General features: G+C 37.2%; 3 protein-coding genes across 5 annotated transcripts; 2 read left to right on the top strand and 1 right to left on the bottom strand.

Moving 5' to 3' along the window:
* Window positions 1-12,522: 12,522 nt before the first annotated feature.
* On the top strand, window positions 12,523-15,073 carry LOC110898499. Of its 2 annotated transcripts, none has more exons than XM_022145292.2 (3): window positions 12,523-12,723; window positions 13,724-13,836; window positions 14,638-15,073. In XM_022145292.2, the coding sequence occupies exons 1-3, from the start codon at window positions 12,603-12,605 to the stop codon at window positions 14,716-14,718; spliced, it is 315 nt and encodes a 104-aa protein (XP_022000984.1). In that variant the 5' UTR covers window positions 12,523-12,602; the 3' UTR covers window positions 14,719-15,073. The 2 variants fall into 2 exon arrangements, with proteins under 2 accessions (XP_022000984.1, XP_022000985.1); XM_022145293.2 differs by having other exon boundaries at window positions 14,713-15,026.
* Window positions 15,074-15,392: 319 nt separating this feature from the next.
* On the bottom strand, window positions 15,393-25,307 carry LOC110898498 (pre-mRNA-processing protein 40A). 2 transcript variants are annotated; one of them, XM_022145288.2, is made up of 30 exons: window positions 25,165-25,307; window positions 24,182-24,260; window positions 23,837-23,887; window positions 23,683-23,748; window positions 23,265-23,588; window positions 22,684-22,836; window positions 22,499-22,563; window positions 22,228-22,297; window positions 22,086-22,138; window positions 21,946-22,003; window positions 21,278-21,555; window positions 21,141-21,201; window positions 20,953-21,051; window positions 20,812-20,880; window positions 20,655-20,732; window positions 19,507-19,593; window positions 19,371-19,405; window positions 19,129-19,234; window positions 18,953-19,033; window positions 18,766-18,858; window positions 18,594-18,647; window positions 18,394-18,510; window positions 18,204-18,302; window positions 16,788-16,835; window positions 16,621-16,713; window positions 16,417-16,524; window positions 16,266-16,330; window positions 16,086-16,176; window positions 15,864-15,995; window positions 15,393-15,777 (listed from the first exon to the last, which is right to left on the bottom strand). In XM_022145288.2, exons 3-30 carry the CDS (start codon window positions 23,867-23,869, stop codon window positions 15,634-15,636), a joined length of 2,760 nt encoding a protein of 919 aa, XP_022000980.1. In that variant the 5' UTR covers window positions 23,870-23,887; window positions 24,182-24,260; window positions 25,165-25,307; the 3' UTR covers window positions 15,393-15,633. The 2 variants fall into 2 exon arrangements, with proteins under 2 accessions (XP_022000980.1, XP_022000981.1); XM_022145289.2 differs by lacking the exon at window positions 24,182-24,260 and having other exon boundaries at window positions 25,165-25,303.
* Window positions 25,308-31,237: 5,930 nt separating this feature from the next.
* On the top strand, window positions 31,238-34,679 carry LOC110898496 (immune-associated nucleotide-binding protein 9). Its single transcript, XM_022145287.2, has 6 exons — window positions 31,238-31,366; window positions 32,068-32,309; window positions 32,395-32,669; window positions 32,764-32,928; window positions 33,015-33,092; window positions 34,207-34,679. Exons 2-6 carry the CDS (start codon window positions 32,090-32,092, stop codon window positions 34,471-34,473), a joined length of 1,005 nt encoding a protein of 334 aa, XP_022000979.1. The 5' UTR covers window positions 31,238-31,366; window positions 32,068-32,089; the 3' UTR covers window positions 34,474-34,679.
* Window positions 34,680-72,089: the final 37,410 nt, after the last annotated feature.

Below are 72,089 nucleotides of genomic sequence, written 5' to 3'. Positions count from 1 at the left end.
CCTAGTCTACGGTTCAGAAGCGGTGATCCCCGCAGAAGTATGTCTCCCCTCTCCTAGAATGTTGGCTATTGAAAAACTAGACAACAGCATGGAACGCAGGATCGATTTGGACCTCTTGGAATAAAGGCGCGAAAACGCTGCCATCAACGAGGCCAAATATAAATCCAAACTTGAAAAGTACTACAACACGCGTGTCCGCGTTTGTACTTTCAATCCAGGAGACTACGTCCTACGCGACAATGAGGCATCTAATGCCGAGCGCCCAGGCAAACTTGCCCCCAAGTGGGAAGGACCCTACCTCATCAAAGAGGTCTTAGGGAAAGGCGCATACAAATTACAAACGCTAGAAGGCGAACCTATCGCACGAACATGGAATGCACAACAGCTTCGACGCTGTTATATGTAAGCCATGTTCTTACATTTTCTATGTAACCCATCGGGCCGCAGGCCATTTGCAAATAAATAAATAAGCAATTTTATACATTATTGTTTGTTACTACTATTACAAATGCGCGTTCCACTTTGCGGTATCCCAAAAACAGATTGGCAAAATCTTCATTCGCGATACCCATACAAAGTGGTAACCACACACAAATATTGTAATAGGCCAGCAAAAGGCAAAAAGACTTGCATATTTATCCGGCCGGATAAACAAGTTTTGTTAACACTTAACACAATTCCTAAACCCTAACGGGGTAAACAATGGAATTGACGCGTACTCATACGACAAAGGTATGGAGTATACTTGACCCCATTCACAAATGGGTAGAAGTCCGAATATATAAGTTTTTACAAAGCTTCCACAATTCTAAAACCCCAACGGGGTAAATAACAGAATTGACGCGTAATCATACGACAAAGGTATGGAATATACTTGACCCCATTCACAAACGGGTAAAGTTTCACATACATACGTTCAAACATGCAAGAATTAAAAACACTTGTACAAATTGAACAAAAAACTTTATATTCAAAAAATTCAAGCACCCACGCGGTGCTTAATGGATTTACATGAAGTTCCTAATATATACAAAGGGAAAAACAAAAAGGGGGCACACTTGCCAACCTAAACCCTATTTCTTACCGCTGGTACCCGCGTCATCTCCAGCACTACCAGCGGGATCCTCCTCTTCTGCATCAGCATACAGCCTCCGCAGCCGGTCAACGTAATCAGCAGCCTCTAAACAGTCGTCCAACTCCTCCACACAAGCGAGGGACGTATCATAAAAAGCGGCTACAGCTGCGTTCAGACGACCTTCGGTGTCCACGTCACGGAACCCAGATCGCTCTGCAGTAAAACCGCCTTGAGACATGACGTTTATATGACTGACACAGCGGCTGTAACCAGCTTTAAAACCGGCATCGCGGGCACGTTCTTTGACCAAGTCTAAACCAACTGCGTTCTCAGGTGCATCCATGATAGCCTGAACAATCTGCAGTAAAAGGATGATAAGTCTCGGATACTAATCCAAGCAAATATAAAGGCAAGGGATACTTACACGCGCGATACCGTGACTCCGCATCCACTCGCGGTCAGCCTCAAGCTGGTTAAACGAAGAGGTCAGAGCATCTCTGGCCTCAACAGCAGTGTTAGCTCGTTCTTCCGCTGCAGTCACGCGCGCGGTGAGGTCTGTAACCGTGACCTCCCGGGTCTGAACCTCAGCCTTTCAAAGAGCAGAAAACAGTTTACTCAGTAAACATTCTCAAAAAGCAGGGAAATATAAAACAAAAGTAACAAGTCATACCTGAAGGCTGGCAACAACTTTATCCAAACGAATGCGCTCAGCATTCGCCTCTTCAAGAGCCTTGGAAGAACGGCTCTCCCTCTCTTCGGCCTCCTCCAAGGCCTTCGCAGCACGCGCCCCGGCTTCATTGGCCTCTTCCAGCGCTTTAACAGCCAGGGCCTCTGCCTGCTGCGCCTTAACCGCAATTGCCTCAGCTGCAGCTTTCTCTTTGCCCAAGGCAACGTTCGCTGCCTTGGCATTCGTCAACTCCTGCCGAGCACGGAACAAATTGTCATTCTGCTTAGCCCAAGATTCATTCCACTTCTTGCGCTCGTTGGACAACTTTTCGTTCCAACTCTTGCGTTCATCAGAAAGGAGTTTAGCAAGAGTACGAACCTGTTTCAGCTGAGCAGTGGCAGCCCACTCCGAGGTCTGCTTCTGCTTCTCAAACGCAGCTCTATCCTTCTCAAGCTGCTCCGCACCCGCACGAGCAGCCTTGATCAACTCTTCCGCTTCGGCCCGCATGCGAGCAGCTTCATCCTCTCTGCGGCCTAACACCTTGTAGTCTTCCAAAATGGCGTTAGCCACTATGGAACTTCCTACTAGCAAGGTGGAGAGTTGATTGATGCGCAATTCACGGGGGACGGCACGGGCACGTTCCACTTCAAAGGGGGTGCCCAAACCACCCAGAATCTCCTTACACGCAGAAGGGTCATTGGAAATATCATCCCCCTGCATAACAGTCTAGGGGGGTCGGTGATAAACAGTACTTCGACCCTGGGTATAGGTGCGGTAGTAATACTCCAATTCAGACTCCCCAGGCTGAATTGGAGGCCCATCATAACCCGCACCACCGGCAGACGAACCGGTACCCTTCTCACCAGCAGGAGACTTTTGCGGTTCAGCATCATTCTGCCGCACTTCAGCATCAGTTTTCTGCGGTTCTGCATCAGACTTTTGCTTCTCAGAATCAGAAAACCGCAGACCCAAATTATCTCCCTCATTGGGAGAGATCAGATTGTTGGACGAGTCAACGGTATCGAATATCTGGGTCGCAACCTTCTCTGCGGTACCCTCCTTCCGCACGGTTGACTCAGGCACCACCTCGACAGGAGGTGTCGAAGATTCCGGAGCATCAAAGATAGAAAAATCTTTATCTTGAAGCTCTGCAAAACAAAGTCAAATAGCTATCAAAACACAGGTCGTACATAACACTTGAGACAAGCTAAACAACACTTACCAACAATAATCGCAGGTTTCTTTAATGTCGGACCAATCCTCTTAGACTGCAACCTCCGACGTTTCGGTCCACCGACACCAGCGGCCGTCTCCTCTACCTGCCTCTTCCCAGCACCAGACTGCGAGCCCGCAGCTGTACCCAAACCCTCAAGGGTATCAGATACTATCACATAATCCAAGTATCTACGGAAAGAAGAGTGAGAGATACCTGCCACCCGCGATACCAGATGAGGCACAACAGTGACCTCCGTTATTTTCTTTTGGCGAAAGCGCACGCCTTTCACCGTTTGCCTCTTAGGCACACCCTTCGCATCAGGGTCCCCTAGGGCCCCAAGATCACCTGCATGAAAACCATCCAAGAGGTGAGTCAGTGCAACCATTATTGTTATCACAAGTAAAAAGAATTCCTAGATATACCTTTGCCCCGCGACAACTCAACTGCCAATGCGGCCTCAGTAGGCACCCGGAAGTTATCTCGAATGAGGACATTAAACTCCTCCTCGCCATCCGCGCAAACAACTGTTTCAACCTTACCCAGGAAATCCGGGGCAAACATCCTCCACAAAGGAGCGTCCTCTGATAACAAACGCAAAAGTCAGTAACGCGTACAAGGATAAGAAAGTTAAACAAATGAAAAGTACGTACCATCACTTTTCTCCCGCACCACGGGCTTCGACTTCTTGTTCCTCCTTGTCAACATCATGCGCAACACCCACAACTGTGTGTTGGTCAACTTCACAGACTCAATGGTCTGCAACTGCGGAAACCACTCCACCGTCTTCAAACTTGGGACCGCAATGGTCTCTGCTATGATCGTCTCGGTCACATTTCGAAACGTCATCTTTGCAACAATGGCAGCTGCCTTGATGTAAAAGAACTTCATCTTCCACTTCGTCATCCCCTTGGGAGGAGTCATCAGTTTGGGGCTACCATCTCGTTGACGGAAAGAAAAGAACCCCAAAGACACCGTCATTTGATAAAACCGCCGGAAATCTCCAACGGTAGGCTCGATGCCAAGAGCACGAAAGGTTGATTCAAAATTTCGAATCCGGATCATACCAAACGGACTCAGTTGAGAAATGTGGATCTTGTACCACTCCAAAATCTCAACAACAAAAACAGTCAAAGGTAACCGGAGATTACAGTCACCAAAAAAGTCGGCCCACAGGGTCACATAACCGGCCGGAGCATCAGCACCGGTGTCACCTTCCGATGGGTAAAATGCCCCATATTCAGGGGGCATTTGAACATCAAGCATTAGACGATCAAAGGTCTTCTTGGTCCACTTTAACTCCGGTAAACCACCACCGGCGACTCCCCCCTCTTCCTCCTCTGCCGCCACCGGCGAGGAAGGCTCTGGGTTTTCACCCTCCACATTATGTGGACTTGATGGTTCAGCCATCAGATATATCAAAGAAACGAAAGAAAATGAGTGGAAAAAGTTAAACCCGACCTCACCGGAACTTCAACAAATATAGTCGGAGAAGACAAAGAAAAGCTTTCTCTCACCGGCAAATTTTTGAAATTTCGAACAAGTGAGGGGAAACCACGAACGGTTTCCCCTTATATACCCATCGCAATTAATGCGGAGGGAGAAAACGAATCATCATGTTCAAAAAGAACGAATTGCGCGACACCACGTGTCAAGCGCCGTTTTCGCTAACGGTTATCACGCGCGCGTGGCCGCCCACGCGCCTGACATAGGAGACGTTTACACTCCTTGCTACAGTGCATTTAATGCCTTGGGCAGTGCAAATGTCCTTTCATTTCAGCACATGCCAGAAAGATCTCACCAACTTCCACCAACTCACACGTGAGATCAGCCACGTATGCAACAAAAAGCGACTACATTATCCAATTATAAGCGGCATGCGGTTTCTCTGGTATACCGCACCATAACCCATACCGCATGTTGTTTTTTTTACATACCCCTAAAAATAGGTAAAATATATATCTCTATACTATAAGGGGGTATAATATCTATCCGCACTATCCACGAGCACACGTGGGACATGCGGACATGACACACACGAGCCCGTTCAGGTGTGTCAAATGCTCAGAACCAGCGTTGTTCTGTGGACTGAACCGCATCTCAGGAACAGGTAAACCGCATTACCTTCATTCTCTTCAAGCTTCAAATCCCTCCTGTCCGGCTCACAACCACAGAGGGTGCATAAACAACTTCTTCAGCACGAAGAAGGAAGGGAATATACGCGACCGCACATCAGCAACCCTGACTCCTGAACCTTCAAGAGCTACATCCGAGCAACACACCCGCTTCGAGCGAATATGGGAATGCAAAACCGCAGACACTCATGAGCAGCTGCGGACATAACCATAGCTTCCGCAGACTGGTTGCTACGGAAGAGCCAAGCTAACTCCACATCACCGAGCGAAGCTACTTCAAGACAAACTCGGTATTGGAGCGTGAAGGTAAGTGGCTCCAGAAAGAACGCAGATAAGCGCTCTAAACAAGCCCTTGTCGAACAGCAAGCGTCCGAACAGCGGTAACAAGTCTGCTTATGACTTTGTTTGCCCGCCTATGGGCCGCATAGAATAAACAATGGTGGGCATACCCTTGCCTATGACCATGTTTATTTACCCATAGTACAAATCTACATTGTTCGACCAAACATGGCCAACAATGACGTAACGAGGTAACCGCAAAGGACGTGCGGTTACTAGAGAGCTATGACGATGAACACGAAAACCCAACAAAAAAAGGATCGTCATCTCATGACTAGATGCTGAACATAGAGCTTGAGCAAAGCACTTACAAGCATCAACTACTTTTGATCCCGATCTCAGAGATTGATCCAAAGTTTCTTTTCTTCTTCATGTACCACTTCAACAATTGGTTTGAAGACAGGACCACCTCTCAGAGGTTGAAAGTTTGTGCATACCTTCAAACCACCATCTCAGAGGTTGGTTCGAAGTTTGTGCAGCATTACTAACAAGGTCTCCAAGAGACCTTCGACACAACAACAGGTGGCAACCCACCTGGTGACATAAAACGGCTGAGAATTTCGCATCAGACGAAACTCCTTCACCGGTACGGAAGAGGCGTCAGATGACCCTTCCAGACCTCCAGCTTGATTTACATACAGAAAAGACCATCCACATGGTCTAGGATCTTCTCCAGACTCCAAACTACCTTCTAAACACCATAGTCCAGTACTCCTCCCACATACAACTTGTATGTGGCAGCAACACTAGACTGGGGGGACTTGAAGGGGTATGGTCCCAGATCTCGCGTCAGCATCGACCGCGAGTGACCATTACCCTTATCAAAACCCCCACCAGCTAACAACCTACTTGTGCCCATGCGAGAACGCGTCGACACAAGGGTTGAATCCAATCTATCTAGTAACGAAGGAGGACTTACATGGAACATGAGAACGGTAGAGTGATGCGACATAGCATCACATCTGGTGTATGAAAACGAAAGTATTCACAACGATGCGGCCTCACACCGCGTCCAGTGAACACTTCTATCAATACAAGGAAGCCTTACCTTAGGCGTAGAAGAAGATGAACGTAACGATGCGGCTGGCACCGCATCATATGGGCATTTTCGTCACGATAAGGGATGCAGGCAAAAAGTCTCCGCGGACGACGATGCGGCTAGCACCGCATCTCGCGTATTTCTTGATCACAAGCAGGAGACACGGTAACCTCAGACGTTACCGCATGCATCGATGCGGCTTGCACCGCATCCTATGCACTCAACAAGTGGGACTGACACCACAGTGCAAGTGGCACCAATGGCAGTTACCTGTCAGAGCTACGTAAGCAATGGACTGACGTGGCGTAACCTCCACAACCGACAAGCCTGACACACCTGCAAAGGTGCAGCACGTCGTCAGTCCATCCATCATCCTCCTCCTTCACTCCTCGGCTATAAATACCAACCCCAAACCAGGTTTGAGGTATCTCTTCACAACTCTCTCACTACTACTACTATCTTACTTTGCTTCCCAAGCAAACTACTGATTCTCACGCCGGAGAGTGGTAACAAGGAGCACCCCCCACCCCATCCTCCTTGTTACGAGTCACGACTTGTTTCCTTGTGCAGGAGATCAATCACCGGTGATCCAGCCAGCGATCCTCGAGAGGAAAGGATTAACCCTTCTTGACGAGACCAGTGTGTTAACCCTGCCCGGTTAACCATTGTTTCATCACATAAGTGTACACCATGTGAATGTAACCCTGAACTAAAATGAGAGAGATATCATTCATTATATACACTTGATCCATAAACTTTTAGTTAGTTTTTTTTTTTTTTTTTTGTTATTATTTTTGTGGATATTTTAATTATATGAACACATTAATTTAATATTGTTTGCACGCAAGTAGGAGTAAGGGATTTGTCGTGAGATGCCGTAGGTATAACGAATCAGCGATTCCGGTGAGTATTTGTCAAAACTAGACAAGAAAGAAAAAAACAAACCGTTCAAAACAAGAAAAATACACTAATTAAAAAAAAGGATACACAAGTTAAATATAAGAAACTATTTTGACTAATCTATCAATACATTTAAATTTGAAATATATAAAACAAAGTGGTGGGAGTATTCCTCAATATGCTCCCACAAGATGGACGATCCAAAGGTAAAATTGATATTAGATATGAGAAGGTGAAACCGTGGAAGAAGAAACAAAACAAAGTAGATGGAGCCTGTAAATTTCTCATAGGGAAATTTATGTTCAACAAATTGAACATGTCTAGAGGTATGGAAATAAGGTCGAAGCCTCCGGTATCATATACATCCAACACTACAAAGTTCGTTGTAGCAAGCAATAGAAAGGAGAGGTGTTGGCTAGTGTAAATGTAGGTAAATAGTTTATAAGGTAGGAAGCAATGGAGAAGGCTTGGGGTGTGAATTTCTGACACGACTCGAAAACACGACACAAACCTAACACGAAATTTCTGGGTTTGAGTTTAGTCTAAACGGGTTCGGGTCAGTTTCAGGTAGAACCCGCAAACCCATTTAGCTAAACGGGTCAGGTTCGGGTCAACCCAGTCGGGTTGGCGGGTTGACCCGTTTAACCCATTTCTATTATATTATATTTTTTAAAATATGTTTTATGTCATAAATTAAATTAGGTGTGTATTTTATGCTATAAATATAACTTAAAAATGGAAGTTGACATAAATTTTTATGATTTTACTGTAATTTTATTATATAAATTTGTGTGTTTTTTTGTAGTACTGTTAATTTTAATATATTAATTTGCTAAAAAAAATAAAAAATAAAAAAAATCGGGTTGAACGGGTCGGATTCGGGTCAGTATGCGAATATTCGGGTCGGGTTCAGGTTCATATGTATGGCACGATTTTCGGGTTCGGGTTCGCCTAAAATTTTCGGGTTCGGGTCGGGTTGAACCCGCCAACCCGCGAACACGACCCGTCTAGCACCCCTAGAGAAGGCAAAGGGCCAAAATGTTGTTAGAAAAATAATTGTTTGATTTTTCAGTTAAAATAGTTTTCAACAAGTCGTTGGAATCTAATAAATGTAGATGTCAGTTTTAGGGTCGCAACTCGCAAGCAGAGTTATGGCAAAGTTGCATAAGAGAAGACATGTTCAACAAAGATGACATATTGGGATGCGTAAAGTCAATTGGTGATAAGACAGAGTTTCAAGAAGATACAAAGAACGGTTTTTGTTAGGTCAAGAATGCTCCGATAACAAGATTGAAAGAAGTTTGTGGAGAAAGTATGTGATCTTGGAGGTTGATTAAAAAAACTCACATTTTTTTAGTATAAGTAGATGTACATGATGAGTGAATCTAGGAGATTTACATTTACAAGCTAACTATAACAAACAGTGAATAAAAATTTTGGATGTTACAAGATGAAACTAATGGTCAATGTGTCGTAAAGCACCGAATCAGGATTTATCAATTAAAAAACTTGATCCCCTCACACTAGATGTTATTTTAACTAGCAAAGAATAAGTCATAATTGAACATTTGAACCGCTACAAAACATGCGTCAAAAGTATATTTTTCCAAATTGTCATGATTTATTTGCAAAAAAAAATAAAAAATAAAAAAATAAAAAAATCTTAAATAAAGCTTTAGATAAAAAGGTTAGTTTTTTAACCAAAAAGGTGAAAGCTTTGTGGGTTTTAAATTGAAAAGGTAGAAGCCTTAAATAAACTTTTTGATTTTAGAAGGAAAAATTGAAAAGGTAGAAGCCTTAAATAAAGTTTTTGATTTTAGAAGGAAAATAGCAAACTTTGGTTGGGTTAGAGTACGGTTGCCAAAAGACTCATGTTTGCGGTTGACGAATCGAACCGAACATAAACCCAAATTTTACAGGAGCCTGAATTCGTGTCACACACATGAATTTGTACATGAGCTATGTATTCACGTGTAACATGAACACAACCTATTTATATACTATTAATTTGAAACATTTGTATGCATGTTTAATTGTAAGTTGTGCTTAAGTACTTGTGTCTTAGTCAAATATTAGTTGTAAGTTGTGTTTAAGTGATTGTACCTTAAAGAAATATTTGCATGTTTAATTGTAAGTTGTGCTTAAGTACTTATACCTTTGTCAAATATTAGTTGTAAGTTGTGCTTAAGTGGTTGTACCTTAATCAAATATTTGTTTCGTTACCTTGCCAAATTTAATATGTTTTGTACGCATGTATGGTTGTAAATCATGTTTAAGTTGAACCCGAGTTTTCTACTAGGGTGCATTTACTCCAGTGAGTCGTTCAGTCTCGACAGACGGTGGCTCGTGTAGAGGGTGCAACTTCTGTCTAGTTTAACTTAAAAAAATAGTTTTCTTTTATTTTTCTTTATTATGACCTTTAAATCTGTACATTTACATATTGTTTAACTTTTTCAAGTAACTATATTTAAAGTATGCCAATTTGTTTTTAAACTTTTAAATTTTGGAATAAAAGACACCCATATAGTTTAAGTTATTAAACAACAACTTTAACAAACTAGAAAATAGGTTAAACATGTCAACTTGCGAACTCACCGATGAATACGACTGGTTTAACTAAATGTGTTCGCATGATTGAACTGACATAAACTAACCCAAACTTGTATAGACTAAACCCAACCCGTGTTATGTTTATGTCTTGTAAATAATTCAAACTCTAACGTTAAGAGTCTATCATAGTAAGATAGAGTTGTAATTGCTTAACTACAAGTGCATTTTTGTATAAATTAAATATATAAATTACTAAGGCTACACGGTTTAGATATATGTTTAATTGCAAGTGCATTTTTGGATACGCTTCATCCTAACAGAAGCCAGCTCTTGTTTAGATATTTGTTTTGTATTTTATTTAAGGGTGCCTAATTTTTTTATTAAAATTTTGTATTGCATGTTATATATTGACTTGATTTGTTTCTTGAGTGTTCAGATTTTTGTACAAATTTGTTGCATTTTTCACGCCAGTGATGATTTGTAAATGTGAAAACCTTAACAAGAAGTTCAAAAAATATATATATAAAAAACTTGAAAATTTTAAAAATAAGAAGCATCAAGGAGCAAATAATTTCGAAAACATGTTTTCATACATGGACGCTAACATGGCAAAATCGCTACAAGTCTACAATTTAACTTGACCTTCACTTTTTATGAGTTTTTTTAACGGCAAATTTCTTTTCAATTCTTGTCGTTTGTGTGACTTGAATTCAAGACCTATCCCTCTCAAGGTGTTTAAAGGTTTTGTCTTTGTCAATGGACCACCACCTATTGGTTCACTTTTTTATGTGTGACTAGTCACTTGAGTATGCACATATGGTTTTCAATCTTCGTATAACCCGCCACGCTACTATTTCAAAAAACACAACATTTGCTTTTATTTACGTATGTAGGCTTTTGTCAGTCTGTGAACCTCTCTGCAGACGGACAAAAACACCAAAAATTTTCAATTAAGGTTGAGAGCAGAAAATCTTGTTGGAAGACTCTTCTTAGCATCCGTCACGTATCGTAGTTGTGGATCATATCATATCAACAAAAATATTTAAGTTTAATGCATTTTAATTGTATACAAAATAAGGCTATCAATAATTCCTAAAGATTTTCGAGGTGTACTTGATCGTTAACCTACTAACACTAGGTCTACGTATTTTGTAGAGGTCGGATCCTGTACAAGACCAAATTTATATACGAAGCATACGCGAGAAGGAGAGAAGGACAAGTGTCATTGATAGTAAAGATAATTTAGTCCTTTCTCACTTGAAACAACTTCCCCTTGATTTCAAACGGATATAAGTTTTTCATACGTTAATATATATATATTTTTTTTTAAATTACACCGTATTAACAAGCATTTCATTCTATGTAATTCGAGTAACCTATTGCTATAGTTTTCTTAAAAACAAATTACAGGATTATGAATGCCCATTAGTCTATTATGTGATTTTGAATACCCAAACATGACTACGTGATTTTGAATATCCATTACATGATTACCCATTCAGAATAACTCATTACATGATTACACATTCAATATAAATCAGTTACTTGATTACACATTTAATATGATTTGTTATAACTTATGTTAGTACAATTATGCGTATTACGTGATTACACATTCAATAATAAGAACTTAATTGTTAATGCTTTATTATGTGATTTAATCTCTAATATACGATATTATGTGGTTATGATAGGTTGATATGGCTAATGCTTTGTATATAATTTATTCTTAATATGTGATTAGACCTGAAATATTAGGTATTCCATATGAAATACAATATGTGATTAGACCTGAAATATTAGGTATTCCATATGAAATACAATGTGTTACATGTTTTTGGTTTTACGTAATTACGTAATCAATCAGTGTGGTTTCACATAAAATACTATAATGAAATCACGTAATTAGGAAATGGGTATTCAAAAACACGTAGTCACGTAAAATACATAGTCAATTATTGTTATGTAATTACGTAATCACTTAGTATGATTTCACATACTATAGTGAAATAATGTAATCACATAATGGGGATTCAAAATCCCGTAGTCATGTGCTGAGTATTCAAAATCATGTAAAAAATTAAGAAAATTATAATAATAGGCTGCTCGAATTAAAGAGAATGAAAGCTCATTAATACGGTGTAATTTAAAAAAAAAAATATTAACGTATGAAAAACTTATAGCCGTTTGAAAATCAATGAAGGAAGAAGTTCAAATAAGAAAGGACCAGAATACACTTTCTCCATTTATTTCTTCAGTTAACCTGATAATTACGAAAATGACAAAAACTAGTATTGAGTCTTAGGCTTCTCACGTATCCTTCGTACAAGTTTCCTGTACAAGATCCAGATACTTATTGTGTATATTTTTTAAATAATAAAAAATTGCAAATAAAATGGAATAAAATGTTAACAAAAATGTGAAAGTTATAGGTATTTTGTGGGTGTTTAGGTTAGCTTATTTTGGAGCAAGTTATAACTTATTAACTTATAAAAGTTAATAAGTTGTTTTTATAGTGTTTGGTTTAAGTTATGTAAGTTGTTTTTGTGTGTAAAAAAAGTTGTTTTTTGAGAAGTTAGAAATTCAATAAGTTGTTTTTGAGAAGGAATCCCAAACACCCTTTTGTGTAGTTATCAGATTGGAAACTAGGTTTGCAAAACAAAGGGGAAAGAAAAGTGTTTAGAATGGCTGAAAGCAAAGAGATTTACGATGTGAATGCCAAGTGGGATGCATATCTTGATGTGGGTGTTCGTCGCTTCGTATACTCCTCCGCCACCGGTCTTCTTGCTGGCTTCCTCCTCTTCCGTCAGTTCCCTATTCAAACTCTTCCTTCCTTCCTTCCTTCCTTCCTTTATATATACTATACTATTCATATTGATTGATTGATGCGTACGCGCTTCATTTTCTTGCTCGTTGTATAAGAATTTAGGAACATTGCCTTCAGATGTTGACAAATTTAAGACACACTGTATAAACAGACTATTTTAGGGTTTATATACATGTTTTAGGTTGGTCTTGGGATAGTTTAGGGGCCAGTTTTGGATGTTTCAAACTGGTTTTAGCTGTTTCAGACCAGTTTTAGGCTGTTTGGGCCTGATCATTTTGCAGAATTTGGCCGGAATGTGCGCTTGTGCGCTTTGATAGAACGTGCATTTGCAGGCACCTAGGTGTGCACCTTTGCCGTTTTGGACTACTATGAAGGGTATTATGTCTTCTCTTTTCTAGAACTAAAGAGAAAGCACGATTTGTTAATGGTGAAAATTGAGATTTAGTATCTTGTGTAAGTTGCTCTTTTTCAAGATAGTGGCGTGCATATAGGATTTCAAAACGAAAACGAAGGGGGAGTTTTGGTTAACCGCTAAACGACACATCGTTTTTTTTTTATTTCACTAGAAGAATAGTCTCCTAGATTTCACATATAGGGAATATGCTAACGACTTCACTAAAATCTATCGCGCTTGCTATATTATAGTCTGTTAAAAACATGAAAGTATGAAAAGAAATAGCAAAATAAAATAAGGATTAAACCAAACACACCCCTTATTGCTCATGGATAGTTAGTCTCGACCCGTTTAAATATGTTTTCAATTTCACAGAAGATTGCATTTGCATTTGTGGACATCTGTGGATTCATGTTTCTTTAATATTTATCTTATATTTATATTTTTTTGTACATTTGGTCTTATTTTTGGGGTTCAACACTTCAACTCATTTATCATGTTTCAAGGTTTTGAATACTTACCAGTCAGAAAGAATAAAACATGACAGATAAAACATATTGACGGTGACCTTTTGTTTTTGGCAGGTTCACCTGTGACACGCTGGGCGTCAGTTGCTTTTGGTGCGGGAGTGGGTATTGGGTCTGCATACTCAGAGTGCTCTCAGAAGTTTGATGCTGTCGAGACACATGTTTCTAAGGTAGATGAATAACTTCATAGATTTCCGTCGTTTTCAGAAGTCTTGATCTGATTCTTGCTCATCTTATAGTTGCTGTTAGAGGGGTCATTTGTGTCGGGTTAGCAAGTTCAAATTAATGAACCCAAACACGACCCGTTTAACCCATTTATCTAAACGAGTCAAACAGATTGACGGGTTTTAATAGATGGGTTAAATTGGTTGTAAACAGGTTGTCGGGTCCTGGGTTTTAAAAAGCGCGCCCTAGGCACGCCTAGGCGCAAGGCGCAACAAGGCGCAGGGTCTTGGGCTTTTTTGCTTCTCGCCTTGTGTTTTTACAGGAAGCGCCAAAAAAGCGCATTTTTTGATATTTTTTTGTGGGCTTTTTGGCCTGAGGCGCGCGCCTCATGTACCCTAGGCATTTTACTGCATAAAAATGTTGTACCTTGGGTTTTTTGACTTGTACATGTAGTTAAAATGGTATAAAAGCCTTACTTATAGCTGTATTTTGGTTAAAGGAAGCTAAAAACCTATGGGATATGTATGGGATATATAAAAAAAATTATATAAACATCTTGCGCCTCGGGTACGAAAAGCCCACCGCTTTTGCGCTTTGCGCTTCGCGCCTCAATTTTAGACCTCGTCGCTTTTGTGCGCCTCTCGCTTTTTAAAACCAAGGTCGGGTCGGGCCAACCGTACAGAAAATATTATTTGTAGATTCTAATTTTAACTGGTTGATGTGAAACGGTCAACCCGAACATGACCTGTTTATTAAACGGGTTAGCAATGAAATGACAGCCCAAATCCTTGTTTATTGTCGTGTAGTGTTTCAGGTCTTGTCGGGATTTGCCACTAATGCTGGTTGTAGTTGTACTAAAGTTCCTATTATTCTTTAACCAGGATTGATGATGCTCACTGCAATCAGAATCCAACCTTCCAGAGATGAAGCTTATGGTAATCAAACTGTGTTTACAAAAACAAAAAATCAATGTTCCAAGATTTTTATCAGCTGCTCTACTGTTTTTTGGTTTTGTAACTGAATATGAAACGCAAGAGTAATAATTTTCTTATGTGCAGCAACTTCATCTGCAATAACTTATCTCTTTAGTTTGTTATATTTGAAATACTGTTCTCGGTTGTTTTGCACTTTTTTATTCGGGCTCATATCGGGTACACGTATCAGCTTACAATGCGTATGGGATGAGTTTTGGTAATTCCTGTTGTAAAACCGTCTATGTATTGATAAATCCGGTTTTCATTACGATTGTAAAACCGTCCATATACAATGGTATTTGTTACTCAATATGTTGCATATTTACATCTGTATGTTTGACACTTCCAAGGGTTCAACAATTTCAAATTGTTTAAACTATTATAACATATACATATGCTAAGATTTTTTTAAAAAGCATTTTTTACACCTAAAAAATATTATTTGATACATTAAACATCCTTTGAATGAATGAATTTGGCTCAGATAATCAGCCGGTAGGCCTATACATACTTGTCCAAAACTCGTTAAATTTTTTGTTAAATAATTATCAACTTATCTAGTGGTGAGTCTAATGAAGTCGAAAAAAAATACCCATAATTAAAACCATAATCTCTACCAATACTTATAATCGATGTTATAGTTTAATCACTGGGACATATTCAAACTGACCAGCCCAATTCGATTTTCTGCCCATGCGGCTGCAGCTATCTATGATTAATTTAACCACCTTTTTAAAAACTTAACACAAAAAGAAACCTCTATGTAAGAAGAGCATGTACAAATTTAAGAAGCTGAAACTATCTACAGAAAGGGAAGCGGTTAAATAACTACCAAAGTTCACCATCTTCAGCTACTCTCTGATCATCATGCCTATGATCCTCGGATACTCTTTGATCATCACGTCTATAATCTCTCTTGTGTCTCTTATGTCTGCTCTCATATTCTGCCGACGCAGATGACTGTTGCTCCAACTATACCACAGCAAATTCTACCATCATTAGTTTTGGTAAAATCATATTTAACCACATTATTCAGAAAAAGAAATAGAAAAATTAACCTGTTTTGTCTTTTTACGTTCAGCACTATGTCTGTGAGAATCCCTAGAATGATCCCTTCGGCGTTTATCGCTTTTACCTTTATTATTCTTGTCCCTTCTTGATTTTTCTGTCCTCCTATCTCTATCTTTACCCTGTATGTCATATTCTCACATTGATTCACTCTATCTTCATAAAAAACAATAATAATACACCGAATCATTTGTATTATACTTGTTCGGTACCTTATCCTCCCTGTGCTTCCGCTCATCTCTTGCTTTCTTTAGTTCTGTTATGTATTTGTCAAACATCTCCCTAAAGACGCTTTCCTCCACACTAAACCGGTATAACAGAACCAATGATTATGCTATAGACAGTATAACAACAAAATATTATTAACGCCTAGAAACAAAATAAGAAAATACCAGCTTTCTAGCCTATCTTCAAAAAGGGGCTTAACGTCTTCCCATCGGGAAGATGAAGTTATTTCCTGCAACAAGAGTACAAGACAATACTAAACTAAATTAAAAGAAAAACACAACAAATGAACCCATGTGTAAACTTTTTTTCCCAAACCTTATAAGTTGTCAAAGATGCGTAAAAGTCATCTACAACACGTTTACGCCTTTTGACTTCTTTCTCCTCCTTCTCTTGAGCTCTCTCTAGTAACTCATCAAATACAAGCTGCAAAAAAGTAAACATGATTTATTTACTGAAAGAATATAGTCTGATTTAAATTATCAACATATATATATATATTGGCTAGAAGTCAAAGCATGCCTTTAAATTAACATCTGAAACCGGTTGTGAGCTAATATCTTCAGCAATTGCATTCTTGAAGTCTTCAATAGTCCACGTAGATAAAATGGAAACCTGAAATCACCAGAATTAAAGTGACAAGACTTGCCAGCTGTGGGACCAATTGATTATAGTTTACGGAAACTAACCTTTCTCATCTTCACTATTTCTTTTATTCGGTCCCTGTCCTCCGTATACTGTGATATACAACATAATAAAAGGTATCAGCAAAAAGTTCTGATGTATAACACGCACAAATATATATATATATATATATATACACACACAGATATAGGGTTAGGATCGTGTGAGAAGCACTAGGCTAATTGAGAAACTTGAGAAGCATTCTGGAGCACACATTTTCCCTAAGCTTTTCGTAATATACACATAAGTATAGTTTAAAATTGACTAGATACATATGTGTATAATTCAAGATTTGACAATATACATATATGTATATAGTGATTTTTAACCTATACATATGTGTATATTACGAAAAGCTTAGGGAAATGTGTGGTCCAGAATGCTTCTCAAGTTTCTCAAATAGGGTGGACTTCTCTTAGGATCCCTACTCTACAGATATATATATATATAATGAAAGTGTAAAATACAATATTGTTTGACGTACGAGCGTACGCTGTGAAATTACACATGTTGAAAACATAATTACGCATGTTGAAAGAATGAAGATGATTCCAAGTTTGTGAAGTAGATGTTCCGAGTTTATGTTTTGTGTCAACATGCGTGATTAGGGTTTTGAGTTTTATAACATGCGTAACTTCATATCGTACACTCGTACGTTAAGAAATATTGTACGTTAACCTCCCCCTATATATATATATATATAGGGGAAGGTTATGTACAATAGCTCCTTAACATACGACCCTACGCGACTTAATTATGCACGTTAAAAATTTCAAACCCTAACGCATGAAGAAGAAATCACGCATAGGTTGGTTTTTACCCTAATTACGCATGTTATATGCGTAATTATGCACGTTACAAAAAATCAAAACCCTGCCACCAAACATGAAAATTACGCATGGGTTGTTTGAACTCTAATTACGCATGCTATATGCATAATTACGCACGTTAATTGGTGGTCGCGTATGGGTCGCACGTAAAGGGACTTTTGTATTTTGAACTTTCTTTCTCTCTCTCTCTCTATATATATATATATATATATACACACACACAGGCAGTGAGAGGTTCAATGGGGAACACTAAAATTTTGATGTTGTATCTTAATTACAATTACAATGAGGTTTGTATTGGTTTTTTCATTCGTTCTCACGGTTCTCGCAATATTTAGCGTTCTCAAGATAACCCTCCCCTATATATATATATATATATAGGTTTTTGGTGAGATATAGTTTTTTGTTTTTTGTTTTTTGTTTTTTTTTTTTTTTGCGGGAGGGGGGTGGGGGGGTTGGTGGTGGTGGGGTGGGTTTATTTTGTTGTGTTAACATTGGTTCTCGTAGTCCTCGCAATAAGGATGGTTCTCGCATGAACCCTACCCTTATATATAATATATATATTGTTACTAATAATCGGGTAAGGTTTACCTGCTTCTCAAGCTCCTCTAATACATCTTCAAACAAATCTTTCGGGGTGGCACCGGAACTGTTTGATGACACTGCTAAATAAGCAGGTGATTCTTTCACCTGTAAGCCAATTATATAGGAGAGTAAAATATTCATGTAAGTACTTATCTGAAAATTGGGTAGATAAAAGATGAAAACCATATTGACTCACTTTTACGCAATAGTCACGCCAGTGACTTTTTGAAGTCAGCATCCCAGAAGCAATATGTTCATCCATTAATTTGCGAAATTCATCCCGATTTTTACGCTCTGTTTTTCTTAATTCTTCCTGTATAAATAAACCACAAATAAGAATAGTGTAGTAGTATTTATTAATCACGATTATTAATTTAATTTATATATTTAAGGTACCGCTCGTAATTTCCTCTGCTCTTCCTCATCCTTTTCTAAATCACGTATATATTCCTGAGATATTAAACTTATACTTGGTGAAAATAATTGCAAAATTAATAAATACACAAACACGTTTGTGTGTATATACATATATATATATTAAATCCGAAAAGAACTTAAACGAAAGTACTTGGAATATTTCTAAACGATCAACTTTTTCAAGGCGCAAGCAACTTTCATCAGCTTCTAAGCGACCTTGCACTTTCCGCCACTGACTGCTTGCCTGAATATAAATGTTAATTTGTTATATAAAATGAAATGAAAATAATAGAATAAGTGGAAAAAAACTACATCTTTAGTATGCTAAAAGTAGGCACCGTGAGGAAATCGCAAGATTTTAAAAACTCAATGTACTCCTTCCTGTTTTTCTTGTGCTCCTCTAAAGCCTTTGACCGCTCCTGATAACGAATTCACCAAAATGATAATAAGGTCACAGAAAAACAATATACATTTTATAACAAACAATACTCAACAAATCTTTTTAAGGATTTACCTTTTTTTCACGTTCCGTTATATAATCGTCATAGAGGTCCTCGCGGTCTTTCAATCGCTCAATTGCTTTGAAGCGATCATCATCCTCAAAGATAGCAGCCACTTTGCTATACAAGGTTGAATAGAAAGAGAAAATGAATAGCATATAATAGTGATATACAATATTTACCAGATTATAAGTTTCACTGGTTAGGTAAATAAATATATATGAGAAAAGAATAACTTTCCAAATTATAGACAGACCTCCATTTAGTGGACACTGTGATCTCCTTTGACTCCTGTAAAGAAAGTCAGGTAAAGGTAATAAAAGAAGATGTCGCATTAGTTTAAGTATGAAGAAGAAATGATACAAAAAATAACATAAAATAAAAGTACTTACTTCTAGCATTTTCTTAAACTCCTCGCGTGCTTTCTTGTGTTTAGCCCGCCTCTGTTCTGCTTCCTGTTTTTTCTTTTGTACTATAAACTACAACATAAAAATACAAACAATATAAATTAATGCATATATATATATGTGTGTGTGTGTGAGCGTGTGTGTAGATACAGGATCAAGTACAAATAGATCTTAACCTAAGACACGTAGGAAACTGGGTCAAACGAACTCCGATTGAATTAATTTCAACGGCGTTGGAACCAGCTCGTTGAACCCTAAATATATTTAGGGTTTAGCTTTAGGTTTAGGGCTTAGCTTTTGTGTTTAGTATTTAGCTTTTGTGTTTAGTATTTGGGTTTAGGGCCTAGCCTTTAGGGTTTAGCTTTTACTCTTTTAGATTTTAGAGTTTAACTTAGGGTTTAGCCTTAGGATTTAGATTCCAAGACTACTTAGCTTAGACGACTCAAAGTTGAAGACCCCTTTGACATAAGGCAGACGATAATTCACTCCTTGTTAAAACCAAGACTACAACATATACTTTCTAAAAACCAAGTCAAAAACCAACTAAACGACCAATGCAAGATATCATGATAATTACAAGAATGACATAGTCAAAAACCAAAGCCATATACTAGAACTAACGATCAATTACAAGGCATAGAGATCATATACCATGCATTATCAAAATACAACATAAAAATCATGGAATGTGCTCAGAGAAAAAATGACCACTAAACAGGTTTTACAAACTCAAAAGAGTTTTTTACTAAAATGAGTTTTATAAAAAAAAAAAAAAAAAATCTAATCATTTGGTGTTTTTGATAAAACTAATCAAAAGTATATAAGTGGTTTATAAACTTTTATATATACTTGATGGTATTATATTGAAAGTATTGGTGTGGACATAAGGTGGGATAGTTAACATCCACTGCAGCCACTATAAATTTTTTGTTCGTGTAGTGATATCTATTTTACTCTAAAATGTTTACATAATATTTTGCAACCTACAAGCTATTCACAAGAAATATGATCTTAACACGTAAATAGTTTAAAAGGCGATCATAAACATAAAAAACACATTACCCCCCACCCCTTTCCCAAGGTTCTTACAATATTATATTAGAACACGTGGCAAAGATTCCGTTGATAGTTACCTCAGTGAAAGCTTGCTTCCGCTCTGAAAGTGATCTGAGAGCACCGTATCTTCTGTCATTAATAATTACCCTCATTGTCTGATTAAGAAAATTACAGATGTCAAGACAATTGAATGCCAGATTGACTTATTAAAAACAGTCGCCAAAGCCCAAATACCTGATCCCAAGTCCAATCAGAAGCAACGTTTGCATTTTCTAGAAGAGCCTTAAATGCATTTTTAGCCTCCTGAACATAAGGCAAATAAATATAAAATAAATAAATGTAAAACAGTATTGGCTTATATGAATTGATAAATACCTGCTTATCCTCGTAAACTTGGGTTTCCTGATCAAATGCCTTTTCTTCTAAAGCAGCACCATTAGCGCTATCGTTAGTTACACTGCCTTTATTGAATTCCTACAAACCGCTAATTATATTTAGTAAAATATACTTAAAATTTAAATACATCGAATGTGAAAGAGAAGGGGAGGAGGAGTCACGGTCACCTCGATGGTACCATTTTCTGCAATTACCGCATTGTTTGCCGAAACAATCTCCACAGTACTCCTACAATTTACGATGGTTAACTTACAAACAAACGAGAACCAGAATTTACAACAGAAAATCTGAGTGCAGGTTATACAATGGTAACGTTTCGGTCATTGGTGTTTCTTCAGCGGCATTTGTTGTCCCTTTAGAAGACTCGATCGATGCTGTTGGCTCAGAGGTCAAAACAGATCCTGATTGCACAGGTGGAATAAGATCAGGCACTGGAACAGGGCTCGGTCCCGGTTCGTGAGCCTGAGACGATGGGCTATCTGAGCCAGGAGTCAGTGATGGAACCAGGGTTTCGTTATCGGGATCCTTTGTTGACTGCTGTTCGTTGGTATTAGATTTGGTTATCACTTGCTCACGAGCCAACTGCATATGTTCATAGGTTGAATTAGTTTATAACGAAAGTAAAGAGTAAAGTACACGGATGGTCCCTATGGTTAACCAAAATTTTGGATTTGCTCCCTAGCTTTTCAAAAGTACACAGAAGGTCCCTGTGGTTTTCACTTTGTAACACATTTAGTCCCCAGCTAACAGATCTAAGACTAAATGTATTACAAAGTGCAAACCATAGGAACCATCCATGTACTTTTGGCAAAAGTTGCGGACAATGCGGTAAAACTGCAAACCATAGGGACCATCCGTGTACTATTGGAAAGCTAGGGACCAAATCCAAAATTTTGATCAACCGCAGGGACTATCCTGTACTTTACTCGAAAGTAAATGTAGGATTAGTGAACTTTGGTTAAGAGAAAAGACCTTGAGTTCATCGGGTATTTTCCACTTTGATTGCTTGGTAACCTTGTTATAGTAGTACCTGTTAATAATAAATTATTAGGCATTTGTGAAAGATAAATATAAGATCGATAGAATGTTCTAGAATGTTCTAGATTACGCACTTTCTTCCATCGGGAGCAGGATATTCCTTCCAATTTGTAGATGCATCGGCCCTCTGTTCAACGGGCAACCATTGAAGAAGTTAAACATAAAAATTAGTGACAGTAACTAACTGTTAACGCAATAACTCGATTGCTTACACACCTCAGTTGGGCTCATCAACTCGAGAGGCTTCTCCCAGCTGGATATTTTTGTCTTTTTGTTGTAATAGTATCTAAAACAACAATAGAGTACCTTTTAATAAACATACATACATAAATATCTGTATACACACACAGACAACACAAATATACATGTATTAATGTATATACATAACATATGTATGCAAGAGGATATGTAATATAAAATGTATAAACGTATCCTTAATCAAACCATGATAATAGAAGAAATAGAACTGAGATTAAAAAAAACATGCCTTTTTCCTTTGTGAGAAGTATGTTCAATCCAATCTGATGCAGCTTTGGGTAGATCAGTTGTTACCTAATAATCCAATGTCAAGTGTGATGTCATGCATACCATTTTATATACGGCATGCTATTACAGAAGTGCAAAATTTGTAAGAAATGTGAGATCACAATCAAAAGAATCTTTAGTCCTCACTTGAACAGAAGATGCAACTTCAGCAGGCTGCAACATAGGTGTTACAGCCGGTCCACCTAGAGGAAAACCATGCATATTTGTTGAGGATATCGGCTGGTATTGGCTTGTTACTTCTGCGTTTACGTGTGCTTGAGCGGGTGCTGGTGTCGGTAACTGCTCAAACAAATTTAACATAAACAAGAAATGTAATTAATTAAATTATACATTTACAATTTAGAGTAAAGTATACGGATGGTCCCTGTGGTAAACCAAAATTCTGGATTGTTCCCAAGCTTTTCATAAGTACAGGGCCGCTCCCTGTGTTTTGCACTTTGTAACACATTTAGTCCCAAACTAACAAATCTAAAGGTTTCAGTAGGTCCAAGTTAGAGACTAAATGCATTACAAAGTGCAAACCACAGGGACCATCCATGTACTTTTGGCAAAAGTCGGGGCTATTTGCGTTACAAAGTGCAAACCACAGGGATCATCCGTGTACTTTTGAAAAGTTAGTGACCAAATTCAAAATTTTGGTCAACCACAAGAACCTTCCGTGTACTTTACAATTTAAATACGATAGTACAGCACACTTGGTATGTTACGTTGTATGATAAAGATATGGCAGCCCGTGGACCGCTCTGACCGGGCCCATAGTTATTAGGTGCTGGAACAGCCTGTTGGGCCTGTGGTGATACAGACATTACAGGTCGGATCGGTTGAACATCAGGCACTGGAAAAACTTGAGCGGCAGGCGGCGGTGGAGGAGGTGGCGCTATGCTATGTGCCAGCGGTGGCGCTGGTGGTCCAGGTCTAGGAGGTAAATGTTGCATCGGCTGAGACACCATATTTGGCCTCACAGCAAGAAACTGTTGAGATACAATAGGCATATATGGCGGTGGCGGCCGTGGCGGACCTGCTGGGCGGAACTAGATTTAATTCCGATATTAGAACCGTTGCTTCAGATTCAAAATGATTATAATTACAGAGAAAATGTGAAAAAAATGAAAAAAAAAAACTTACTTGCATTGCGACCGGTGGATAAGTGTTTGGAGGTGGTCCCATGGCGGCAACAGGAGGTCGAGGCGGCTGTTGTAAAAATGTAGGAGCGAGATTGAGAAAAGGTAAGCGTGATAAAATATAAATCATGAGAAAGTATATAAACTGCTTAAACTACCTGTATGCCAGGATACTGAGAATTGTTGGCCATTGTAAAAACGGAGAATATCTGACAATGTCATGTAGTCGAATGTTAATGGTTGTAACAAAATTATAGCAAAATGGTGGAAATATATTATAGAGTATTAAACATATACAAAGAAAGAAAGAAATCGAATAGAGTTAAATAGGCAAGCATAAAGGGTACAACAACAAATCATATACTTGTTATATATAGCAGTATCGGCTTTGTATTTAAAGAGCACTTGACGTAACATAATAACATGATTAACTATTCATAACCAAAAATATAACTTGGCGTGGAAACGGTAAAAACTGTAACTTAATGATCATAATTGCTTACGAATGTTTCAATCAGCAGCTTTGACTTCACCAAATATGTAAAAGGGTGTATCTTGACACCTTCTAGCGCATTCTACAAGCTGTAAATATATAAATTTGAAGTGAAAGCGTATGAACTAAGCTCTTTCTTAAATACATAATTACATGGTTTCAGTTAAATAAGCAACATAAACCACTTTAAAGAAACAAAAGATGTTGATGTGTAGTACAGCAAGTTAGAAACAATGTTGTATTCTATAAAAAAAGGATATGTATTAACCTAGTATGGGAAATGGCGCTTATATAACGATATAAGCATGTCATAAAAGATTCAGAACATACGCATTTTTGTTAGCATAGCAAATACATGTGGCGGAGCTTATAAGCAGTTCCCCTCCATATCAACCGAGAAAGAAGCTTAAGAAACCAAACAAAAAAGAAAAGAAACTACAACCACCATCACGAGAAATCTAAACTACAACATATTTTTAAGCATAACTAACACATAAAAGACTGATTTACAACCTAAACAAGAACACCAATAAATCAACCCTATTGTATAAAATGTAATTTGAATATAAGGCAACATATAAACATAAAAAAAAACCCTAGAAAAATAATCTGATCAATAAGTCCATATATGCAAATTAAACACCTAATTCGATCATTTGCAAACCCTTGATATTTCATTTTCTGTTAAATTTAAACTACATATGCATAACTAAAGCAGCAATTACAACTCAAATTCAAATAGTTTTTTATGTATACTAATCACAGTCCACAACATTCAACAAAAACCCCAACCTATTGAACCGATTCTCCACAATTCAAACAAAACTGAACCTAAAACCCTCTGATCGGACAACAAACATTCGAGTAGCAAGTAACATTGATTATGATAGAGCAATTCGAACAAAAATTGAATTTTGAAGAGGATAAATGAATTGTTTGATCAATGAATGTAGGATTTAACCTAAGTATTTAGATGTTAGAGAGAGATCGAACCAGTGATTCGGTGCGAGAGAGAGGTAGTCAGACTCCTGTGGTTGGTTCCAGGTGAAGAAAGCGAATATAGGAAGCAGCAAAGGTTTTGTTTATGTCGGGCAACGAGCGAAGAAAAGGGTAAAGGGCCCGTCTGGTTTTGTTGTGCCCTATTTATTTACCAACGCCATTAAATACATATAGAGTAAATTACAAGTTTTGACTTTATGTTCGTGGTAGATTGTACACGGTGAATTTTTATTTTTTGCCCATAGCCTTATAGTCTAGTGGCATTTTGAGGGTAGGATAAAATTTTGAGATCAACAGGTCTTGGGTTCGATTCTCACAAAGGGGGTTTTCCTAAATTTATTGGGGTTCCTCCTGAATTGGTGTATATGCATTATGCCTAGTGGAGGTGGATATGATCGGGTGGTTCCGCTGGTGGCACGATGATACTCCAGTGGTTCGTCAGTGATCCAAATTTTTCGTTCAAAAAAAAAATTGATGACTTTTGTACTTGATGTTTAAAAATCTTACATGTTATGTCTTTTAGGCCTAACCACGTTATTTCTTTTTTTTTTGGTTAAATCTGGTCATGTAACTTGCACATGAGGGCATTTTTGTCTATTCACCTCCACATTTTCTAATTATGTAAATAACATAAATATCTAACCTTTTAAATAACATAAATAGTTCCGATTTAATAAAACACTAAGAATACCCATATCAAATAGAGATAGAGTCACATATGAAAACCTAGCCTTCTTAAGATTGTGTAACAAATCAGATCTGAAACCCTCCCTAACTCATCATCGAGGTAAAACCTAGCACATCACCCTTACGCAAACATTCGTAGGGCACGAGTTCCGCTGGTTGATTGTTGGATTCTGGAAGCCAGGAACAGAGAATGGCACAATTCTAGGGCACAAGTTCATCAGGCAACCTCTTGGTTGACAGTACACTCCGATCGCCGATAAGGGCGCAACTCTGGAAGCCAGAAACAAAGAAGCCATGGCTGCTGGACGACGAAGAAGCTTTAGAGCACAGTTCCGCCGTGATTGTTGGACTGTTGTCGACCGAAAGGTTTCTATCTTTCTATCTCTCTTTTTTCCCCTCTCTCTCTCTCTCTCTCTCTCTGGAATGGTAGCGTGGCCGTTCCTGTTAGACGGTGGTTTTGCAGTGGTAGTGGAAGTGGTGGCGATGGAGGTTTGATGGTGATGTCAAGAGTGGTGCTTGTTAGTGGAAGTAGAGATCTGGTGGTGAGGTCAGGTTGAGAGTGGTGGTTGTTGGTGGAGGCGGTGGAAGGTTGGTCGTGAAGGTGAGCGTGGATGTTGGTGATGGTGTAGAGAGAGATGTGTGAAGAGAGAAAGGAGTATATGTTTGGCGGCGTTTGTTGGAGATAGAGAAGAGAGAGAATTTTTTTAATTATGTTTTTTTATTTATATATTTTTTATTATTTTTTTACAAATTTAGTCCCTTTATTTACTCAATAGTCCCTGGAGAGGTAAAATGACAATAATACCCTCATGTGTAATGCACATGACCATATTTAACAAAAAAATTTGACTGAGTTAGGGCTAAAGTACATAACGTGCAGGATTTTGAAACGTTAAGGACAAAACTCGTCAAATTTAAAGGTAAAGGACACCGCATGCAATTTGGTACAAACATAAAGGACAAAACTTGTAATTTACTCATAGATATAAATTATTATTTTGAAAAGAATTGTTAAATATAAATTTTATAATCCTATATATTTAATACATCATATGTTTTACTCTATATTCTTATTATTCTTATCTTCTTATTAAAGTCAACTCTCTCATGTAATTAATCATCATCGTCGGATCATGTTGAGATAAAATAGCAGAATTCTTCTAAAAGTAGAGGTTACAATGTGACAACTGTCAATTTTCCGTGTAATTCTGTACATATTAAACAGTAATTTGTGCTTTAATAACTGTGCTTGATTTGAATTAATGGCATGAATGATTTCTGATTATTGTCATATACATACAAGTGCATTACATGTTGCATGAATTCATATCATTACTGCATGCAACACATCATGATCTAATTAGTGCACGAAACAAAGTTAGCACAGTTATCAGATGAACTAGAAGTACTGACGGGAATTCAGTACTCAGACAGACATGATGTTAAGAAACAGAATGAGCCCGAAACCAAGAGTTACACTAGTATAGTGTGTAGGAAAGTAGGGATCATAAAACTGCTTCCTAGTGATAGTTTAAGTGCCAGTAAGTGCCTAAAACTCACACAAACTACAGAATTCTGCAATTTTCAGCAAAAATAAGCATTTTAGCAACATAATATAGTGCAGAATTATGGTTTAATAGTCCAGAATACCTTCCTAAGTATCGGGAATCAAAAGTGTCACAAAAGGGAACATAAAGCACACTAAACTGCGTAATTTAGCACCTTAACGAACCAGTAACCAACCGGACACTACCCGAAACACCAAATTTTCACTAGAAGCATTGTTTTAGCATTTCCGAGCTAGGAACATCATAATACAGCTTATAATTACATAACACCTAAAAACACTAAACCTTATACTTGAAATCTAACTTAAACATCTAACTAGCCATTACAACTCAACCTCATACCCCCATCCCCTTGGCGACGGTCACCATGGGTGGACCCACCCATGGATTTTCTTGAATTGTTTATACGATTTGTTGTTTGCTTTAGAAACATATTACACAAAGGTTTTGTAAATGTTGGAGCTTCATATTTTATAAACCACAAGTAACTTCATTCTCTTTCATTCACAACATCAACACTTCACCACTTCTCCCTCTCCTTCCCTTGCTCACGGCCGAGAACCACCACCCACACCATCACCATTTTCACTTCAATCTCTTCCAATCCAAGGTGATCCTAAGGTGCAAGAAGCTAAGTTAGAAAGCTTGGAGCCATTGGAGCTTGAAGGACCATTCTCTAGAGCTTTTAACCACATTCTTCATCTTTGATCTCTTCCCTAGCCTTGTGCTATTAGTAAGCCTCTTGTAACTTGTTTTTACTTCTCTTTTTGATGGTTAAAAGATTATGTAAATGGTGAAACATAAAGATCATGAAGAAACAAGAAGATAATCCTTCACATAAAGCTTAAAATCATAAGAATCTAAGTTGATTTAGTGTATGTGTATATCTTGATTGTTGATTTCTTGTGATTATGATGTTAACTCTTTAAACACCTTTGATTTTCACGTCATAACATAGATCATAGGTTAACGAAAGAAAATGTTTTGAGTAATCTTAGTGATACGTAATCCCAACATAGATAAGTGTGGGGATTTTTATTTGTGAAATCTACCAAAATTAAGGAGACATTATTGGTGATTTTAAAAAGAGATCTTTACCTATTTAGTGAAAAGATAGTGAATAAACTTGCTTTGAACAAATAACATTTTCAAAATAACGTAATTTTTCCCCTCCAAAATGGATTTTGATTAGTGTTTAAGGTCTTTACCAAACGAAGAAGTTGATGACTAAAGAAATGACCAAAATTTGTTGGAGAAAAGTTCTTGTGACAAGAGCAATGTCCATGCACGGTTTTGTCAAGAATCAACCGCGTAGTGCTTATAAAGTTTTTTGAAAATGTTTCTCTCACATTATTTAAGCAACCTTCTTGTGCAAAGCTATTAACAACATTACACACCAAAAAGTCCAAAATTCTAAGTTATCTTTAAGTGGCCTTTAACTCTCTCGACATCTTCTATATCAAAGCGCAGATCATAGATTAACAAAAATCACGGATTAACAAAAGAAGAATTGTTAATGATCATATTGTAGTATTCTTTCAAACATTTTTGTTGTAAGTTGTGAGTGATATTCTCTACATAGATACATGGGAATTTGTATTACTGTTCCTTACCAAAGTTAAGAAGTTATTGGCTATCTCTATCACACTAGAGATAAATATTTAAGGTGACTATTAGGTTATTCATGTGTGAATGGAATGTACAATTACTTTTTGTTGTTTGGTATGCGAAAAAAGACGAAGGAATAAAATCAGATAGCGGTGATGGGCGATGATGGTGCGTGGTGCTAGGTGTCAGTTGTAGCGGCAGTGGTGGTGGGTGGAGACGACGGCGGATGGTGACAACGATGGTGGTGGTGGTGGATGATGGTGGAGGTAGGTGGCGGCGGTGGCGATGGTGGTGGCAGGGGTGGTCGGAGGTTGTAGCGGTGGTGGCGGTTGATAGTGGTGGCGACGGTGATCGGAGGTGGCCGTGGCAATGGTGGCGGCGATGATCGAAGGTGGGTGGTGGCGATGATCGGAGGTGGCAGTGGCGATGGCGGCGGTGACGGGGACGGAGGTGGGTGGCGGCGGTAGGTGGTGGAAGCGGAGGTGGGTGACAGCAGCGGATGACGGTGGTGGTGGTGGTTGGTAGCAACGGTGGTGGTTGTGGTGTTGTTAATGAAGGGTGAAGAAGGAATGAAATGGAAAAAAAACATGGGGACACATGAAATGATTTTGAGGGAATAAAATGCATTTTGAAATGGACGATTCCATTCCATCGACCAACCAAACACTTTTTTCTTCATTCCCTCGCAATGGTCCATTCCATTCCACCTCTCATTTCTGCATACCAAACGCTACCTAAGGATAAAATAAACTCTTAATGAGGCGGGCTTATGTGAGTTCCATAGAAAAATTATATGAGAAGAGATCAAAGGGTTAATATTCATGCTATTAGATTATCCTAAATGTGTAGCAGTATGCGTTCTCGTTAGGCTACTCGATTCATGTGGTTATGAAGGTGAAGGAGGCATAGAGCGCCACGTGTCTCTCACATCATCAGAAGGGGCTTTGCCCTCCAAACCCCAAGAACCATGGGGTGGTTGTGAAGGTTGAAACAATCAACCACACCTATCTACACGACAACCAATCACCATCGCATACCCAAGCCCCCCACGCCCATGAGAATCTCCAAGCCCCATGGGGCAAACGCCGGACCACATCACATATGGGGCGGTGTTGGTGACGTGAAGGGGCTTCCACTCCCTCTCTCCACGCCCCACACTGAGTGGTATTAGATCATCCATTCTCATTCGTAGTAGTGCTGCATTTTGTAGTAGTGCAATGCTATTACATTGTTAGATTTTTTTTTTTGAACGGCTGCAACATGGTTTGATATATAGTTATTAGTTACCATAACATTTATCTTATCCACTTGTTTTGCAGTATTATATATTTATATGTTTACTACACATATGACTCAAACCATATATATATATATATATATTTTCTAGGCGACAAGTTTTTCGAGAAATCGTGATGATTATTTATCAGTTTTGAAATTTAAATCTAACAAGTTGCAATATTTTAAATATTTAAATAAGTTTAAGACCACCAATGTTTGTATTAATGGATGATATGATTATGCGAATAAGACATGTCATTCTAATTCGAGATGACATGAAAAAAATAAACATGCACGTTAAAAGCAACACACTGAGAAATGTAGTATAATTAAAAAAACATTTGGGATTTTTAAGTCGTGAATGAGCAAAACAAGTTGCCCCCTCACCCTACATTATTAGAATTGGTATGCCTAGTTTAAAATAACTTTGCAACGGAAGAAACTAAAAAGACTTACAACAATCTCTCAAAGCTCGATCACAAATCTTCTATCAGGGTCCAGTTGCAAGTTAAACTTGAAACCATGTGTTGAACGCAAAAAACAAGGGTTGAATTCTTTACTAAAATATGCTTAGGGATTATTAGACGAATGTGTTTTGCAACAAAATCATTCAAATTTTGAAACAAGTGCTTAAGCCCGATAATGTTCATTCTCTTGCGATAACGAAGACGAAGATAAATAATTCTGTTGCTCAGATATCACGAAATTCTAACGAAGCAATTCCACAATGAAATTGTGAGTGCACAAAACCAATAATGAATTACCTCTAGTTGTGTAAATAGGTAATTTGTAAGTTCGTGTTTGACTAACCACGCGATTCTTGGCTACGTTACATATTATTATCACATATAGTGGGTAATAAGTGTCAATAGTATAAAAACAAGGGGTAAAAGGATAACTTTTGTAACAGAAAGCTGAATTCAGTTCATTTTTATATGAATCAACAACAATTTTCCCTCTTTTTAATTTCACTTTCAAACTGCAAAGATCATAATCTCCTCTCAAATCCCTCGTTTCATCTCCTCTGTCAACACAAACCCTAACAAGTTCTTCAGGTACTTTCATCTTCTCAAAATTTCTATATGCATTAGTAAATTTTCTTCTGTAATTCATAGTGAAAATTGTTAGGGTTTACATCACTGCTACTGTTTTTAATAGTTTTGATATGTTTATTCGTGATGAGAAAGCAGATTTTGGATTGAATTTCGCATTTAAACGTTTGCTATTAAGTTAATTTTGTTTGCATCTAGCGTTGTGTTGCCTGAATCAGTACTATGTTGCATCATGTAACTTCACTTCTTGTCTGAGTTGATTAATAGTGGTAGGATTATAAATGATTCCTAACTTGTAATGTACAGATTTAGTGTCATATAATTGGGGGAAAGTTCTGTCAGTCATGATTGGGAGTTAAAATCATAATATTATAGATCCTCCTAATTTTAGTTGTTTTGATATATTCGTGTTACGACATGTCAGACAGTGGCTCGTTCGATTGAATTTTACATCAGAACTCAGTTATTAAGTTAAATTTCATGTCATGTTGTTGTAAGATCATATATCCTGTGAGTTGATTTATAATGGTAGGATTATGAGTGAGCCGATTACTTCTTAGCCTAGTGGCACTGTGTTTATCCCCACCAAGGTGGTGCGGGTTTGAGTCAGCAATATGTAGATTTTATGAGTGTATTTTAGGAGGTGTGTGAGTTTGTGGTTAACTGAAAAAAGGATTATGATAGATTTTTGACTTCTGATGTAGATTTGACTGTCACTGTCACATCATGGAGGAAATTGGGATAGATGATGATTGGTTCACATCTTCTTCTCGAACACTTATACTGGTTGGAAGACCTGGTAGCGGAAAAAGCGCAACCGGCAATAGCATTCTGGGAAAAAAAGCGTTTGTATCAAAAACTAGCTATGCTGGTGTAACCAGAACTTCTGAACTCAGAAGAACTGTGCTGAATGATGGCCTAGTGCTTAAAGTGATAGATACTCCGGGTATAATAGTTAAACTTTTTATAGAACTCTATAGTTACTAATCTGCCTTCTGATTTTAGTATGCTAACGGCTCTTACAATGGCAGGTTTGTTTGATTCATCAATTGACATTGAGTTTGTTAAGAAGGAAATTGTTAAGTGTATGAACATGGCGAGTGACGGGATACATGCAATAGTTGTTATTCTATCAGTTAGAAATAGGTTTTCTAAAGACGAAGAAGCTGCAATTAGGGGTATGCGGATTCTGTTCGGGAGCAGAGTATATGATTATATGATTGTGCTTTATACTGGTGGAGATGAACTCGAAGAGAGTGGACAAACATTGGCAGAGTACTTGGAAGGCTGTCCTGATTCTCTAAAGGTACAATATATGGTTCTATTTCGTTAAAAATTGGCTTACTATTTGCATGAGATTTCTTGGATATTTAAAGATTAAGCATTGACTATTGGTTCAGGAAACAATTAGCCTTTGTGGGCACAGATGCATGCTTTTTGATAACAAGACAAACGATCAACAGAAGAGAACACAACAGCTACATGAGCTTCTCTCTCTTGTCAACAACCTGTTGACCAAGAGCAATGGAAAACCGTATACCGATGAGAGTTTGAGAGATTTAAAGGTGAAAACATTATTTTTCATTTTTGTTATTTACCTAATTATTTTTGACAATTATTAATGTTAAAAGTACCATACATGTACTTGCAGAAAGGGATCGGGAAGCTACATGAATACTCAAACGCAGTTCAGAAGCTAGAAATAACTGAGAATCAAGTTAATGAAATGGTATTCTTACTGTACTTTATTAATTTTACTTATATCCTGGTCTGCATATGGATTAATTATGCAAAAAAAGAAAATACTATAATAGCTGTTTTCTAAAGCTGATTTTTTAGAAAAATAAAACTAGTGGTTGACCATGATGTACGTAGGCTTTTCTGCTAAGAAAGGGTTGTGAAGTCTTTTCTGAACTAATCTTTTCTTCTGACTTCTAATTTATGGTCATTTTTAGTGCTGGCCAAAATTGGTCAAGTCGGTTTGAGTTGACCTACGCATACATATTTGTCATTCTCTTAAGCTTCTTGTTATAAATAACTAATGTGATAAGCAACGGTTGTGAACTATTTTCTAAACAACGTATTCTGTTTTCCTAACTTATAACTCATGGTCATTTTTAGCGCCGGCCAAAATTGGTCAAGTTGGTTAGGGTTGACTATACTACAGTAATAAAAAACTTCTAATAAAGCATTTTAGGAGGTTGTTACATACACCAAAATTACACTTGAGGTGAATTCGGACCCGCTTCTTGCAGGTAAAGGTTTTGATTGGACCCATTTGAGATTAAGAAAACATAACTCATAGTGACCCATTTGTCTACAAACGGGTGAACAGTTGTCACCCCTAGCGCTTTTACTGAGTTTTTATTATTAGGGGTACTTTTACGGAAAAACGTCACCCCTAGCGCTTTTACCGAGTTTATATTATTAGGGGTACTTTTACTGAAAATCGTCACCCCTAACGCTTTTACTAAGTTTTTATTATTACTAAGTTCTTTTACTGACAATTGTCACCCCTAGTGCTTTCATGAATTTGAATACCACCAATAATCATTCAAAATACTTAAAATTTCATATTTACCAATTCATTAAATACAATATATAATAAGACAATTATAGCCTTCTTTTTCTCTTTACACTCCGAATCCGTTTCCTGATGCAAGTTTCAAGGGAAGGGTATATATGTCATGTACATGAAAATGAGTATCTTTGATATTATCTTTTTTTTAGTTGGGTAAATACGATATGATACAAAGTTTGAAGAGGATATAAGAAATTATCCATTATTAGCATATGGTTATAGTTGAGTGGCACATAAATTTAGTTTAAATGATGATGTACAGATTGCGTTGAGGCTGAAGGAAACAACTGCCAAACTTGAACAACAATTGGCGGAAGAACAGTCGAGGCTGAAAGAAGCAACCAGAAGACTTGAACAACAACTGGAGAAGGAACAAGGGGCCCGGTTGAAGGCTGAAAAAATGGCTCATGCAGCTCACACAAAATCCAACGATGAAATCCGGAAACTTAGAGAGAATCTAGAGAGAGCCGAACGGGAGACTGAGGAGCTTCGAAACAAAGCTAAAAGTGGCAAATGTGCAATCTTATGAAATTCAAGGTTGGTGCTTTTCTGCTAAAAAAACATGATCTGTAGTTCTATTCACTACTGTTGTTTTGGATAACAACCAAGAATCTGCATATTACAATAAGAAGATATGATATCTTCTTTTATCATAGATCTAAAGTTCTGAGATAATATGTGTACATGGTTTATCATGACCTATAAGGCTATAGTTACATAATCAGTTCCTGAAAATATGTTTTTAAGATGATGAGCTTTATAGGGTAATGTGTCATGCAGTGCTTAATACTTGCGTATGCTTAGTGTTGGTAATTTTAGTGTTATCAACATATATTTAATACAATTTTGGGCTATATAACTTACATTATTTGGGCCTGTTACATTATCACAATGGGCTATTAGTCCAAATGGGCCTAATTAGTGGATCTGATCAAATAAAGAAACAAAGGGATCGGATGGGTGTATAATAATGAATGAATTGATTATGCATCATCTAAGTTATGGTTTTATTAAACACAATGAGCTTGCTAATTTATTACTGGGTTTCATTAATAACAAGTAACAATATGGGCCTAGATGTGATGGATAATGTTATTGCTGGATGAAATCAAATGGATTTATTATTTAACTCAATGCCGATGGGCTGTTGAGGATATAGAAATACGCATACATACTGGTCGAGGATTACACGGTTTTTGTCGAACAAAGTAGAACGGCACGCTCATCAAATTCGTCTTAAAGACTAAGTTTAATCTTGTCAAACATTTGATTGTACCGATCAAATAGTTTGTTCTGATAGTGATTACACGACTCTTAATCTAATCCAAGTGATTTTTCAATTAATTTTCGGTTTTGGTTTTGGTTCCGAGATACTACAACACTTAAGGAATTCATTGTTGAGTTAATAAATTGATGAACGTAGTAGTGCTGTTAATATGATATTATATGTAACTACACTACTTAAGACTTGTGCTTGAGACTATATAACTGCAACTTATTCTCCAAGTTGTAACAACTGATGTACGGTTATCTGTTAATCTAAAAGTATGCCTATCATATTATAACACTAGGTTATAACCCCGTGTATTACACGGGTTGAATAAATGTAATTTTATATACTAAATTAAAAAAATTATTCTTTAAAAATCTCGTTTATTACACGGGTTGAACAAATGTAATTTTATATATTAAAATTATATCTCTAAGAATCCCATGTATTGTACAGAATAAATGTAATTTTATATATCAAATAATAAAAACTCGTGATTTGTATGGGTTGAATAAATCTAATTATATATACTAAATAATAAAAAAATTATATCTTTAAAAACACTGTGTATTACACAGGTTAAATAAATGTAATTTTATAACCTTGTATATTACTCGGGTTGGATAAATGTAATTTTATAAACTAAATAATAAAAAAATTATATCCTTATAAACCTCGTGTGTTATACGGGTTGAATAAATCAAATTATATGTACTAAATCATCATCATCATCATATTCAATAAATCCCACCAATAGCAAAGCTAAGGTAGGGTCTGAGGAGGGTAAGATATAGAGGCTGTTTTCAGTGAGACCCCCGGCTCGATAGTAGTTTTGCATCAAGCCTTGGACATAAAGCACATAACACTCAGCAATAGAGACAAAGACCGATTAGTGCATGTTCCCTTTTGTCCTTCTGTTATCAACGCCACCACATGATGATGATGCACAATTAACCGTCCGCCGTTTTTAACGTTATTTTCACGAACTTAGTAAAATAACGTTAAAATTAGTGCAATTTCACTTTTGCCTTCTGAGCGTCCACACATATATTATATGCGTATACCGCAAGCGGGGCGAATATATGATGTTCAATGTTTATAAAAAAATATATAATATGTGCAACATCTTAAATGTTTGTTGTTAGAATCAATTCAATATTATGAATAAATAAGAAAGATAAAATACGAAGGGAAAGAAAGCATTATTTAAAAAAATATCTTTAATTTATAACTTAAATTTGAAGATAAAATATTATTAGAAAAAAATAGAATGATTCTATCCGACATTTAAAGTAAGATAAGATTTAATATTAATTGATTATTTATTATTTAATTAATTGATATAAAATAAGTATGAAAATGCAGGAAATTACAAATGTAGACACTTTCAATGAATGACACGTGTACAAAACTTAGTTTCTTTTATTATATAGGATAGATAGATTAGGTCCATTATCGAAAATAAAATTAGCATGCGAAAAAGTATTCTTGAAAATTAATTTAGCAAATTGAGAAATATTATTCTTTATGGTCAAAATGCATATTATTAGAACGTATAGTAAAGATGCACCTTGATAATACTCTTCAAAGATAACATTTAACATACAGATATATCTTCAACAATATTATGATGTCAATACAAATAGGTAAATAGTGGGGGACTCAGATTTTTTTTTTTTCAGAGGGTGCGAAATATTTTCAAATATTTAAGGCCTCTTGCTGTGTAAAAAAAACCGGTTCATAACCGGTCGGATCGGGTCGGGTCATGTAAGATAAAAGAACATCAAACTAAAATTTATATAATCATCAAAAACACGTCAAACGTCATTACAAACGTATTTAAAATTGTGCCCTGCAGGTTTTCATATTTTTAAATATATCCAAAACATCATCTAGATGTAACGCCCCAAAACTCGGGTCTAAATATTTTATTTGGACATTTTATTTGGTTGGCATAAGTAAGTAGGATTTATTAGTTAAGTGGGATATTTCACAAATAACCAAGCTATCTAACTTGGTTAGATAGTGTTGGCTATCAATTGAGAATGGAAAATAATGGGGGTTAAATAAATAAGAGAGAACATGAGGGACTAAGGTTGCCAAATATGAATCTGAATTTAATTAAAAACAAAATCTCACACACACTAGATGGGTGTGTGCGTGAGAACGATCAGGGAGAAGAAAAAAGGGGTGAAACCCTAGTTCTCAAGAAAGCTTCAAATTGACAAGGAAATTAGGCTCAAATCCGATGCATGAACTCGTTTTCTTGATGATCTAGCCCTAACAAACATGTGGTAAGTTGTATTTTATGATTTGATGATCTTGCTATGAAGTGGGTTATGGTCAATCCATGAAATTGTATGAAATTGATCATGTAGATGTGTTAGAATCACATTATAGAACATGAACTATGCAAGATTCTAAGTAATTTGATGATTTTGGATGAAACCCACTTGTGGTAGTGAAGATGATGATATGGATAATCATGCATGTTCATTTGTTGTGTAAGATTGATGTATGATGTTGTATGTAATGAGTGATGGTCAGTTAATTTGGGTATAGTATGAAAATTACATGATTCTAGTGGAATTTGATGATCTTGATATGAGTTAGTAAGAATTTGCAAAGAATGCTTGTACATAATGTTTTGTTAGTAGTACATCCGCCAAGTGTTCGATGAAATGCCTAAGAGAGCAAAATTTGTGAAATTGTATGAAAGTTATGGGTAATTATGTATAGAAGGTGCTTATGGTGTAGCCATTAGCAAAATAATAAGTTAAGTATGCTTAAGGTGGAGTCATTATGAGAATTCGGATTTGAATGTATGGTTTGGTAAAATTATGCATTAGGAACTTGTACCTTATGTCCCAATGATGTAATGCTCGCCATATACTTTATGCATTTGATTCATGGTGATTGAGAGCAAATGTGTACGAATATGTGATGCGTAGTTTATTGATAAGTGATAATGTTGGAATTATGTCGTGTACATATGTAAGATGATAATTTGATTGTGCGAATGTCGAACAATGCGGTTGTCGAATGTAGAGTTAAGAAAGCATAAGTATGTGTATATTGTGTAAGCGACTAGGCGATCATATAGTTGTATGTGTTATACGACATTATGTATGAAATTAATATGATGTCATTAATATGATCTAAGTGGTTGACAAATCATGTCGTATGCGTGTTAGTGGAAGTCAATGTAGATAAGAGTTGGAAAAATGTATGTTAATATGAATAAGTATAAATACTAACATTATTATGGCATGACGGCATGAAAGAATAGGAACCACACTAGCATGGACCAAGCATGGAAGGCCAACGGGTCAAGATGAGGCAAGGAAGCGGTTATGAACACGGATGCACAAGGTAAGTGATTTCCGTAATCACTTCGTAGTACAAGTAAGTAATAAAGTGTTGTAATGAATTAAATATGATGTTTGAGGTCAAATATGTGTTAAAGTCTTTCGTCGTAAATGATGGGTTTAAGGTTGACCAAAATGCCCATGATGGGTATTTTGGGGTAAACGAACTTAAAAGTGGTTTAGAAGCAAGTTATTCGATTAGAGTAATGTTTTGGACAAGTATGGAAGTGGGGATGATGGTTTGGTCAGTCATAGACCAATTAATGCGCGAATACCCTTAACGGGTCAAATAGTTAGAAAATAGTTAAGTCGAATATATGTAAGTTAAGGATTTCCGTAATCCGGATGTAAGATTTTAAGTTCATATGATAGAATGTGAATTTACAAGCATGTAGGAAGAAACGGGAGGTCAAACGGGTAAACGGTTCAAAAGTTACGTGCGTTTTAGTGCGTACGGACGACGTAACGAACCTGCAGAAAACTGCAAAAACTAGAGGGCGTCGCCGACGGGTAGGGTACCCAAAGGTGGGATCCTAAAGAACATGTAGTAATATGGTACCCAAAGGTGGGATCCTAAAGAACATGTAGTAATATGGTACCCAAAGGTGGGATCCTAAAGAATATGTAGTAATATGGTACCCAAAGGTGGGATCCTAAAGAATATGTAGTAATATGGTACCCAAAGGTGGGATCCTAAAGAATATGTAGTAATATGGTACCCAAAGGTGGGATCCTAAAGAATATGTAGTAATATGGTACCCAAAGGTGGGATCCTAAAGAATATGTAGTAATATGGTACCCAAAGGTGGGATCCTAAAGAATATGTAGTAATATGGTACCCAAAGGTGGGATCCTACAGAACATGTAGTAATATGGTACCCAAAGGTGGGATCCTAAAGAATATGTAGTAATATGGTACCCAAAGGTGGGATCCTAAAGAATATGTAGTAATATGGTACCCAAAGGTGGGATCCTAAAGAATATGTAGTAATATGGTACCCAAAGGTGGGATCCTAAAGAATATGTAGTAATATGGTACCCAAAGGTGGGATCCTAAAGAATATGTAGTAATATGGTACCCAAAGGTGGGATCCTAAAGAATATGTAGTAATATGGTACCCAAAGGTGGGATCCTAAAGAATATGTAGTAATATGGTACCTAAATGTGGGATTCTAAGTTAAGAATTTCCTTAAGTAGATACGTATGAAGGTATGTATGTATGTATGTGTGAATATAAGTGGTATGTATGAATGTATGTATGTATGTATGCATGTAGGTGTGTATGTGGGTAGTATGTGTATGTGTATATATATATCCAAGTGAGTATGTACGAAAGTGTGTGCACGTATGTAGGGTTGTGAGAAGGCATGTAATAGGTATGTATGTAGACATGTATGCATGTATGTATGTAGGTATGCACGTATGTAGGAACGTACGTATGAATGTAGGTACGTAGGTTTGTAAGCAGTTATGTGTGAACGGATGCACATATGTAAGTATGTATGAAAGTATATACGCATGTATTCAATGAAATTGAGTATTGACGATAATAATAGTGTGCCTTGTGAACGAAGTGTAACGCAGGTACAATGAGAAAGTCTCACCACGGAATGTACGATCAAATGGAAAGCTGGGATGTAAAGAATTAACGGAACAAAAAGTAAACGTGAATAAATCTTGTATGTTTATAATGCGTACTAATGTTATGAATTTAATGTGGTGAGCGCAGGTAGTACGAGTCATGAGGATCATCAAGGAACAGAGATCGAGGATCGAGTCACTAGTGAGATTGTACGGGAACGTTGATGTATATAACGTAGTAAACATAAGCTATGTTTCTACTTAGTAAATAAGTCGATTGATGGATTTATGTGAAAGAGTTATGTTAAAGTTAATTTTTAAATAAGTTAAGGTGTTTATAATGAAAGAAAGTTTATGGCTTGAACTTCCGCTGCGACTTTTAGTCAAATACGTATTAGGGTCTTACAAGTTGGTATCAGAGCCCTGGTTTGAGGGAATCAAGTACGAGAAGGTAGGTACTTGAACTCAAACCTATGTGCTCTTGTGATAAGGAACCTGTACAATCCATGACTCGATCAAGATCTAAAGGTAGAAATGGTATGAAAACGTATATGTATGTATTCATATGGAGAAGCTAACGGTTTGCTATGTGCAAGGTAAGCTTAAAAGTTTGGAGAGGATGATCCGTGAATGCAGTCTAAGGTGGATGCTAAGGCAGTTAAGGATGCGAATGGACAGACGGACCCCAGGTACACAATGTTGATATGTATGGGTACCGTTGTTAAAAGAAAAAGGAAGAAGTCTCCTTGGGAGGGTAAGTACTAAACGGAAGACAATGATATTGTCTTGGTAAAATTTTAAAAAAAAAATGTAGCACGAACTGAGACCCACTAATGCGGACATAAGGCGATGATTACCTGATGGCACGGAATTAGTATGTGAATTGCGCACCTGGCCAGTACGCAAGAAGCATATGACATTCGTGAGACCGTGGTAATTATCGCAGGTGTGTCCGTTAGAATTGGGTAGCAGGTGGGCGTGCGGGTGAAGTGGGTAGTAAGGCTCTCGGGAAATTGAGAGTACTATGTAGGAATGAAAAGTATGAGTGATAAAAATGAAGAATATTGAATCCGTAAGAAAGTACGGATCAACAGGGTATAAATGAAATGTTTGAATCCGCGAGACGGATTCAAAGAATGAAAGGTGTAAAATGCAATGTTTGAATCCGCAAGATGGATTCAAGGAATGAAATGCAGAAAATGATATGTTTGAATCTGTGAGACGGATTCAGCACGTGTAATGAATGAAAGATGTGAATGGATGATGTAAGTGAAATGTTTAAATCCGCGAAAAGGATCTAAAGTACGAAAGGAAGAAAATGTATGAATGGTATGTTTGGAACCGCTAGACGGATTCAAAACATGAAAGCAATAAAAGGCATGAAGGTGACGTTTGAGTTCGCGGGACGGATTTAAAATATAAAAAGGATGAAATTAGTCCACATCACAATGTGTCGACAGTTTGACCGTGGTTGTGTCAAACGAGTCATACGGGTAAATGTAAAGTAATAAACAAAAGAATGATCGTAGTGGGCATGCAAACCTAAATTTTAAAGCGAAAGAAAGAAGTTCGAACAAGTTATGTGTTAAATGTGTTAGTAATTGACTCTTAGGAGTCATAATGAATTACGGGCTACGACCCGGATAATGATTTAAGTACGAACAAGAAGGGTAAGTTTTGTTAAGTATACCGAAATGATGTAATGAATGTCTTTGCAGGTAAGCATGAATGGAAAGAAGTATGAAGAGTACCTCAATACATCTATGGTAAGTAAGAAATGACAGTCCGACCTGGAAAGGTCAAACTGCAAAGGTTGATGAAATGAGGAACCAGAATAAAAGAATTTCATGTAAGGAATGAATTGCGAAATGTGTTAAAGTTTGTACGTAGGACGTTGAAAAAAAAAAAGGAAATATAGGTGAGTAATCACCTAGTATAATGAATGCCCGAATGAAATGTGCTAACCGCTAAAATTTTAGATTATAATGTTAGGAACTATTGATGTGATGAAACCAAATGAATTGGTGGAAGGATGTGCACGGGCGAAAGCGCATTACGCGGATGAATGAAATCTAGCCTGGTATGGCTAGTACTCGGGAAGAATGCGGATCGGTCTGGGTTGCGGATCGTCGATTGATGATATGAGATGAGGTCAGTAAAAAGTTTAACTTATGTTAGATGAGTAAGAATTGGTATATCGAAAGTCTATGATATGCGTATAATGATACGTCGACCCTTCTCTGAAGGTGAAATGTAAGTAGAAAGGACTTTAGTAACGGGATGATAGGATTTGCTCGTGGTGAGCAGAATGAAACAAGGTATATGATACAATAATAGAATGAAATAAATCACAAAAGTGAAAATGACACTAGTAAGGGCTCTGGATAAGTTTCTGACCGTTCCTGTGTTTGTGAAGGTAAAGTTTGCTTAATTTAAGAAAGTAGGGACAAAGCGTACAAGTATACTCAATTATGAGTAAAATTTTAGCCGAGATCGTGAATATATTCGTATTGTATTACGCACTCTAAATGAGTACAAAGAAAGGAGGGTAAGAGTAAGAATGAGCAAGGTTTCGGGGACGAAACCTCTTTTAAGGAGGGTAGATTTGTAACGCCCCAAAACTCGGGTCTAAATATTTTATTTGGACATTTTATTTGGTTGGCATAAGTAAGTAGGATTTATTAGTTAAGTGGGATATTTCACAAATAACCAAGCTATCTAACTTGGTTAGATAGTGTTGGCTATCAATTGAGAATGGAAAATAATGGGGGTTAAATAAATAAGAGAGAACACGAGGGACTAAGGTTGCCAAATATGAATCTGAATTTAATTAAAAACAAAATCTCACACACACTAGATGGGTGTGTGCGTGAGAACGATCAGGGAGAAGAAAAAAGGGGTGAAACCCTAGTTCTCAAGAAAGCTTCAAATTGACAAGGAAATTAGGCTCAAATCCGATGCATGAACTCGTTTTCTTGATGATCTAGCCCTAACAAACATGTGGTAAGTTGTATTTTATGATTTGATGATCTTGCTATGAAGTGGGTTATGGTCAATCCATGAAATTGTATGAAATTGATCATGTAGATGTGTTAGAATCACATTATAGAACATGAACTATGCAAGATTCTAAGTAATTTGATGATTTTGGATGAAACCCACTTGTGGTAGTGAAGATGATGATATGGATAATCATGCATGTTCATTTGTTGTGTAAGATTGATGTATGATGTTGTATGTAATGAGTGATGGTCAGTTAATTTGGGTATAGTATGAAAATTACATGATTCTAGTGGAATTTGATGATCTTGATATGAGTTAGTAAGAATTTGCAAAGAATGCTTGTACATAATGTTTTGTTAGTAGTACATCCGCCAAGTGTTCGATGAAATGCCTAAGAGAGCAAAATTTGTGAAATTGTATGAAAGTTATGGGTAATTATGTATAGAAGGTGCTTATGGTGTAGCCATTAGCAAAATAATAAGTTAAGTATGCTTAAGGTGGAGTCATTATGAGAATTCGGATTTGAATGTATGGTTTGGTAAAATTATGCATTAGGAACTTGTACCTTATGTCCCAATGATGTAATGCTCGCCATATACTTTATGCATTTGATTCATGGTGATTGAGAGCAAATGTGTACGAATATGTGATGCGTAGTTTATTGATAAGTGATAATGTTGGAATTATGTCGTGTACATATGTAAGATGATAATTTGATTGTGCGAATGTCGAACAATGCGGTTGTCGAATGTAGAGTTAAGAAAGCATAAGTATGTGTATATTGTGTAAGCGACTAGGCGATCATATAGTTGTATGTGTTATACGACATTATGTATGAAATTAATATGATGTCATTAATATGATCTAAGTGGTTGACAAATCATGTCGTATGCGTGTTAGTGGAAGTCAATGTAGATAAGAGTTGGAAAAATGTATGTTAATATGAATAAGTATAAATACTAACATTATTATGGCATGACGGCATGAAAGAATAGGAACCACACTAGCATGGACCAAGCATGGAAGGCCAACGGGTCAAGATGAGGCAAGGAAGCGGTTATGAACACGGATGCACAAGGTAAGTGATTTCCGTAATCACTTCGTAGTACAAGTAAGTAATAAAGTGTTGTAATGAATTAAATATGATGTTTGAGGTCAAATATGTGTTAAAGTCTTTCGTCGTAAATGATGGGTTTAAGGTTGACCAAAATGCCCATGATGGGTATTTTGGGGTAAACGAACTTAAAAGTGGTTTAGAAGCAAGTTATTCGATTAGAGTAATGTTTTGGACAAGTATGGAAGTGGGGATGATGGTTTGGTCAGTCATAGACCAATTAATGCGCGAATACCCTTAACGGGTCAAATAGTTAGAAAATAGTTAAGTCGAATATATGTAAGTTAAGGATTTCCGTAATCCGGAGGTAAGATTTTAAGTTCATATGATAGAATGTGAATTTACAAGCATGTAGGAAGAAACGGGAGGTCAAACGGGTAAACGGTTCAAAAGTTACGTGCGTTTTAGTGCGTACGGACGACGTAACGAACCTGCAGAAAACTGCAAAAACTAGAGGGCGTCGCCGACGGGTAGGGTACCCAAAGGTGGGATCCTAAAGAACATGTAGTAATATGGTACCCAAAGGTGGGATCCTAAAGAACATGTAGTAATATGGTACCCAAAGGTGGGATCCTAAAGAACATGTAGTAATATGGTACCCAAAGGTGGGATCCTAAAGAATATGTAGTAATATGGTACCCAAAGGTGGGATCCTAAAGAATATGTAGTAATATGGTACCCAAAGGTGGGATCCTAAAGAATATGTAGTAATATGGTACCCAAAGGTGGGATCCTAAAGAATATGTAGTAATATGGTACCCAAAGGTGGGATCCTAAAGAATATGTAGTAATATGGTACCCAAAGGTGGGATCCTAAAGAATATGTAGTAATATGGTACCCAAAGGTGGGATCCTACAGAACATGTAGTAATATGGTACCCAAAGGTGGGATCCTAAAGAATATGTAGTAATATGGTACCCAAAGGTGGGATCCTAAAGAATATGTAGTAATATGGTACCCAAAGGTGGGATCCTAAAGAATATGTAGTAATATGGTACCCAAAGGTGGGATCCTAAAGAATATGTAGTAATATGGTACCCAAAGGTGGGATCCTAAAGAATATGTAGTAATATGGTACCCAAAGGTGGGATCCTAAAGAATATGTAGTAATATGGTACCTAAATGTGGGATTCTAAGTTAAGAATTTCCTTAAGTAGATACGTATGAAGGTATGTATGTATGTATGTGTGAATATAAGTGGTATGTATGAATGTATGTATGTATGTATGCATGTAGGTGTGTATGTGGGTAGTATGTGTATGTGTATATATATATATCCAAGTGAGTATGTACGAAAGTGTGTGCACGTATGTAGGGTTGTGAGAAGGCATGTAATAGGTATGTATGTAGACATGTATGCATGTATGTATGTAGGTATGCACGTATGTAGGAACGTACGTATGAATGTAGGTACGTAGGTTTGTAAGCAGTTATGTGTGAACGGATGCACATGTGTAAGTATGTATGAAAGTATATACGCATGTATTCAATGAAATTGAGTATTGACGATAATAATAGTGTGCCTTGTGAACGAAGTGTAACGCAAGTACAATGAGAAAGTCTCACCACGGAATGTACGATCAAATGGAAAGCTGGGATGTAAAGAATTAACGGAACAAAAAGTAAACGTGAATAAATCTTGTATGTTTATAATGCGTACTAATGTTATGAATTTAATGTGGTGAGCGCAGGTAGTACGAGTCATGAGGATCATCAAGGAACAGAGATCGAGGATCGAGTCACTAGTGAGATTGTACGGGAACGTTGATGTATATAACGTAGTAAACATAAGCTATGTTTCTACTTAGTAAATAAGTCGATTGATGGATTTATGTGAAAGAGTTATGTTAAAGTTAATTTTTAAATAAGTTAAGGTGTTTATAATGAAAGAAAGTTTATGGCTTGAACTTCCGCTGCGACTTTTAGTCAAATACGTATTAGGGTCTTACACTAGAGATACTAAACACACCATAAGTTTATTACATTCTTACTAATAGTTCCTATCACATATTAATCGCTCCATAAGTTCATAAAACAACACTAAACACTTAAACAAAATAAACAATCATGTTCAACCATAGTCTATAATTTTCAATTCTATTTTCAAGCATTCAAGCCCTAGTATTAAATGTTGATTGCTTGTAACTAATCATTTAAACAAACAAAGCTATAAATAAAACAAAAAAAAATCATTTAACTACAAGTTTAGAACAACCAAAAAAATCGAAAAACATAAAAAGATCAAACCCTTCTAAATTTATATTTTCTCTTGATCATCACATAAAACAACAAAAAAATTAATAAAGAAACCATACTAGTTCTATATAGGAATTCTAGCGTAATATGGGTCGGTCTTACCAGAATTTTGGTTTTTCCGGCAAAAACAGTCGTCCGGTCGTGAGCTGTGACGTCAAGTCACTGGAAGTTTATTTTTTTTGACGAGATTTGGAATTGGAATGTGTGGATGAGTTTGGGTTATTTTATTTAGTTCAAATTTCTTTGGGTTGGGTTTGGACTTGGGTTAATAAAATAGATTGTAAATTGAGCTTTGATTGGGTTAAATAATAAAGTGAAAAAGTGGTTAAGGAATAATTATATAAATTGTGTTATATACTTATATATTAAATAATAATCAATATTTTTTTATAAATTCATAGTATTTTTTTCTAAGTGGGGCGGTTGAGAATTTTCAAGGGGTGCGGGTGAAAATTTCCAAGAGGTGTTGTCGGAATTTCCGACGAAAAATAACACTAAAATTTATTTTTTCAAAGGGTGCGCCCACCCACCCACGACTTGGGGTGGGTACGCCCCTGTATGTAAATGTGTGTTCCTTGCTATATATTGTAAAACCAGTGGCGAAACCAAAAAATTTTAGTTGGGAGGTCAATACATACATACATACATACATACATACATACATACATACATACATACATACATACATACATACATACATACATACATACATACATACATACATACATACATACATACATACATACATACATACATACATACATACATACATACATACATACATACATACATACATACATACATACATACATACATACATACATACATACATACATACATACATACATACATACATACATACATACATACATACATACATACATACATACATACATACATACATACATACAACACACACACACACATACATACATACATACATAAGCAATCGGCTACTACCACCCTAAATGGTATCAGAGCCACCGATATTTCTTTTGCGGAGGCTCTACAGCTATGCCAACAATTATTAGAAACTGATTTTGATAACTTAATTTACTTAAACATAAAATTGATAGATAATGAAATTAGATTTATTAAGCTAAATAACCAGACTAATTTTATTGAAAACGAAGTTTTGGGTACAAATACTAATTTTGATGATGATTATATTTCTGATGAAGATTTTAATTTTAGCAATTATGAATGGACAAGTTCTGATTTTATATATGATGATACTGATTGGCAATATAGTTCTCCTTAATGGAAAACAAAAAATTTAATAAACTAAAAGAAATTGAAAATTCTTTAAAAATAGATAAAGATATAATAGAAATACAAAAAACAATTATTTTTTATGGAGATAAAATAATATTTAGACTAGAAAAAATTATGGAATTACTAGAATCTGTCTATCCTAGTAGGAAAGATAAAGAAACAATAACTAATTTACAAGACCCTTTAGTTCAACTTTTGCAAAATATGAAGATACCTAAAGGTTATAAAAACAATTAAAATGAATTCAGATACGGAAAGTGAGAATAATGTAATTCCTAAGTTAGACGATTCTGAAGTAGAAAATTTAACAACAAAAATAGGGGATATGGAATTAAATGATAATTTTATCAATATTAAAACTCAAAAAAATTTTAATATAAATGATACAGCTAGTACAAGTACTAGATTACCAATAAGAAATGAATCTCAAAGACCATCCCTAGGATACGCTGTTATAAAATCAACAATAAGACCGGAAGATAACTATAGGCCTTATCCTTCAATGAAGAATGAACCAATAAATCCTTTTGGAATATATTTAGATTTAGATTGTGTTAATAACACGGAAGAAGCAATTGATAAATGGGAAACCGCTTTTAGAATAGCCGTTTCTGTTAATAAAATGGATATTGAAACGATAAAAGGATTTTTAGAAATAACTCTTTTAAATAGTGCTTTAAGATATTGGCAAAATATAAGTCCCGATGCTAAACAGTATATATTTAACTCAGATGAAGACTTGGCCAACATAATAACAAGAGCCGTAGAGGCTTTTAGATTAGAGTTTTGTGGAGAAGGTAATATAATAAGAGACCCAACAACTATAAGAAAATATTTAACAGCTTTACTAAGATTACAATTATGTGATATTTGTGAAATTGATAGGTATATTTGTGTTTTTCAAGATTATTATTACCATATCTATAATCAAGTACCAAATACGGGTAATTATTTACCCTTATTTTTTGCAAAAATACCTGATCCTTGGGGATAAAAACTAATAAATACTTATAACCCAGGAACATCAGATACCTTAGGAAAAAAGATAACACATGTCAGAGACAAATTAAGCGAGTGGTGTGGGGATGCAATATTAGCTAAATTGAGCAAAGGATTAAAAAGAAAAATATCTTTATGTTGTAGTAACCCAAAAATGCCTTTAATGATAGGGTGTGATAGTTCTTATTATTACGGAAAGATAAAAAGATAAGAAAAGAACTCATTTTAGAAAAAGATTTTTCAAAAAGCGTAAAACAAAATTTTATAAAAGAAAAGGATATAAAAGACTTTTAAACCTACATATAAAAGAAAACAAAGTCCTAAAAAGTGTAGATGTTTTCTTTGTCATGAAGAAGGACATTATGCAAATAAATGTCCTAAGAAATTTAATAAAAACCTCAAGATATTTGAAATAGATGAAGACATTGAAAAAATGATGAATGAAGGAGAATTTATACAAATTAATGATTTTCATAATGAAGATTTTGATGAAAGCATATTTATATTAACTGAAACAGAATACACATCATCCGAAGATGAATAGATTAGATATAGCTACCACGAGTAAAATAGAAGATGATATAATTGATTGCCAAAATGAATAATTTGGAGAATGTAAACAAAAAGTCTTAATAGATAAGAAAAAACTTAAACAAATACAACATGAAAATTTCTCATTATCAAACCACTCAGGATTCAAAATGAATACTTTACAAAAACTAGGAATAAAACCTAGAGATCATCATCTATATTATGGGCTAAATATTCAAGAAAGAACTTTAGATATTAACATAACATCTAACAAAGTTATGATACCTTTATTATCTAAAAAAGATATCCAAGAAAAATTACAAAAAATAAAACCAGAAATAAGAAACACTTTAGGATGGGTACATGTAGGAGCTATTCAAATAATAATAAAATCCACCTTTAAAGAAGGTATAGATACCCCTATAGAATTAGCTGTTATAGATAATAGAATACAAAATAGAGAAGAAGCATGCCTTGGAATATTAAGAGGAAATTTACAATATGGAAAACTGAAATTTAATATCTATCCTAGAATTTCCTATAATATTCAAGATAAATATTTTGATAAAACTCTAAGTCTATTACAAGATTTTAAGAGAAAAGATTTCTTTAAACAACAAAATAGACCTTATTCTATTACATATGCTATTTCTTATGCAGTGTCAAATACTCATCATTCTGAATGTTTTAGTATAAAAGACACTATTGATTTTCCTTATTTATTCAACGATGTTTGTTAAATACAAATACCAACCTTACCCAAAATAGAAGAAATAGATTCAAGACCTTTAAGCCTTGATCTACGAGATAAACCAAGATGTCATCCAACCAGATAACCCCTAGATTGTTGTTCTCAAACAAAGAGGTAATAAGCCATCCTCTAAGAATAACTAATTCAAGTAGATATAATGATATAATTAGTGAAAAAGAAGATAATGTAAGGAATTACAAAATTCAAGGAGAATATTTCAATGGAAAAAGATTTTCGGCAGTAAATATGCTAATAGATACAGGTGCTAATGGGAATTATATAAACCATAAAATTTGTAAATATTTACAAAAATATCCATTAGAAGAACCCCATCAATACACAAACTTTAATGGTGAACTACATGAAATTAATGAAGCTGTAGAAACCATAATAAAGTTTGGAGAAGAAAAAAATTCCTTTAAGACTCTTAATAGGTAATGAAGATGAAAACGATTCTTTAGAAATCATGTTAGGATTAACTTTCCTAGAAAATGTAAAACCATATCAAATAACCTCCTATGGATTAAAAATTACATACAATGGCAAAATGATTTATATACCAAAATGACAAGCCCTAAAAGCATATATATCCCAATAGGTATTACTTATAAAGATTACAAAGCTGAATACTTTGATGCTTATATAGATAGTAGCTCAGGATTATGTATATGTAAACCAGATTGCTTTCCAAAGGAATATCATGAGGATTTAACATCATGTAATGGAGTTAGCTTTTCAAAAACTATAGTTCCCCTAAAAAGAGGAATAAAAAATCCAATAATAATAATTGGATCATATATGGTTAAATGTCCACCATTTTACTTTTATAATTCTGGATCAGATGTGTTATTAGGAAATGATTTTTTAGAAAGATTTAACAAAATTACTTTTGATATAGTAGCCTACCAAATTATACTAAAAACACCATGTCATCACTTGATAGTAGTTAAAAGAATAAAAAATGCATATGGAAGAAAATTTTCAATTAACTTTACAACACGCGCAAGCCAGCGTGGTGATATTGGATACAAACAAAATCAAAAATTAGAAAAAGGGATACCAGTCTTGGAATATTACTTAAGAGAACCCTTAGATTATTAAGTAAATCTAAGAAGATTGGATAACCATATAGAAAACATAAAAGATAAGTTAAAACAATGTTATACAAGTAATCCGTTACAACTTTGGGATAAAAATCAGATAATAGCAAAATTAGAAATGAAATATAAAGATAAGGAGATTAGAGTAAAACCAATGAGATACAATCCAGAAGACCAAAAAGAATTTAGGTCCCAGATAAAAAAACTCCTAGATTTAAAGTTAATCAGAGCTAGTCATAGCCCACACAGCTCTCCGGCCTTCTTGGTAAGAAAACACGTTGAGGTTACAAGAGGTAAACCTAGAATGGTAATAAATTATAAGAAACTAAATGATAATACCGTTTTTATGGATATTTTTTACCTCATAAAGAAAGTTTAATTAATTCGACTAGAAAGAAAAAAGATATTTTCAAAATTTGATTGCAAAAGTGGATTTTGGCAAATAAAAATGCATCCTGATAGTATTGCATACACAGTATTTTCTACTCCTCAAGGCAATATGAATGACTTGTAATGCCTTTTGGATTGAAAAATGCTCCTCAAATATTTCAAAGAAAAATGGATATTATATTTAGAAATTATGACTTTATTTTTGTATATATAGATGATATTCTAATCCTATCAGATGATATTAATTCACATTTAAAACATCTTGACACTTTTACAGATTTATGTATAAAACATGGATTAGCTCTTCCGGAAAGAAAAACTAGTTTGTTACAAGAAACTATAGATTTTTTGGGAATGGATGGCCAGGGGATAGAACTTCAAAGCCATATTTTGGAAAAAATCACCGCCTTCCCAAATAAATTGATTGATAAAAACAAGTTCAAAGTTTTCTTGGAATATTAAATTATGCTTCTGATTTCATAGAAAATCTTGCAGCTCTAAGAAAACCCTTTCAAGTTTTACTTAAAAAGGATAAAGTATTTAGTTTTGATAAAGGTCTAGAAGAACAAGTAAAAAAGATAAAGGAATATTGTAAAAAGTTACCAAAATTACAATTACCCAAAGAAAAGGATGATTTAATTTTAGAAACTGATGCTTCAGAATATTATTGGAGTGGGATACTTAAAAGGATAGATTATAACTCTGAAAAAGAAAAAATTGGTGAAAGCATTTGTAGATATTGTTCAGGGACTTTTAATGACACTGAAACAAGATATCATATTAATGAAAAAGAATTACTAGCAGTTATTAGAAGCCGCCAAAAGTTTTATTATTTCTTATTACCTAACAAATTTCTTTTAAGAACTGATAATACCCAGGTAAAAGCTTTTATAAAGAATAATTTGCCTTCTAAACCTGAGTATAAAAGGCTCATAAGATGGCAAACCCTTTTATCTGAATATAATTTTGATATTGAAATAATAAAATCTGATAAAAATGTTTTGGCAGATTTCTTGACTAGAGATGGAAGAATTAGGACGACAACTTGATAGCCATCTAAAGATGATGGACGAACAGATACAAGCAATTAAAGAAATTGCAACTGATATGGGAGAATTTATAGATATAATTGAAACCATTCCTGAACACATTGCAGAGATAAAAAATCTTGTGAAAAGCCACTTCAGGATGATAAGTAACAAAGTTACCATGTATGAGTTCGATAGTATGAAAATGAAGCTTATGATAAAACATCAAATGATGGAAAAAGTAGATATGTCATTTATTTTAGAAAAAACAGATATTCCATCTACTTCTTCTGGTGATCATGTTATGGAAACTGCTCCAGATCCTGAAGAAGAGGTAAGAGAAAAATTTTCTTTTAAACCTCATTCAGATAAAACAACCACCTTTGAAAAAGTCTTCCAATAGATTCCTCTCCAACCACAGATTCCTCCCCAACAACAACCTTTTTTTATTAGATCCTGTTTCTAGGCAAAGAAATAAAATGACAGAACTATATAGCCTTGCTCAAACTGAGTCAAGGTATGTTGATTTCACAGGGGTATACCCTAGATTAAATTATCTGCAAGGTTCACCAGCAGATGAGATAAGATATTGGTACGATTTTGGTGCCATCAACATAATTTATCTTACCTCACCCGATTTTCCTGAATTATCAGATTTACCAAGATGGGTCATAACTTCAGTAAAAAATTATTATCAAAACAATCCAACTATGACCCCTAAAGATACTTTAGCTCTAAAGTTTTTATCTGCAGGACCAGACTTTTACAATGATTACTATTACCCTGCTTATCATTTTTTACATCTTGAAAAATGTCAAGCATTTTCCTGCAAAATCGATTCCAAAAGAAGGGATTTTACAAACTTTAATGAAAATGATATTCACTACAGAAGGGCTATTGGGATAAGAGTAGTAATTCAGGGAATGGAATCTACTCTTAAAAAACCATTTAGAACTTATGGAGGAGAATATAAAAATTCTCCAGTTATGATTGCTCCGGCCCGAAAATCACCAGATGCAGCGATAAAATTTTTAAATAGCAAGATAAATTTGTTAGAAACTGGTTCAGTCAGATCAAGTCCGGAGGCACAGTATAAGATTTGTCAATATAGGAAACACCCTCCTGGAACCTGTCCGTCATGTTCTCCTAATAAAACCAATATGAGTACCAACTCATCAAGAGATAGCCTAAATTCAAATGAATAGGCATTAAGCATAGATTAAAGGGTTTAAACATGTGAGTTTAAACACCTAATTAGCAAGAAAGATTCTCTTCTAAATTTGTAAACAATATCTACAAAATTTTGATATTTGGCATTGGGAAAGGAGAAGATAAGACTCACAAGACCATAAAGACAAAAGATGCAGATGTCTTCCCAAGACAAACTTTGTAAAAAGAGATGGGACCATAAAGACAAAAGATGCAGATGTCTTCCCAAGACAACTTTGTAAAAAGAAATGGGACACTTCAAGGCAAGAGGACACCTAGCTAAGAAAAAGACAAAAGAAGACACGTATCTTGCAACATGAAGACTCATCATAAACAAAGTCTATAAAAAAGAGAAAAGAGAGGGAAGAGGGATCATTGGTCTTCACTCAAGTTTTAAAAAATTTTCTTTCATGTAATAAAAGTCTTTGGTATTTTCAAGAGTGTTTAGAGTGTTTTTATTTTTGTAAGATATTTCCCTTTGTAAGATTTCCACCATGGAATAAAAGTCTTTGATTTCCTTATAAATTCTGAGAGTGTTCATCCTTATTTAGAGATATTTTTCTCTTAATAAGAAAAATCATCCAACCTCAAACTGTCTCTTTTTTCCTTACACCGGAGGTAGGAAACGAAACCAGGTTGTGCTGAATATTGCTGAAGGAGCCAAAGAGGAGTTACCTAAGATAACTTAGGTTTGGTCTGAAAGAGCCTAATAAAAAGACTCTTGGTATAACCCGACGATATCTTGGTCAAAACAGAAAAGAGGTACAAAAGCATGTTGGACCCTTTTTCTTTTTAATTTTGAAATATCACTAAATAACTCTTACTCTTAGTTTTTGTAAGGAAATATTTTTCAAACAAAAGTAAATCTTAATAAAATTTTATGATCTTCTTTGATGATAATATAATTTTGGTTTCAAATTAAGGATAACCAAATACACTAAGTCTTTTAATTTTTCTAAGATATAAATTAACTATACAATATGTGGGTAACAAAAATAACAACTATAGGTTCTTTTGATATGTTTTTAAACTATTTTGATAATTGCTTACATGAAGTAACGATTTTGAACCGACAAAATATTTCGGCTACTACCACCCTAAATGGTATTAGAGAAGTCTTTGGTATTTTCAAGAGTGTTTAGAGTGTTTTTATTTTTGTAAGATATTTCCCTTTGTAAGATTTCTACCATGGATTGTATCTCATTGGTTTTACTCTAATCTCCTTGTTGGGATTGAACCCTACCAGAGGAACAGATAATTAAAGCCAAAACTGGATCAGAGCAGTGGATCCAGAATAAGCTGATGTTTACATACAAATCTCTCCCCTTGAAAGTGATTTCAACAACTGCTGACCTCCTATCTGCTGATCTTGCAAAATACTAACCTATAACTGCTGCTCAAGTAAAGACCCAATGAAAGACTAAAGCCCTGCTGATTCAATCTACTGTTTTGAGTTAAGCTCTGCTGATCCGGACAAGTGCTGCTGGGTTCACAACAGTGGAAGGTTGCAGCAGCTGATCAATAGTCTGTTTTGTAATATAATGTAATAGCAGTAGTTAACATAGCAGTGTTTGTATAGATCAGAGGTTAGAGTTTGTTAGGAGGTTAGATGTCACTTTCATGGTGACGTCAGCTAAGATGCTCAGTAGTTTGCAAGTGCCTATAAATAGATCAGTACTTTGTACTGTTCTATTAGCTCTTTTGCATCATCGTCTTCTTTGCACGAACAAACAACTGAGCTCTGGCTGAGGGGGAGTTTGCATTCATTCATCAATCATTGTAATCGTTATTGAAATAAATTCAATCTTCCGATTCATTGTGTAAAGATGTTTGATCAAAGTATTACTCTCGTTTGATTGTATGCAAAGTTTGTTTTCATCATAATTCCGCTGCACACTCATCCATTTTCATTCTAATTACAAACACAAAATACAATCAGAATCAAACTCAGATCCAACAATTGGTATCAGAGCTTGGACAGTCAAATTTGATTTAACAATCATTTTGACGTAAATAGTTCAGCTCATAACAGTTGATACTGATCGTTTGTTCGTTTGTTGAAAAACAGAGCAAGGATTAATCACCATTAAAGTTGATTTCTCAGTGTCTGTAAAACAACAAGAATGACGTCACAATCTCAGGATGATAAAAACAACATTGGCTCGCTTTTTAAACCACCTATGCTAAAAAGAAATGAGTACAACATCTGGCAGAGGAGGATGGGTCACATCCTCACTCAACAAAGCACAGGTTGTTGGAGGTCTGTCGTCTTTGGTCCCCATGTTCCTACAGTGCCAAGCGCTGAAGATGCTAAAAAGTTCGTTCCAAAACCAGTTGAAACTATACCGAAACTGACTTTCAAAAGATCGAACTAGATGCTAAAGCGTTTAGCATCATAGCATCAGCGCTGCCCAATGAAATATATGCTGGACTGTTACACTGTAACAGTGCCAAAGAGTTATGGGACGCGCTTAAGGAACAGTTTGGGGGAACCGAAGAAGTCATAGAATACAATAGGGAAATCCTGAACCAACAGTATGAAACATTTTGTCATGTTAAAGGCGAATCACTGACGCAACAATTCGAGCGTTTCATTTGTCTCATCAGTGAACTGAGGCTTGTTAAAACCACTTTTACAAACTCAACTCAAAATAGCAGGTTCCTCAGGTCACTGCCAGAAAAATGGGACACCATAGCTTTTGTCACCCGAAATTCACCTGAGTTCAAGGATCTGACCTTGACCCAACTCCACGGTCGACTCCTGACCTACGAAAGGGAGTTGAACCAGAAAAGGAAGTTACAAGAGTCAGGAAAAACCGTTGATGATTATACATTCGGTAACACTGCTCTTCTGGGTCAAGAAGAATCTGGGAGTAGTGCTAAGGATCAGGGTTATGATCACTTCATTGACATAACTGCTGGTGCAAATTTTAACAACCCTGATCCTCACACTGCAAGTTTTGCATTCACTGCAAACGAAAACCAGATGTCAGACAATCTAAGCTTTGAACTCAATGATTTACAGCATTTTGATCCCACTGACTTAGAGGAAATGGACATTCTGCACCAACTGGCCTTGCTAAGTGTTAGAACTAGCAAATTTTATAAAAGAACAGGGCGAAAATTCCCAGGTTTGCATGGGAATCTAAGGGTTGGGTTGGATAAATCGAAAATCAAGTGCTACAAGTGTAACAGGTTGGGACATTTCGCTAGGGAGTGTAGGAGTCAAACTACTGGTCCCATAATCACCCATCCTAGCTCAAATCCTAGACCTCAAAATCAAGGCACTGTGCACTATGCCCAATATGCCCCAGCAGCTCAAGTGAACACTGCTCACTATGCTGCTGCCCCTGTGCCAGTGCACTATGTCCAAACTACTGTTCCACAGATCCAATATGTTCAAACCCCTGTCCCTCAGGCACAAGTGCAGCCTGCACCTCAAACCACTGCTCCAGCAGCAGTACAACCAGATCAACAAAGTTTTTTCACTCAAGGGTTTGTTGACTGGAGCAGTATGCCTGAAGACCTTAGGGATGAAAATTTTGCACTCTATGCTTCCAATGTTTCTTCTCATAATGAATTTTGTTTGATGGCATTAGAGTCAATACAGGAGGGGGTTGAAACTGAAGAGGAACAACTGAGTATTGAAACAGTGGATGAGGTGACTGAAGCAGTGGTTACTGCTGTGGCTGGTGAACTACTGTTGGGAGAAAGTTCGGGTACCCTGATTGAACCACTGACAGACCCATGGTCCGATGAGAACAAGGAAGAAAAGAAAGAAGAAAAAGCAGGTGAGAAAGAAGAAGGAGCTGAAGATGAAGAAAATCCCCAATGTGATTGTGCAATGATGGCTGCTGCCAAGGTATCACCTCAAGTTCTTGAAAAACTGTGTTCTGACAATTGCATTATTGCTTTTGCTAACATCAAAGAGGTGAACGAAAACCTTCGGGATAAAATCTTATTTGATGAAGTCAAATTTGAAAGATCTCTAAAAGAACTTAAAAACAAATTGGCTGAAAAAGACAAAGAGATTAGCAGCTTGAAAGAAGAGCAGAGCATAACCAAAACCCAACTTCAAACTTTGGTAGAAAAATACCAAGTTTGCAAAAAGGAGTTAGAGTCCACCCAGATCACATGTGAGAGATGGGTGGAATCATGCAAAGGGTATGAGGTTATGCTTGAAAAACAGATAAAAAGCAATGTGAAATTTGGGGTTGGTTATAGAACACATGATGATGAAAACACTGCTTTTGAAAAATCTGTTCCAACCACTGATGTACTCACTGAGTTCATCCCCATAAACAAGAATGGCCAACAAGTGAAAATCACTGACAAACTTGGTAACAAAATCACACTTGACAGACCAATGGGATCCTTTACTTTTGAGGAGCTTGAAAATCATCAGTTTAAACCAAAATGGTCTGATGAGTGTGATATTCTTGAAAATTTCAAGCCAATGGATTTTACATCAACTGATGGTGTTAAAGCTCCAAAAGCTAAAGTCATACCTCTCAAGGACATCCCAGCAGTGGTTAAAACCTCTGTTGCAAAGGAGTCTGAAAAGAGAAAGAAGAAAGAAAAAATTGATAACTTGTTTTGTGAATTCTGTGAGAAAAGGAATCATCTAACAAAAGACTGTTTCCACTTAAAAGCTTATGATATAAACAGAACAAGTGTCATAGTTCCAGTTGAAAGTTGTATTGTTTGTGGTAAAACAAACCACAAAACTCAAGCATGTGTGTATCTCAAAAACTTTGATGTGAAAAAGAATGAGTACCTTGCTAAAACATCCTTGAGTCCATCATCATCATCATCATCTGTCAAATTCACCAAGAAACAACCACTGTTTGTACCAGTTCAAACAGCTGTCACAAAACAGCTGAACCAAACATCTATCAAAAGAGATGTTCAGGTTACTGATGCACCCCCTGCCAATCAGTTCAGAAAAGGCAAGGAAAAACAGTCTTACCAAAGGATTCCACACGTTTATGAGGCCTACAAAAGGCCCTCTAAACCTAAAGTGAATAGGCATCCTTTTGGTTATCAGCAGGTGATTGGTCAAGACCCTCAATAGTGGTTAGCAAGAAATAGTACTAAAACTGTCCAAACCCCTGACCTAACCACTGTCCATCACTCTGCATCCATACCAGACACTTCTGAATCCCCATCCAAAGCCCTGTTGGCTTTGGAGCCCTTAATGAACTAATCCTTTTACTTCATGTGCAGGGAGCTTCTGCATGCTTTGATAGTCTTTGGTATGTAGATAGTAGAGGCTCCAGGCACATGACAGGATGTAAAGCCCTTCTCAAAGACTTTAAAATCCATGGAGGGGGTGATATATCCTTTGGGAATAATAGTAAAGGGAAAGTTCTAGGGTCTGGTATAGTGCAATCTGGAAATGTAAAATTTGAAAATGTCAATCTAATAAACAATCTAAAATTCAACCTTCTGAGTGTATCACAAATGAGTGACAAAGGGTTTGGGTCATTCTTCACAAAAGATTGTTGTAGGATTGTTGGACCAGAAATGGTCAAAAAGATTGAACCAATAATCAAAACTGGTCAAACTAAACTTGTTGCTCAAAGAAGTGGCAATGTTTATGTTGTTGATATGTCAAAAGAGTGTCCCAGAGCTGATTCCTGTCTGTTCTCAGCTGCCTCTAACAAAGAGACAGAACTTTGGCACAAAAGGCTGGGGCACACAAATCTTAAGACAATCAGTGAAATTTCAAAAAATGGTTTGGTGAGAGGCCTACCACAAAAATTGTTTTCATGTCTTGAACATTGCATTTCCTGTTTAAAAGGAAAACAGCATAAAAGTTCTTACAAGTCCATTGAAGAGTCCAAAACAACCCAGTGTTTGCAAATGCTACACATGGATTTGTTTGGCCCAGTTCAAGTCATGAGCCTCAAAAGAAAAGATATTGTTTGGTTATTGTTGATGACTTTTCTAGGTTTACATGGACTTTCTTTTTACACTCAAAAGATGAGACTGCAGGCATTTTGCAAGACTTTGTGACACAGGTTGAAAAGTAATTTGACCTTCTAGTGAAAAGCTTCAGGAGTGACAATGGCACAAAATTTAAAAATAAGGAGTTGGATGCCTTCTGTGTGAAGAAAGGGATTGTAAGGCAGTACAACATCCCTAGAACACCAGAGCAAAATGGGGTTGTTGAAAGAAAGAACAGAACTTTGATTGAGGCTGCCAGAACTATGCTTGCAGATTCAGGTTTGCCATTAACTTTCTGGGCAGAGGCAGTAAACACTGCTTGCTATGTCCAGAACAGAGTTTTAATAAACCCCAGGCATAAAAAGACTGCTTATGAAATTCTGTATAAAATCAAACCACTGATCTCATATTTCAAGGTGTTTGGCTGCCCATGCTTTATTTTGAACTTAAAAGATTCCATTTCAAAATTTGCAGCCAAAATTGATTGTGGTTATCATCTGGGATACTCAACCACTGCCAACGCATACAAAGTGTTCAATACACGGACCAAGGCAGTGGAGGAGACTTTGAATGTAAAGTTCAATGAACTTTCATCAATGAAAATCCCAGCAAATCCTGTAGATCTGTTTGATCTTGAAAAATTTACTTTTGAAAATACTGCTGTCAAGACTAATAGTGCAGGTCCATCAGAGGATACAACACCAGACTATGGGTATGAAATCATCATCCCTCAAAGGTCTGCCACAAAGGGAAAAGCACCAGCTGTTCAAAACAGTTGTCAAAGCTCAACCACTGCTACCTCAACAGTTGTTGACCAAAGTAGCCCATCCACCACTGCTTCCACATCCTCAAACACTGCTGACAAAAGTCCTCAAACAGTGGATAAAAGTCAGCAGTTGTCCACTTCATTACCTCCTATTCCACCACATTTTGAAGCCACTGCTGGGTCATCAAAGTCACCAGCAGTGGTTAGCTCAGATGATACACATTTGCAGCCTTCACCAACAAATGCCATCATACCATACCAAGGAGATTTAATCTTCTTGAGATCTCATCCACCTGATCAAATCATTGGCAACATCAATGAAGGGGTGCTCACAAGAAGCCAAACCCAAAACATTTGTCTTTTTGCTGGTTTTCTATCACTTCATCAGCCAGTCAAGTACCAAGAGGCACTGAAAGACAACAGCTGGGTAGAAGCCATGCAAGAGGAGCTCCAATAGTTTAAAAGACAACAAGTATGGGAGCTTGTACCACTGCCAGAAGAGGTTAGTCCCATTGGCACAAAGTGGGTCTTCAAGAACAAACCTGATGAAAGGGGCATTGTTGTCAAGAATAAAGCCAGGCTTGTGGTTCAAGGTTACAGACAGGAAGAGGGGATTGATTATGATGAGACATTCGCCCCTGTTGCAAGATTGGAAGCCATTAGACTGTTCCTGGCCTTTGCAGTCAACCACAACATGAAGGTGTTCCAAATGGATATCAAAAGTGCTTTCCTCTATGGTACAATTCAAGAAGAGGTGTATGTATGTCAATGTGACAACCCAAATATTTAAGGTTAGCACTACTTAATTCCACAACCCTTGGTGTGTGTCTTTGCCCTTAATTGCTTTCATATTTCGACTATACGAGACTTAGTAGGCTACATTCATGCATTACGAAATTGTTAGGAGTATGTCAACTCTATGTGAAATCGTTAAACGTTTAAGTATGTTGCTTTGATAATTTAGGGAATCAACTATTTTGGGCCACAAAATTTCTTATCACACAAACTTCTTGGCCAACGGGTTTCTTTCATCTCGGCCTCTCGGCCCATCCATTAGATCAGGCCCAAAAGCCAAACACTTGCAATGGACGTATACCTTTACCCCGGCCCACACCCGCGCCTTTGATTCTCTCGGTTTCACTTTAAGCCCAACCCGAGCCCACACACCCCTAATTTATATCATAGTTATGCATGGAATGTTCTCATAATTTCACGCACGCAAACCCTAATACTACCGAGCTGGACGGCAGCCTTCTTCTTCACTCCTTCGTTCTTATTGCTTACGACTTACAAGCATTCGGTTAGTATGTTCATACTTGTTCTCAACCCTTAATTGATTACGTGATTGTAATTCCTTGATTGTAGCCTATATTCATATCGTAGCACATGATAACTGTAACGATGATGAGCACATGATTAAAGTTATTGTTAATTGTTCTTGGTCACGAGTAGATTGATATGATTTGGTAGGCCAACCTCGGGTTTAATATGATTACATGACTTTATTGTCGATATTATATGATGAATATATGTGACATGTACCACGTGAATAAGCTTGCAACCCACTGTTTAAATTGGTCCAATAATGACATGAAAAGAGTAACATATGTCGGCCATTGTTGTGTAGTTTGATAAAGGTAATGATGCTGACAACTATTTGGATAATGATGAGGGTCCATGTGAGGTTTTGAGTGGTAATTTATTTGAACAAGGAAATTGGCAGCCATGTGCATTGTCAGATTAATCAAATATATTAATGTCATGAAAATCAAATGTTGTGATGATGTCTTGTGGTTGAGGTTGAATTATGTGCCTAAATGACATATGAGCCGAATGACTGTTGTGACAAATAAACTAGGAATAAGCATGATTAGTCCAATAGGGTTGCATGATATTATTGTTCAAGCTGGTTGTGATGATGTAATTGGTAGATGATTGTCAGGCTCAAGAACTTCAATGTGAAACTGATCGATTGTGGGAAATTGTATGTCTTGCAAATTAATGATATTGGGTGAATAAATTAACACATCGCACACATACGGACTTGATTGTAAACCGGACTGCATATTCACTGATAATATGCAACGTGATTTGGACTTAGGAATTTGAATGAATGGCATGTAAGTTTATGTGGGCTTCACACTATTAACCGGGCCTGCAAACAAACAAGCCAACCCAATGGCATCTGGGCCGCACAAGTTTTCTGGTCGCACATAGTTATGGTAGTCACACACTGTTGTGCGACCTCACAACCCATTGGGCTTTAGGCACTCTTGGGCTTTCACACTATTAGACTGCACACTTCTTAATTGGGTCATTTGAGATGGGCCACATACGCATACCCTTGAATGAAGTACATGTCACTAGGCCGTTGAGCTAGATGAAGCTGTTACCCGAACCATGAGATTGTGTTAAGAATGTTTATATGATGTAAATGTTTGCAATGTGTGAGTGATGTTTATTGTCTATTACATACAATAGGTCAAATGACATGAGCTGTTAAATGCTTTCGGGAGACATGGACAACATAGACTAACCAATACGACTTGTACAACTTGTTTAATGCTAGTGCATTGTTTGTATAGCATGTGAAAAGAATGTATGACTTAAGTGATTGCGAAACTGATTATTATTGGTAACCACGCTAGGGTTTGATTGGTCAACGTGGAACAAAGTAATAAAACATACCGAGCAATCTCAGGTGAGTTCACTGCACTTTTCTCAAGCATGCGTCCCGGTGGTTTGGGACAACTGGTAAACATTTGGAAGGGAAACATTGGGTAAATAACTTAATCGGTTTTGGTTATTGCCTGGAGGGCAATGGGGGTGATTAGTTGATAGCGCTATTAGGTGGGAAACCTCACACCGGGCCGTAAGGACGGGCGTGAACTAATTATCTGGGTATGGCTATGGTTGTTAGAGGCACACTCCTCGGATACATATGGGCACTCTCCCTAGGGTATCTAACGAAGGCAACATAGCAAACGGTCGTTAAGGGGTACCCACTCCCCGGATACTTATGGGCACACTCCCTAGGGTATCTAACATGAGCAACATCGAAACATCAAACATCATAACAACGAACAACATATCGTCTTGTAAACTGTTTTACTCACATGATCGGTAACACAACTTGGTAAACAAACACAAACCTTGAACTCACCAGCGTAGTCTGACACACTTGTTTGCATGCTTGTAGGTAATTATTGAAGGGACTTGGAAGCTTGCCGTCTGATGCTGCTGGAGTGGTTATGGTCATAATAAACAATTACATAGATTTGGTTTCGATACATTTATACGTACATACATTTATGCTTCCGCTCAGTACTTTGGTTTTGGTTTAACTTTTCAAACGATACATTTATTTCAATTGGGTATTTCAATACATTATAACTTGTGTTTGATATGATTGGTGGCTCTTTGTTGGATCGTTGCACCTCCAATAGGGACATACCCTAGGTGGTAATTTGGGGGTGTGACAGTTTGGTATCAGAGCCACTGGTTATAGAGAACTTGGTTTTAAAACGTTTTCATAAAACCAGACTATAACCGAATTGATTCAAACGATGACCATGACACTCAGCTTCAGATTGCAAGGTTCGTTCCTCGTTACAGTATACATCACATGTTTAGTAGACATATCTATGACATGTCGATAGCATAACATGTCGATAGCATAACACAACACTTGCATCTTGTAAATCCTAGTTTTGCTGTTAGTACATACCTGTGTTGATTGGAGTGGGAGAAACTTCGAACATAAGTTAAGAAGCGTCGAGAGGAGCATGCAAACCGCCTTATTATCATGGGTGCACACATAATAATAATGCGTGGTGCATGCAATTCCCAATGAGGCTTAACGAGTGCAAGAGGGAATCTCCCCTACTGTATGTGAACTTGAAAGTTGTAGACTTTAAGGTGATGCTTGATTTTTTTTCTCATTCTGAACTATCATTTGATCGATGCGAAACCAGATAACCTATAGGAGAAATAGTCGAGATTGTCTCCTACACGAATGTGATCTTTCCATTTTTTTCCTTTGAAACCTTTCGAATTCCGATGCTATCGAGTATTACCTGAACATCTAACTGAACGCCTAGTGGACTGTGTAGAGTGCTAGGTGCTTGTACGAACATCCCCGAGTGGGGTGATGCACAACGATGAACGATCTATATCTTTCCATTTTTCTTCGTTTGTTGGAACTTGACATATTGACGTCTCGAATCTCGAATCACGACCATTTCTGTAACGCCCTCGCAACAGACTGTGTAATACATAGACAACTTGCAACATCGTTGGATGAGAGGGTAAATGTAGTACTTCACCAACCTCAAACATTGGACGACTCCGATGACCGGCAGCGAACACCAACGAATAGAATACAATCGACTCTTTAACCTCTGCCAGTGACTCATGGGAGTCAGCTTTTACGAATCACTCGGAACGTAAGTAATGACAATCGAATACGGTGGGGAATGCACCGCTGTCAGCACAATGAGTAGCATCTTAGAACGTGGTACAGAACAGTAGAAGATGGACCCTGTCAGTGGAGGATCATAGGACTCCGCTTCATGAAACAATAAGTAGAAGTAGCAGTTACGACAACATCAGGGTACTCGTAATAGTAGTCCTCACCAGGGGAGTGAAAAACGTTTACCACATGAATCGACCGTATTTACAGATGATATCATAAATCATTTCCAGGAGAAAGGAACACTATGAACGACACCTGTATTTTATCCTAGAGCTCCTAGGGGAGGAGCAACTCCACGTGAAGTCTACCTATGTGTGACTTCAGGATTTGGGAGGTACACTTTCTTAATCATATGATCAACGAAGTGGGGATACACGTGGATCTCGCTAAAGACCCATTTCGTTAAATCTTGTTCGAAACCAAAGATCCCTTCGAGGATGCAGCAATTTCTTGGTCACACTAGACTCTATCGCAGATTCACCACAAGATTTTCGAAGATCGCGCAGATTAAATCTCTTTAGCACAGTAGGGTGCTGTGTTCGTGAAAGACAAAACAGGAGGACGTCTTTTCAGCTTTCGAATCCCAACTCTGCAATGTTTACACCCCGACGCAACACGAGAAAGTGATGATTTGCAGGTCGAACCCATGCGGAGAATGGAGAAGCAACCTTGGCAGGTCAGACGATTTCGCTACCCCATGGAACGAATGTGAATCTCATCATACAAGAACTGTAGGAAATTTATGTTGAGCAAAGAACACCGGCCTCGATATTCTAGTCGTCTGGGTTTTGATAGGAGGCATTAGAACTTATAAATCCTGAACTAGCAACCAGGTATGAAGGCCCACGTAGCCGAGCATAGGAACGATGTACGTGCGAAAGACAAGGTGGAATACCAGAAACCTACCGCTTGTGCCAACAACCAGAAACACTCATACGGAAATGGGCACAGACTGCCATGAGTTCTGGCACTGGTCTACTTACAACTCGAAACAAAAACAATATCACCTGGGTGATCGTTGATTGTCTCACGTTACCGTCACACTTTGTTGCAATCAAGGAAACTGACAAGTCTTCACAGCTGTGAATGTTCCTCTGGGAGATGCGACTTTTAGGCACGAGGTGTTAACTCCTGTTACCTTGGATTATGAGCTATACCTGATTTATGGCGGGCAATACGCAACACCCTTGGCTCACATCTAGGCATGAGCATTACTTATCACTGTAGGACAATCAGGCAGAGTAACGAACCATCCTGACACATGAAGACATGCTGCGATCATGTGCATGATTGACTCTGGTAAACAATTGGGAAGAACACTTACCTTTGGTTGAGTTCTACTACAACAATTACCATTCTAGTAGTCAGACAGCTCTGTTTAAGGCGTTGTATGGACAGTAACGCTAATCTCCTTGTTAGATTAAGGTGGGTGACAACCTAATTACAGGTCCAGGACTTGTACTCGAAACCTTTGGGAAGATTGCTTGGATCGGAAATCGCTTGGCGACAACGAGTGACCGTCAGGGAAGTTGATAAGCTTAGGAAACACTGGGAGTTCGCTATAGGCGACCGTGTCATGTTGAAAATCTCGTCCTGGGAGGGTGTGGTACGCTTGGGAAGCGTGGCAAGCTTAATTTACATTACGATGAGTTATTCAAAATTCTGGAAGAAGCGGTCATGTCGCTTACAAACTCGAGTTACCTCACGAATCGAGTAATGTTCACCACGTCATTTATGTCTCGAATCTAAGAAGTGTTGTTCGATGAAACACGCGTGATGCCCTACTAGCGCCTAAGGTTAACGACAAGTTGCAGTTGTCAAGGTATCTATTGAAAGTTTGAACCACGAAGTCGAGATTCGTTATCACAGTCGGATTCCAATCGTGAAAGTTTGTTGGAACTCAAAACATGGACAGGAGCTCACGTGGGAATGCGATTGTAACACCCCGTGTTTTCCAAAAGTCAAGGTCAAGTGTTGACCGTTATTGGAATTAAAGATTAATAAAGATTAATTTCATTTTAGTTTTCGTATTATTTGGAGTAAGTGTTGTATAATCAAACTAATCGGACGATAATCGAACTGTGAATCAACGACCGACTGTGAGTGATAGGAAGTAACAATGCAATAAAGCTAGTCAATCAATAATCAAGCTAGTCAGATCAATCATCGAACTCAAGTGTGGAGATTTTAATGCTTTTATACGTGTGTGTGTGCCTTATGAGTTACTTGTGCATGTTTACTTTTATGTTAAAGTGTGTGGTGAATCAATCAAATCAATCAAGACTCAACGGTGAATCAAACTCAATGGAAATCGAACCCGAAATGGTTGTAAGGATGCTTGTATGTTAGATATAGTAGTTAGGACTAAAAGTAATTTGATTAGGAATTCTATCATTCTCAAATCATCGTTCATCAAACTCGAAATATCAGAAATCGTCGCGAAACACTCAAAACCAGGCAAGCCGATCGAACAGGGCAACCTGATCGAACAGGCTAGCCGATCGAACAGGGCAACCTGATCGAACAGGCTAGCCGATCGAACAGGCTGTTCGATCGGGCAGCTGCTCGATCAGGGATGCTGTTCGATCAGCTGACCCTTTCCTCTTTTGGAAGCCTATAAATAGGGCTGTCTTTGTCAAGCTTTCCACTTTTGGAAAAGCTCTGACCGACCAGCCTCTTCTTCTCACTAAATCTCAGATTTCTCTCAAACCGGTAAGTATTTCGCTCTAATCCTTGTACGTTTTTGTTCAGTAATCGATTCTCCATCTTTCCATCTTTCAAAATCTGAATTTCATCCATGAAATCACCAAGATCTAGGTGTTCTTGAGTGATGTCATCATGGTGTTCTTGGTGTTCATCAAGAACTTCATGATCTTGACTTCATTCAACCATGAATAAGCTAGATCTAACCGATTTCCACATAAATAACCTAAAATCTTCCAAAGATCTTAACATTTCACGGTGGAAAAGGATTGGAAGATGGGTTTTCATCTATCTTTCAACTCTTTTACACTCAAACCGGTGAAAACGAAGCTTGAACCGATTTATAAACCAATCTAAACGAACACATGGTTCAAGATTCGGATTCTACCTAGAGATATACCGATTCCGGGTTAAACGTTAAACTTGGGTTCCAAACCGTCTCTGACCAAGTTTTGGGTGATTCCTGCTCGAGTCAGTAGACTAAGTAGGGACTTCAGCTTTGTGGTTCAACTCGTAGTCAAAATATCTCTAAAACATCAACAAATCACGGGAATAAACAAGTGTTAAGTGATAGGTTAACCAAATCGAGAAGCTGGCCGAACGGCTAGGCTGTTCGATCGAACAGCCCAACCGAACGACTATGCCAGCCGATCGACTAGGCTAACCGATCGACTAGCACTTAGAACCACAAACTCATGAAGTGTAGTATTGACGAGGTACTGTTCGATCGACTACGCCACTCGATTGTAATCATTACTACTCGAATCATGAAATACTATACTTCAAAACACTTAGACTTTTTGAAACATTGGAATGTCACCCGATCGAGCATGCTAACCGATCGAGTGACATCTTGCCAAATCTGCAATGCTAACCGATCGGTTGGGCTAACCGATCGAACAGCTGTTCGATCGGCCAACCTGAAAGGTAGTACAAACCATCATACACAAACACATCCTTCACATCAAAGGAAGAAACAATCCACTTGAAGGAACCAGCCGATCGAGCCAGCCGGCCGATCGAACGGATGTTCGAACGGACTTTCAAACCAATCGAACAGCCCGCTCGATCGAACTGCTGTCCGATCGAATGGCCTACTCGATCCAAGTACATTGTTTACTTTTTCCGCGTTACTCATCGTTGTGTTATCGAACTATTCAGGCTAACCTATTCTCAGTGCTCCCTTCAATCCACAATCAACCACTGTGAGTATACTCGATCCCTTTTTGCTTTCAGCACTTTTGGGTGTTACATACGTAATCTATCAAATTCACAAACAACACAAACTATTTGAACGCTAACCTATTTGCATGTATTACTTGTCTAAATGATTGCTGTTTATTATGTTTACACGTGGAGTGCTATCTACCTGCTTTAGCAACATAGTACTATAGTTTGGACTCAGCACCCGTTCACACGGGGGTTGCTAAGGACAATTACTTGCATGGATTACGGTGGTAATCATGTATTGCGAACTGTCTCGGACAGTCAACTCGAAGTCGTTGGTATCGATGGTCCCATGTTGATAATTTACATGCATCGTTTGCCCTTGTGTACGTGCTTGGTTATGCGTAAACTATTCGAACTCTATATGCTATATCAAACTTGTGTACTCACCTTTACATTATATGTATTGACTTTTATTTTAACGTATGTGACAGGTGTTTAAGCTACTAGCGTGCTAGGGAAGCGAGGCAATAATAAGCTTCTAGGAGTTTGTGACCTTAGGACAGTGTCCACGTACCTGATCCAGGGCCATAATTATCTGTAGATCTTGTACTGGCACCTGTAGTCAGTAAGATCTATAGTTAGCCGTCTAGAAGTCTTAAAACAATATTTACTTTCGGTCTGTAATAATTAAGAATTTGAGTTGTCGGAACAGTTCCCATATTGTTTGGTTGATTTCTATGATAACTTGTTATTATTTGGGACACGGTATGGGACGTGTTATATAACTGAATTGTATGATAGTTGTTGTGGAAACTTCTGAACAATCTGTTTCGCTCAGTGCCGCGCCCCGATGATTCCGCCATCGGTTGGGGTGTGACAGATTGGTATCAGAGCCATAACTATAGGGAATTAGGTTAGACACGATCTAGTCCGGATCGCTGTCTTAGAGACCTAGACTATAGTTAGGAACCAGGAGACCAAGTTTATGTGCTTATTTTATGTTGATTCCTTCTATTCTATCATTACATCCGAACTCCGAGCCAAATTTTGTAATTTGGACGGGATTAGGAGTGAAACCCGCAAATTCCTGCCTAAATTACAAAATTTTGCCAATTACTTTGTGCGATTTTCTATCAACAAATGGGGGAGAATTATACCAAATTAGGGCTGAAACCCGTAATTTGATGAAAACTTTCCTCTAAATTTTCTTAAAACAAGGAAGAAATTGCTAAGCTAGGGGTGAAACCCTAACCTTGGCAGTCATTCCGACTTTAAATTTTATCTCGCCAAGGCAATTGACGGACTCCAACGACCTGAACTCACGAGTATGACCTAGAATGCGCATGCATAATGCCCAAGAATCGAGGCAGGAACATGTCCCCTAGAGTCGAAAGTGACGACAAGTCAACTGTGAATAGTTAAATTGCCATGGTTAGTCGAAGTCTAGTAGCCGCAGACAATCCATTTTCCGATTTTGAGTGATTGCTTTGTTGATTTTATATGATTTACCTGTTTACGTGTTTTAAAAATTTGTTGGTTACTCCATTTGTTATCAATCTGCGTGACCTTTGCTGCTATCCTATCTCGATTCAAATCCCTGTTGATGTGATCTAAACGAAACCAGTATGCTATGCTACGCTATACGACTAAGTGTGATGTTACTCGATGTGTTGTATGTGACCGCTATATTCAAAACTTAGAGGCGGTTAGGAAACTAAGTGTGCTACTAAGTACTGTTAGGAGGAATTACGTGATACTAACTACCTCTGTGATAAAAATGTGTACGTGTTAGGAAATTAAGTGCTCTATTTGCTTAATTGCTTATGTGCTCAAATTGCTTCTGTGCTTATGTGCCTCTATGATTATGTGCTTATGTGATTATATGTGTTACGTGACGAGAGATGCGAAGTGATTCTAAGCTTTAGAGATCTAAGAACGTGTGAGACTCGAATTCGTTGTGTTGAGCCTGTGACGATGTCTATTGCAGACCATGTCGTCATCTGGACAACCTAGATCACGCCCGCGTCTTACCCGCCAGGAGAAAAGAGATCGACGTCTGGCTGCTATCATCTCTAAGACCGTGGCGAAGGCCGTGAGTGAGGTTTATGAGAACGCCAGCAAATCATCTGAGATGTCACAAGCTGATGCTCCGAAAGAATCCAGCAAGACTGCTTTTAGCTTCAAGCAATTTAAGGCATGTGGGCCAAAAGAGTTCACCGGCGAGGATGGTCCAACGGCTATGTTTCACTGGTTTGACTCGATAGAAGTCACCTTTCGTCAAAGTGGATGCCCAGATAATCTCCGGACTCTCAATGTTACTGGCGTCTTCCAGTCCCGTGCTTTGGACTGGTGGACTGCTGAAAGAAACAAGCGCGGAAACGACGCAGCCTATGCTCTGTCATGGAAGAAGCTGAAGGAAATCATGATCGAAGAATACTGTCCCTCCCATGAGCGTCATAAGTTGGAGGATGAATTCTGGGGTATTAAACAAGACAAGGGTGACAACGCCGGTCTCACTGCTCGCTTCAAGCAGTTAAGCATCATCTGTCCAGACCAGGTCAAGACTCCCGACATGACCATCAAAAAGTACATCCGCGCTCTTCCTGACTGTGTAGCAGATTTTGTCCTAGCTTCAAAGCCCGCAACGATTGAGGAGACCTACCTGCTCGCCGCTGAGATTAATGACAAGCGGGTGAAGGCTGGTTTCTGGGATAAGCAAGTCAAGCCCCTGCATCAAGTCACCGCCGCATCAACCGACAACACCACTACTCAAGCCTCCAAGTCTTCGAGAAGAAGAAAGAAGAACAAAAGTTGCGCTGCCGCAACCACTGCTGCTCCACTACAGTCTGTACCAGCCCAGCAGCAACAGCCACAGCGTTCAGCGCCAGTGATCAATGCGCCGCCAGCGAAGCGTGCGTACACCGGCCCCCACCCACTCTGTGCTACATGTTCTTATCATCACCCGGTGGGTGTGGCCTGCCGATTCTGTGCCCACTGCAACGTTTACGGGCATTTCACTGCGAGTTGCCGCTATGGTCCCCGTCAAACGCAAGCTCAGGCTGCTGTTAACCAAGCCCTGCTACCTGCTCCTCAAGCTCCTCAAGCTGCACAGGCCCCGGCAAACAATGTTCGGACCTGCTTTGCATGTGGTGACCCTAACCACTTCGCAAACCGGTGCCCGAACAGGGTGGTGAAACAAGAAGCTC

The sequence above is a fragment of the Helianthus annuus genome, chromosome 5, assembly GCF_002127325.2.
Source record: "Helianthus annuus cultivar XRQ/B chromosome 5, HanXRQr2.0-SUNRISE, whole genome shotgun sequence".
Classification (NCBI taxonomy): Eukaryota; Viridiplantae; Streptophyta; class Magnoliopsida; order Asterales; family Asteraceae; genus Helianthus; species Helianthus annuus.
This window is presented reverse-complemented; position numbering and strand designations above follow the sequence as displayed.

Excerpts from the sequence above, each read along its gene's own strand:
- LOC110898498 (XM_022145288.2), bottom strand. The coding sequence starts at position 23,869 with ATGGCCAACAATTCTCAGTATCCTGGCATACAG. Across the intron at positions 19,406-19,506 it reads AGTTTAAGAAAATGCTAGAA|GAGTCAAAGGAGATCACAGT; the intron begins GTAAGTACTTTT and ends CTTTCTTTACAG. Across the intron at positions 18,859-18,952 it reads AATCTTGCGATTTCCTCACG|GCAAGCAGTCAGTGGCGGAA; the intron begins GTGCCTACTTTT and ends ATTTATATTCAG.
- LOC110898496 (XM_022145287.2), top strand. The coding sequence starts at position 32,090 with ATGGAGGAAATTGGGATAGATGATGATTGGTTCACATCTTCTTCTCGA. Across the intron at positions 32,310-32,394 it reads TAAAGTGATAGATACTCCGG|GTTTGTTTGATTCATCAATT; the intron begins GTATAATAGTTA and ends TTACAATGGCAG. Across the intron at positions 32,670-32,763 it reads GCTGTCCTGATTCTCTAAAG|GAAACAATTAGCCTTTGTGG; the intron begins GTACAATATATG and ends CTATTGGTTCAG.
- LOC110898499 (XM_022145292.2), top strand. The coding sequence starts at position 12,603 with ATGGCTGAAAGCAAAGAGATTTACGATGTGAATGCCAAGTGGGATGCA. Across the intron at positions 12,724-13,723 it reads TGCTGGCTTCCTCCTCTTCC|GTTCACCTGTGACACGCTGG; the intron begins GTCAGTTCCCTA and ends TGTTTTTGGCAG. Across the intron at positions 13,837-14,637 it reads TCGAGACACATGTTTCTAAG|TGTTTCAGGTCTTGTCGGGA; the intron begins GTAGATGAATAA and ends ATTGTCGTGTAG.